The following is a 72089-nucleotide window of genomic DNA, read 5'->3' as shown; positions in this document are numbered from 1 at the left end:
TGAAGCTCCCCGAGGGCTCGGTCTCTTCGTGGAGCCGCCTCTGCGAGCTGTTCATTGCCAACTTCAAGGGCATGCACGACCGCCCCCCTCCATCAACGACCTGCGTCGCCTGAAGCAGCGCCCCGGCAAGACCCTCCACAAGTACATCCACAGGTTTAGACAGTTGCGCAACAAGATCCCGCGCGCCTCCGACGAAGCGGTCATCATGGCGTTCACAAACGGTGTCAAAGACCTCAAGATGTGCGAAATGCTCGTGATCAATGACACCATCAGTACAGCCATGGAACTGTTCAACTTGGCCGAAAAGTGCGCCAAGACCGAAGAGGGCCACCTATTCGCCAACGACAACCGAAATGACGTGCCCGAGGACACCAAGGCTGAGGCCAAGGAGGCCAAGCGCAAGGGACCTACCATGCTCGCAGCCGAGCCCGAGCTGAAGCCTGGCTACGAGTGGAACGTAGCTGAGAAGGAGCATTGTCCATACTGCATCTACCATGACGTGCATAGACACGAAACTGAGGATTGCCAGGAGCTCAGGGTCCTCCGGGAAGAGCGATTTGTCCGGCGCCCGAAGCATAATGATCGCTCTGCTGGCCGCTGCAGCGGTCTCGATGGCAGCAGAAGAGATGCCCACAATGGCAACTCGCGCCGCGGTTGGTATGATCAGCCTCGTGATAACGGCTGGCACGGCTAGCCTCATGAGATGTTCCCTCAGGACAGCGTGAAGCTCCCTCCACTTCCTCCACTGCCTCCGCGAAGGAACGAGGGCGACGAACACGACGAGGAGGTCGAGGCCTACCAGGAGCCTCGCACGGTGGCCTGGATCCTCGGTAGGGCCCACGCCCCCTCATCCAACTACCACTTCAAGCAGCTCTGCCACGAGGTGAACGCCATCATCCCGAAGCTGGGGCCTGTGAGGCCCCTCAAGTGGTGCCAATACCCCATCACTTTCGATGCTCAGGACAGTCTGGAGTCTGCGGTTGTCGCAGGCACATTCCCCATGATGTGCACTCCCACTATGAGCAACATGGCAGTCACCATGACTCTCATCGATGGAGGTGCGGGCCTCAACATGCTCTCTATTCAAACCTTTGACACACTCTAGGTGCCTTACCACGAGCTGATGCTGACCAGGCCGTTCTCGGGGGTGACCAGTGGCTCCACCGTCTTGCTGGGCCAGGTTTGCCTCCCAGTCACCTTTGACATCGATAACTATCACACTCAACACATTGACTTCGACATGGCGCACATCGGACTTCCATACAACGCCATCCTAGGCTACCCCTCGCTGGCAAAGTTCATGGCTTAGACACATCAGGGCTACAACGTCCTCAAGATGTCGGGCTGCAGCGGCATCATCACTGTTACGCGCGAGTAGAAAGAAGCGGTAATCTCCCTAGAGCACGCTTACAAAGTTTCTATCGTGGAACGCTCGGACGATGCCGAAGGCGATAGGCCTCGTGGAGCCGCACCTCCGAGGAAAAAGTAGTCACTCCCCACATTTGGTCCTGCCAATGAGAAATGCCCGGCGGCCAAGGCCGGCGCCGCAAGTCCAGCGCGTGCCGCGGATGCTTTCCCTCCTCAAGCATAGGAAAGCGCGCCCGGCGACCCCCTTCGGACGGACTCGGGGCCTTCCGTCTGGAAAGAATCTGACCTGGCCACTTCATCGAGGGAGGAGCTCGGGCCCCACCTGATGAGGCGCCTCGCCAGTTGCCCTCGCGAGCAAGGGGTACAGTGTGAGGCACTGGGGCTCAGGAATTCATCGCCCCAGAAATCGACAAGCTGCGGGAAGCACACGTCATGCGCGGCAGGCGCGACACGGAGCTCTGCCTGAGGAGGCTCGTCTCTCCCAAGGGGAGCATCACGATGTGCATGTACGTCAACATCGCAGGCTTGAATGGGGTCGCCTCCCGGAGTTCCTTGTGGCCTGCAAGAGCAAGGCTAGGCTGAGGAGCTCACATTGGCCGTGTTCACATGCTTTATGGGGTGGAGAATTCCACAGCAACCTTCCGAAGGCTGGGGCCACTCACCCTGGCGCTTCGCGTGGCACCAGGGCCCCACGAGACCGTGGGGCCTCAGGAGGCAGCTGACCACTGAGGAGATCGACAATCATGACGTGCTTCACCCGACAACCTGACTCACTCACGCCGCCGCCGCCTGGTGAAGCTCTATCTCACCCTAGACCGAGGGCGCCCGACCAGCCGCACCATCCTCCGGCATGAGGGCCGACCCCCGTGAAGGTCTCGCCTTTTAGTTTTGTCGTAAACTTCATTATTTCCCTTCAAAACTTATGTTGTTCACCTGAAGGATTCCATTGTTAGTTTGGCACTTTGTCTCTTCGGCACAATGCGATGGGTGATTTTTGCTTGATCGTTCAATGAAGGAGCCTGCCACGATGTCTGTGCTCAGGTTCGTCCCAGTAGCGTACCTTAATCTGAGTGGCTGAGCTCTGAATGAAGAGCTTGTGCCTCTACCTGGGGTTCTTAGTGCCTAGCTACTTCGTGAGGTGACCCAGCGGCGGTCACCCGGCGGGTGCTTCCCCCTCCTTCGTGTTGCAGTTCTCACAAGCGCGTTGGCGTGCTAAGGATGAGGCACAACCTGCTAGAAAGCCAAGGCTAGTAACTCCTTAGCCTGGTGCCTGGGGAATCCGACCCCTCAGTAAATCGTCGCGTGTGACCCTCTCACGTAATAACGAGTGTGGGATGTGCATGCCTGAAGCCTCCTGAAGTGGAAGCCCATGATGGGCCGCGCCATGCCCTCGGGAGGGGGCTCCGCCCATGCCCAAGTTGAAGTCTCCAAGGTCTGCGCTAGGCGGAATTTCTGTCAACCCGCGACTATGCCCATGTCCAAGTGGAAGTCCCATGCATCACGCTCGGGAGGATCGTTGGAACTCCATGCCCGCCAGCTCCCCTTTGTACGTCAAACGAGCGGGGCTACACACGATGCCTGTGCTCGGGTGCGTCCCTGCAGCTCCAAAAAAAGGAAGTGATCAAGCTCTGTTTTGCATGCTCACCCCCGTGCACGTCTCCTCCTCAGGTCCTTGGTGTCTAGTTCCTACGCAACGCCCAAGGGCACCACGGGCAGGCGCTCAGAGCTCCGACCAATTCGCCCATATGAGAGATGCTTGCATGTCAAGGGGGGGCTGAGCTTCGTGACTCAGGGCCTGTACTGGCCCTGTAGCCTCTCACCTCCTGGTAATCTAGTGGTGATCGAGATACGCGCAGGGTTGGGCCCTACCAACGCATAGTTCAAGACCTTCATCATGGAACGAAGTTGATTGCACGTCAAGGGGGGCGTCTGAGCATCTCGACTCACGTCCTGCACTAGCCTTGTAGCGTCTCACCCCCTGGTAATCTAGTGGTGGCTGAGATACGTGTAGGCTTGGGCCCTACCGATGCCGAGCGCAAAGGCTCCACACGGTGAGTAATAGGATCCTCCAGGGGGTCGCTTGCGCATCAAGGGGGGCGACCGAGCATCGCGACTCAGGGCCTGCACTGGCCATGTAGCCTCTCACCTCCTGGTAACCCAGCGACGGCCGAGATACGCGCAGGCTTGGGCCCTGCCGACGTAGACCACAAAGGCCACTAGAGGACAACATAGGGACTTCAAGGGAGTCTCTTGAGTGTCAAGGGGGGCTCCTGAGCATCGCGACTAAGGGCCTACACTCGCCATGTAGCCTCTCATCTCCATGTAATCCAGCGATGTCTAAGATAAGCACATGGTTTGGCCCTACCGACATCGAGCATTAAATCTCCTATGGAGGAACGAGGAGGTCCTCAAGCAAGTCATTTGCGCATCAAAGGGGGGTGCCTGAGCATCTAGACTCAGGGCCTGCACTGGCCATGTAGCCTCTCGCCTCGTGGTAATCCAGCAACGGTTCAGATATGGGTAGGGTTGGGCCGTGTCGACGTAGAGCACAAAGACAAGCAAGAGAAAACCGAACACGGAAATAGGCACAACAACTTGCAAATAGTTATCCCAGAAGTCAAATTGTTCCATACAAGTCTAACGCCTCCTCGAGGCAAATGTAATTTGTTTCAAGGCATGGTAGGGGGCTCCTCATCGGACTCCTCATCATTGACGCAAGAGAAATTCTTGAGAAACGTGCGCATGTGCCCCCCACGGAGGTTGCCAGGTCACCGTGGGACTACTCGGGCATAGGGCCCATCACCCGTGTGAACTCGAAGAAGGGATCATGAAGGAAGAGATGGCTGAAGACGCGAGTCGCGGTCAAGGAGAGGAGGTCCGGGCACTCCTCCTCCAGGGTGTTGTGCACCTTCTTGATCGCGCCTTCGAGCTCCTTGACGAGCTCGGAATACAACTCGACGTAGCCGGCATCCTGAGGAACGAGGGAGGACTCGATATTTTACCTGCAAATGGAACCCAACGCCTGGCGGGGCCTGAGGTCCAGAGAAGAGAGCGTGGCACGATCCGCTACCACTTTTGCACTTGCCTCGGAGACCTGCATCACATGGGCGTCCCGAGCCTCAGCCACCTCATGCGTCTCTAGGTGCCCGCGCTCCAGGACCTGCTTGGCTACCAGTTTCTCCATCTCAGAGTCATGGAGGGCAAGCTCTGCCTCGCTGGCCTCCTGAAGCTCCTTGAGGCTGGTCTTTGCTTCCTCACAGGGCTTGACGAGTGCCTCCTTCATGGCGAGGAGGCTTGCACAGGCGGCCATAGCGTCGACGGCCTCCCGCCGGCCATCTGCGCGAACGGCCTCAACATCACTCAAGGACACCTTGGCGGAAGCAACAAGTTTCCTCCACCCATCGGCCAACCTCATGCCTTCCACGGCGAGACGCGCCTCGGCATCCCCAAAGTCCAGCTTGAGCCGGGAGAGCAAGTTCTACGCTTTGGTCAGCGCCCCGCGCTAGAGCAGCCTGTTTGGGCCTAGTGGGGCGGACGCATCCGGAGCCACCGTCGCCCCGGCGTTGCCCACTGCCGCGGCCAGAGCGGCCTCAACCGCTTCCGCCTAAGGCGCTAAGGGCTCTCACCCCCCGTTCCGGATGCCCACAGTATGCCCAGAAGGGCAACCGCCCTCGCTTCTGGGGCCCTTGCAGAGGTCATAGCCCCGTCAGTCAGCATCGGGGGCTTGGCCGACGGCACTGGTACCTCAACCGCTGCGGCCCCAACAATAGTGTCTCCCCGCTGTGTGGTGGAGGCGCTCGAAGATGTAGCGGTGTCCGCGCGCCCGGGTGCTACGCGTGACTTGTACGGGCTGCCTCCTCGCGTGGAGAAGCCCCGGCCGAGACACAAAGGCGGCCTCGAGACCTGGACGACCCTTTTTCGGCGAAGGTCTTCTTCTTCTTCTTTTCCTCGTCGCCGCTTGGGAGCCCGCACCAGGAAAGAGGCAGTCTAAGTCGACTGGTCACGAAGGAATAGTGCAAGGGCAGGCCATGGTATTTACTCATCGCCGGGAAGCCCACTTCCTCCTTTTCTCGATGGCATGAGGAGCATCACCGGGATTGCCAGGAGGGCGCTTGCCGAGGTCTTCGGCCGGCTTGTCCCAACCTCCCTCCTCACTGGTACCCTGACGGGGGCCCGGGTGGAACATGGCCTCCACGGAGGGAGGCGTGACATCACTGCCAGGGGCTCCCTCCCCTGACCCCTCGACCACCACGGATCTCGCCTCCGCTTTGTATCCGGAGGTCGCGGGCTCAGGAGGGACCTTCTCGTGCCGCTCGTCAGCAACCGTGTCGTCCCCAAGGACGCGCAAGGATGGATGGAGGTCTGGAGGCGGAATTCGGCCAGCGTCTTCGTCTTCACCCTCCATCGCCTCCGAATCCTGGTCACTGTTGCCCCCGCTTGTGGAAGAAACCACAATGGGGGAGCCCTCGAGCAGCCCAACAAGCCCCCATTTGATGATGTCAGGCATCTCCGCGACCCTCTCCACCATGTCTTCGCACGCGTAAGGCGGTGACATGGCTTGAGGGAGATCCTCAGCACAGTGACCCAAAAGGGCTCCCAAGACTCGGTCCAGCTCATCGTGCGTCAGTCCACTGACGTGCAGGCACATTGGGTCGCCACCGATGGTGAAATCCCACAAGGGGCGCGAGTGCGCTAGTAGCGGTGTGATGCGTTGCCCCAGGAACTCCTTGATAATCATTGCCACTGTCAGGTGGGCCTCCGCTAGAGAAGCGATTCACTCCAGGATGGGCCCCGCTCGAGGGTCGGTGAGCCTCTCATGGCTCCACCTGGAGGTTTGTTCAAGCGGGCTTAATGGGAGCGCAAAGGACGAGCTCTCCTGCTGCGCGTCCATGAAGACCCAGTGGCTCCAATAGGCTTCGACCTTCTTCCCAGCCTTCAGGTGGTGCCCGTGCCCCCGACATCCACAAAGGATACGCACACGGAGCGTTGGCCCGGGGTGGTGGACCGTAGACTGAAGAAGGGAGAAAATAGCGCAACCGAGGGCCTCACGCCCACGAAAGCATAACAGTAGAAAGCGAAGACGACAAAGAGAAGAACAAAGTTGGGCTAGAGGTGCAGATCCCGGATCTGGTAATGGTAGAGGATGGCGTAGAAGAAGGCGGAGAGGGGCGGGACCAGCCCGACGTAACGTTGTGGGGGAAAAAGGGTAGGCAGACCTCACCAAGTTGCTTGGCGTTGCTGAGCCCGGCCAGATAGTGGTCTTTCCTCACTCATGCGTATCTCCGGACACGAACGAGAGCACTGGACCTAGATCATCCGTCTTCAAGACACTGGAAGGCAAGAGAGCCAACCCGGTGGGTTCAACGCTCGCACGAGGCGCCATGGCCTTCCCGTTCTTGCCGGCGGGCGCCATTTGCCGCCCGAAGCCACGAAGATAGCAAGGAGGCGACTTGCGGGACCACTGCGATTTGCATGCCTTGGAGCACCCCTTGTCAAGGCCCGTGGAGCTGGAACACGCAAGGACCCTTCCTCGTGAAGTGCCGGTCGCGGGGCCCTCTCCCGAGAAGGTTCCTCATGAGGCTCGCACAGGGGAAGCACCTCCTGACGCCGTTCCTCCTGAGGGGCGGATCTTCATAGGGCGGCTTGCCTGAGTGGCACGGCCTGGCCCCCCATGTTGGTGACGTGAGCCGCTCTGTGCACCGCCAGGACTGGTGCCGGAGAGCACAGAAGGGCGGTTGTCCCCTTTGGTGCTAAGGGAGCTGAGGCCGACTACGGGTTCCCGAGGCGACCCACCAAAGGTTTCCTCGTTAGTGCAAGAGGACCAAGGCTGGGGGCTCGGCAGGACGGAGGTCACCCCCGAGCCCACCTGCACGTCACTAAGGGCAGATTTTACAAGCGAAGACCGCCTTTGCTAGGGCGAGCTGTAGTCTTGTCCCCTTTCAACATGGTCGTTATGACTACCCTTCCTGCCGAGTGTGTTTTCAGGGGAAGAGGACCAAGGCCGGTATAAAAGAGGAGCCCAACCTCCATAGAGGGGGGAGCTTAGTGCGTTGTACTAGGGAAAGAACCCGCCTTTGTACTAGGTATCAAAGCAGGAGTATGGTTTTACACCACACGGGGGCCCAAACCTTGGTAAGCTCCCGAACGTCCTAGCTTGTCGCCTTAGCTCGCAGTGCTACAGAGCTGTCGTGAGGTTGAGAGGTTGAACAGTATATAAGACCAAGTGCACCCCACTTTTCGAACCTTTCATTGGGTCCACGGAGCCCCGATTCCGACAACCTCTTGTTCTTCCTCTCGAGGGCTGATCTAGAGTCTGTTTGGTGCTCGGGAGAGGGGGATTCATCACCATCGTCATAACCAACCCTTCTTTGTCAACATTGCCATGATGCTCACCATCGGGAGTAGGTAATTATTCTGTAGACTTGTTGGATGGTGGTCGGATTGGATGAGATTGATCATGTAATCGAGTTAAGTTTCATAGGGCTTGATCCCTAGTATCCACTATGTTCTGAGATTGATGTTACTATAACTTTGCTAAGCTTAATGCTTGTCACTTGGGTCCGAGTGCCATGATTTCAGATCTGAACCTATTACGTTTCCATGAATATGAGAATGATTTCAATACTATCTTGCAAGTTGTAGTTACCTATTACGTGCCTTGATCCGCATAGCCCAAGGTGACAATAATTGGGATTCTTTTCGGTGATTGTCGTAGTTTGAAGAGTTCATTTATTCACCATTTGGTAATCATTTTTTCTGGTTCTCTATTAAAAGGAGGCCTTAACATCCCTTAGTTTTCAATAGGACCTTGCTTCCATGGGAGGGTAGGGCGAAACATATCATGCAAGTTCTTATCGCAAACACGTAGGACTATATACGGAATACATGCCTACATTACATTGATGAATTGGAGCTAGTTCCGTGTCACCCTAGTGTCTAACTGTTATATGGTCAATGTCATCTAAATCATCACCCATCACTGATCCACGTGCCTTCACTTTACATATGCTGAATCTTGCAAATTCACTACTGTTGCTGCTATTGTCACACCTGCTACACAATTGCTACTATTACTACTATTACCAAAATTTCTGCTATCATTGTTACTTTTATTACTACCATTTGTTGTGCTACCAAATCCTTGCTGCACAGAGATATCCCAAGTGTGGTTGAATTGACAAATCAACTATCAAGGCTAATAAATATTCTTTGGTTCCCTTTGTGTCGAATCAATAAGTTAGGGTGAAATACTACCTGTGAAGACTGTCGTGATCTCCTATACTTGTAAGTTATCAAGACCTTTTATCGCACCGTTGCGGGGGACCATAGATTTATGTATTGTGTTGACTTGAGGACATCAAATTGCCACTATGAAGAATCTGAAAGATAATCGAATTAAGATCACCCCTCTCGTACGAGAGGAGGTAAGGAACTACCATCTAGCTCTGCTTCTAATTCACCTACTGTTTTGAACCAGCTTGTTATGCCACCACGTGTTGATCGCGGTGATATGTCACATGAACTTGATGATTCTACTTCTGATATTAATGATGATTCTATTCCTACACATTTTCAAACTGAAACTTTTCCATTGAGTGAATTACTTGATGCTCATATTGCTAGAGCTAGAAACATGAAAATGTTGAAACTGATGAAGATTTTGAATCACCTGTTACTCCTCGTCCTCCTAATAGATATGAATTACCATATGTACCATAGGTTATGTTATGAATGGTGAGGTAGCTTGAAATTTTCTTGCTTGCAAAGATAGAGATGATTTTAAAAGGTTACTATGCATACTAAAGGAAACAATCTATGATGGAGAAAATGAAATATGATCCAAAATCTTCTACTTCTATATTTGTCACTGATAAGGACTATGAAATTTTTTAACGACCCTAAATTAATTCCTATAATAGAGTGTGATCCTTTTCATTGTTATGAAAATGCATCTATGGTAGAACATCTTATGAAACTGAATGATATTGCCACTTTTTTCACCAATGATGAAAAGATACGCTACTATTATATCATTAGGATTTTTTACTTTCTCGCTGAAAGGCGAGGCCATGGAATGGTTTCTTTATCTTTCTCCCGGTTGTATGCTTAGCCCCCAGGACATGCTTTATTACTTCTGTGGAAAATATTTTCCTGCTTGGGGGAGGCTTCTCCGGCTACTTAGTGCTTTACCTGATTGTCCTCTTCAGAAGAATAAAATTATTGATATCTTTTATAACGGACTAACTTATGCTTCTAGGGATTTCCTAGATAATTGTGTTGGTTGTGTATTCAAGGAAAGAACAATTGCACAAGCACAAGAGTTACTAAATAATATATTGCAAAATGTCGATGATTGGACACTCCATGAACCACCACCGGAACCTATTCAAAAGAAGAGGGGCATTCTATTCCTTAGCCGTTACACTACTAGAAAAAGGGCTATTAGTGGCGCACCTACTTTATGTATTAATGGCGCACTATAGGTGCTCCATTATTATCACGCCACTACTAATAAATAGTAATGGCGCACCCCTAGTGCGCCACTATTAATGTACATAACAATGGCGCACCTGGTGCGCCATTACTATCCAAGATACCAATGGCGCACCACCTGGTGCGCCATTACTATCCCAGATACTAATGGTGCACCAGCAACTTGGTGCGCTAGTACTATGAATATTAGGGAATTTTTTTTTCTTTTCTGATATTTGTACAAGTTAAAATATACATTATAGCACAGAATATAAACAGCACAACATATATATAAACAACAGATTTATCAAATACAATAGAAGATTAGTCTCCGAATACAATTCATCATATTAGTCTCCGAATTCAAAATGCTGAACAAAGTTAGATCATTACAAGTCTCGAGACCGCGAGTAGCGAGTTTGTCTTCACATTACAAGTCGATACCTAAACTACCATCACATAGATGAGGGTTGCGATCACGATGAGCATCATCGCGATGAAACTAATCTTCATCCGGTTCCTCCTCCGCTCCCTCCTCTCTCCCGCTAGATAGCGCGCGTATCTAGCTTCTGCCTCTGCCCTAGTGGTGTACCCTTTGTAACTGCTACCGCTGAAACGGTGAACCTGTCTCCGACACTCCTCCCAGTCGTCGTAGACTCCGGGAACCTCACCCTTGTACACGACATACAACGGCATCTCTATGCACTAGACAAACAAAAGCAATTCACAGATAATATATAAGCAATATATAAGTATGCAACAAAAGGATCAGAAGAGAAAAGCAACACATTAATAGCACGATTCATGGTCTTACTAATAAATAGCATCGACTACACATATAAGTTCACCAACTGTCCAAACTAAAGAGACATACAAGTTCATTAAAGTTTAATTACAACATAGCATCAGTACTTTCGACTCGACTCATGGACCGGAGCGTGGATGAAGCCGCCGTATTTTGTGTTGGTCATGAATGTGCGGTCGTTGTCAGCCTGCATTTCTAGCGTTGTGTCACCATCACTGTTGGACGGTGGACAGTTTAGGTAGAACTGCCCCGATCTAGCAAGGACATCTTGATAGATGATTTCCGCCAACTCCGACTGGATGCGAAACAATTCTTGTCTGATGTCCTCGTCCTAGATTGCCGACAAGCGTGCGGCCCAATCTTTGAGCTCATTTGGTAGCATACGGTGATGCTGGTCCCGTACGATCGCCCGCTTGTGATGGAGGGCGTAGTAGGCATCCTTCTGACTGCCAGGCGGCTGCTTGGCGCAGGGGAACATCGTTACGTGGGTGAACACGTGCTTGCCATACCTAAGAATTGGCCTCCTGAAGGTGCCTCCAGATTTGGCGTAGCCGAGGAGGACATCATCAAGAACTTTATTGATATTTGTGTAGTCTTTCTTCGACTGGGTCCGAGTCAAAATACGTGGCCATGGAATATTTTGGGCTTAAGAGGTTGAGTGTGCAATTTGTGTCACTGCACAAAACACGGAATGTTAGAAAAAAAAGAACGATCGCAATCTAAGAAATCATATGTTACGGGGAGATGAGGGGATGACTTACTCAGAAAAGTAAGGCACGAGGAAGTTATCCTTCTCTGCGATCGCCAGAATGACACCTTCGAGGTATGAACTCGCGACTTGCCGATCCCTAGCACCGTCCAAGAGTTGGCACGCATGTAGAAGGGGTCGACTATCACGATGTCCGGGGTCTTGTCTCTAATGATCCGCATCTCCATACTGAGCGAAAATAGCCGAATGAAGGTGTAGTGCAGCGGATAAAGGTTAAGCATAGCGAACATGTCATCAAACCGCACGACGATCATACGCCCGATATTGCTATCAACAAAGCCCTTGCCCTATGGCACCTTGGCCACGAAAACCGGGTATGCCCCATCGTTCTTGGAGAGACGCCACTTCTCCATATAAAGAACAGCGTCATGCAGACTCCGCATAGCACTGGTTGCAGCATTGAGCATATTAGTCGGTACCATCGGCCTACCCACCACATGCACCCTCCTCTCAATATCCTTACATATTGGTGGCCCGTCCTGAGCACGGATCGTACTCGGTGCCACCTGGCTCGCACCCTTGTTAGTTTTTCTTTTCCGTCCCTTCTGCTTCTTCTGCTATAATGGGATCGACTTCTGCTCAGAGACCACCTTCTTGAGTGTGTTGGGGCTGATAATATTTCGCACCCCGGCTATTTGAGTCTCGGCGAAGGCGGGAGCTGGAGGTGTATCCTGAGAACCGAACAGCCGACGCCTGTTGAAATTGGGTTTCTCCGCGGTACCAGCTAGATCGCCATCCTCTTTTGCAGGGTTGGGTTCTTGAGAAGGAGGCACGAACAAGTCGTCATCATCACCGTACCCATTTTCGTTGATGTACTTAGCGACATTGGAAATAGTATCGTCGTCACCGTCCGGATCCTGTGCCATATGCATGTCCGGATCAGCTGACGGTGGTAGCATTGCGGCGGTCTTGCCATGGCTTGGCGCCGGCACGACTGGCGGTGTTGTCTGTGGGGTGGTGTCCCCCGCCCCCAAATCAATCTGGCTCTTCGGCCAATGCATGGACTAGTTTAAGCAGGCGTTGAGGGTCATCACATCATCTTCGTCGGCCCCAGCGGGTCGATACGGAGGTAACAAGTCATCGCAGCCCCGCAGCACCTGAACCAGTTGAACCCTATACACGTTGGGTGCCATCGGATTACTGTCGAACAGGTGGTTGCCCGGTTCAATGATTTTGGCCTTGGCGACATCGATCAACTCGCCGTCCATGATGTGTAGGAGAGTGCATGGAACGTTGGCGGCGCCCTGCAAAAACATGTAGGGAGTCAGGGAAGCCCAGTCAAAAAGGCAAGGAGATGAAGTCATTAGCCGAGGCTTATAGTTACCGTGATGGCGTCGAGCTCGGCTAATGTCATGGCACCGCCAACGGCGGGCTTGCAAGTGACGGAGGGGCCGCTTGATGCCGAGTTGCCGTCCAACGTATTCTTCCCACCCACGGGTGCATTAACCTCCAATACCGGCACTGACGCCAGAGGCACCTACAATGCCGCCTCCGCCAGAGACACCGATGCCGTCATGTTGTGCGAGTTGCTGCCCATGAAGCTGGGAATCGAGGGTGGCCCCTATTGGCCGCTCGCAATCCACCCCTGCAGTCCCTCAAGCAAGGAAGGCATAATGGCGGTGATCGTCACTCCAAGTTGGTCTCGCACTTGCTCTTGGACAATCTCCAGAATCCGCGCCACTTGTGCCTTGAGTTATTTAACCTCGCGCTCCTGGCTTTTCGAGATGGTATTTATGTCCTTTCGCCCAGCCTTATAGTATTCCAACCATTTCGTGGACAAGCCTTCGCCGGCCACACGACCAGCTGATGACGGCTTACTGAGCTTATCCTTGTGTTTCGTTACGTTCAACGTCCTATTTAAAGTGTTGTCCCAAGGGGCAAACGGGGAGCTCGGAGACCCCGCACTACTGCTTTCAGTTTCCTACGAAAGGAACGTGAACCATTTAGAAATATGGCTTCATTAATTAGAATGCAACCATATGGAGCTAATTACGCGGGGGTGTATTCCTTACCAGAACACGCTCAAGCTCCTTCACCTTCGGATCCGTGGTAAGATCCTTTGTTACCGGGTCCACCTTGTACCGGGCCGTGACATAGTTCCTGGTTTGCTTTTCAGGGTATTTATCAAAGAGGAGCGGTAGGCCTTGCTCGGCATGCTCCGCGTCCTCCTTGTTCCATTTAGGTTCCGCCACTCTATAACCGCTGGGGCCGAGTTTGTAGACCCCTAAGTTCAAGTCCCGCATATCTTTCCCCCACTGACTTGATTCCGCGGATGCGTTGCTCTCGCACTTGATCTTGAACTCCTGGTAGTCAGCTTCGCTGATCGAAGGATTTGTCTCCTTGATCTTCTCATAACTATCACCTCTTAGAATCCTTCTCTTCACCGAGGCTCTCCAAGTAGCCAGGGCCGTGCTCATCTTCGTGAGGGCGGCACTGTTCACTTTATTCCCTGCGAGGCGTGTGTTTGCGATGTCACCGGGGAACTTATATCGTTCGTGCAGCTTCGTGAAGAGGAGGTTGCGCAAATTCGCTCGTCCTTGATGCCTTAGGTTCTCGGTGTTGATCGAGACGGTGCTCCGGAGAATGCACCCGAGTTGTCCCGCGTACCCACCGACTAATTCTTTGGGCACCGTTGGATGCCCACTGGAGGACATTTCAGTAAATTCCTCCCTAACGGTGTCGAGCATGTTCGGGCGCCGGTCCTTCCGTTGCTTCTTCGGTTGGCTGCCATCTGTGCGTTCGCTGCCATCATCAGTGGTGGCATCCCCGACGGCACCATCAGTGGTGTCATCCCTGACGCCACTAGGGGTTGTGTAGTCGTGATCGGTGTCTTCCGCGGCGTCCTCATAGCGGTGAGGTTCTTCCTCCAGCTCCTGGGACAGCTCCCAGAATGGCTTGCCCGAACCGCCGGCCTCATCGTTGCTGGCCATGTTCGCTCTAAATAGGAAAAAAAGGCTACTAGAGTTATTGCACGGGGTTGAATTATCACCAACTATAATTCCACCGCATGCAATTTTACTTTTCTTTTACTAAAATAGGATCGCAAAACGTGACACACGAGAAGTTCCAACGTATCCATACCAAAAAGTAGTAATAGTCAGTGTTTCATTTTTAGGGCCCTTTTAGTGAATAAAAAGAAAACAAAAATAATGTGCTAGTATAACAAGATAACACTAATCCAGTAGTGTGGTAGTATTGATAATGTCATGTAATCTAACATTTGAATAGATCATTTTGGACCCATTTCACTCACATAAAAAATAAACATAAGAATTAAAAAGAAATAAGCTCTGTTTTCAAGAAAGGATAAGGATTTTGTTTCAATTGAGAATCAGGCACCTTCTAGGTCAAGAAAATTGGGCATGACCTTTGCTAATTTTCTTGACCTAGGAGTGCCCAATTCTCAACCTAGGAGTGCCCAATTCTCAACCGAAACGGAAGCTAATTTTCTTGACCTAGGAGTGCCCAATTCTTGACCTAGGAGTGCCCAATTGCTAAAGGGGTAACAAATATGAGTCATTACAACCTTACTGCACAAGCAGGATGCCAAAAAATAGTAAGATGGAAGATTTAAATACTTGAGAAATAACTTTAACATAACCACTACAATCAAAAGGCAATGAGCATAGAAGTTCTCGGATAAACAAAAAATTGAGACTTTGGAAGCATAAACAGTTAGCTCTATGTGCACTAGACTTTGAGAAAGACAGTCTCAAGATGACAAAGCTGAGAGGCACCCGGAGCACAAATATAAGGTTAGAACTAATGAACATTTTGATTCGGTAAAACTAACTAATCACTCTGCCTCCATGACTGGGCCACTTTGAGAAAGATCAACCCCACGAAGCCAAAGGTGAGAGAGGCGCACACACAAAATCATATGACAAGTGGTAATGATGTTCCTAGCAAAATTCAGAGTGAAATTGCAAATGGTAAAGACTTGTTAACTAACAGTGAAGGACTAGATCGGACATCAGACAACCAAGCCATACATCAGTGATCAACATCAAAAGTTCATTGTCCAAGTAATAAAATTCATTCTCTGTCGTAACTAAGTAAGTAAATGTGTTTCAGATTTCAGATAAGCTCATTGTCCAAGTAATATCATTATTTCACCAAGCAACAAGCTAACCAAATACACCTATGGAGATCCATGATCCAGGGCATGTTGCATGTGCTAGAAAACAGGACTCAAAAGTCAAGACTGTACTTTGTGGGCCACTTGAAGCGTAGAGCTGCACAGAACACCTACGTAGATGATATAGAGCTATAAATTGTGTACCACTCATATGTTGGAATGTGCCGGAGAGACACAAAGTCATGAAAGAACTAAATAGCCAAAAGGATATGACAATTTGAAATCAGTAAGAAATTTCCTTACAGGAATGGCAGTTGTTGGTAATGCTATGAAATTAATTGGTTGAAAGAACAATGTACTTTCAGCACCACCAACAACAGTACGTTGACGATTGCCGGAATTTCCTTCAAAGTGATACTGACTGAATCGAACGGCATTAAAATGAAGACACGATTGCAATTCTGTGTGTGTTGAAATAAATCGGAATAGATGCCAGGAGCGCCTATGCAGATGATAAATAAAGCTATGAGTCTTGGACCACTCACATCTAACATCTAAGTAAGAAAAATATTTTGATAGCGAGCATTACCAAAGTGATCGGACATCACAGATACAAGCTCATAATTGCAGCCTTGGTCACCCTAAATCAGTGCCTAAGGATCAACTAAAACTGGGATGACCGAGACACACAATCCCATCCGAAGTGCAATTCCACTGCTGAACATCTTCTATTCATTAGGACATATGACATTGATCTAGTTTCTTACCTGGTTACGGATGGAGGAGCACGGATCGGTGTCGATTAGCAGATGCAGGTCGAGGAGATCGAGCAGTTGGCCGCGCGCGGGGGTCAGCAGCGGCAGGTCGGCACAACGACCAGGCGCAACGGGGCTCCGGAGATAGCCGAGGGGTGACGGCGGGAGTGCGACGATGCGGGCGGCGCAACGGATGGCCGGGGAGCGCGCGCGGGTCGGCAGGGAGTCGGGGAGACTGGTGGTGGAGTAGAGGCTTGGAGGGCGGCGGCGGTGGCTGACGAGGGGGCCGCTGCGGTGGCCGGGGCCTGGGGCAGTGACGAGGGGGCCGCGGCGATGGCTGACGAGGAGGGAGGTGGCGGTGGCTGACGAGGGGAGATGTGAGGGAGGGAGGGGTGCGGTTGGAGTGGAGATGCGGGGGAGAGGCGAGTGAGGGGAGGGAAGAAGGGGATAGTACGGGGGAGGGTTAGCAATGGCACACCATTTAGGGGTGCGCCATAAGTGGCATATTAGTGGTGCACCTTTCAGTGGTGCACCATAACTGGGGAGGGATTGCAATAGCGCACCTTCTAGTGGTGCGCCATAAGTAAGGTGATAGCAATGGCGCACCTTCTAGTGGTGCGCTATAAGTAAGGTGATAGCAATGGCGCACCTTCCCCTGGTGTGCCATTACTAACTTTTTTTTTTATTTTTAGTTGCATGCATGTAATAGTTTCGCCGCCTATCTAGTATACTTTGTATTTACTTCATCTATTTTCTTACTAAGAACTATGAAAAGAGACAATCACTCATTTCCACTTGTTTAGCCAAACGAGCTAATGTGTTTTACAAGTAGCCCGAGGAAAGCATGTTTTACACCTAAACCATCCATAAAGCTCACGGAGAGAGACACTTACAAGAAATCATGTTATGAGGTGATATCACATTGTGCAAAGATTTAGAATTACATGACATGGTTGAAATCAACTGACGTGAAATAACAGTCATCAAAGATTGAGATTGCCACTGACACACACACGCGACCGACACGTCGTGATTTGATGTTAATTAGCTATCTTTTCACAATGATCTTCTTGCCCTTCTTTCTGGCGGTTGAATAATTTAGCTCCGGAACCCCTTGAATTCTTCTCTTGAACGGACGTCCTTTAGGTAGGGTGGTCCTCCTTCTTCTTGTGATGTGTGCTACTTCATCATCGTCATCATCTTCCATCTTCGGGTCGCCGTACTTGTCGAAGTCTTGCTCATTGGCGACTCCATCCATTTCGATGATGTTCCTTTTGCCTCTCCTCACGACAACACGACCGGGCTTTGACGGGTCGGTAATGAAGAAGCATTGGTCCACTTGGCAAACCAGTACACGTGGCTTATTTTTCATGGTGAGTTTGCGCCCGCGGTCTTTGATTTGGCTTCGTGTATAACCATGGTGGTGAAATACCGGTCTTCGTTTAGGACGCTCTTGGCCCATCTGACACGGAACATCAGAACCTTCTCTCCAGTGTAGCTCAGCTCCCAGATCTCCTCGATCCTTCCGTAGTATCTGTCCTTGTCGTTACCGGTGTAGGATTCCATCGTTACCCTGGAGTTCTGATAGTCGCTCTTCATGTCCTTTTCCACAGTGTAGAATGTGTACCCGTTGATATCGTAAGCTTCATAGGTCATCAGGTTGTGCTCGGCGCCCTGTGACAAGGCGAATATGAGTTTTTCTTCCGTGGAAGAATACTCGTGTAAAGGGTACGATAGAAGCTTGTCCTCGAACCAACACATGAAATATGAGTTGTGCTCTTTGATTATATCTCCGTCCGTCCTATGTTGGCCTCGGTCATTGTACGTCTTCTCAATAAAGGTTTTGTGCTCTACCACCCAAGGATCGACCACGTCTATGTGTTGTAGCGCGACTAGATTTTCTCTTTCAAAGTCGGCGAGTCGACCCTTGAAGTCGAGATGCATTTCACGGCGACCCTCGCGGTGACCCCATCTAGCGAGCCTGCCGAGGTGCCTATTGACGGGCAGATCAACGGGGTTCTTGATTCCTAGATAATTCGTGCAGAAGGAGATGCACTCTTCGGTTAGAAAGCCTTGGGCTATGCTTCCATCTGGACGTGCCCTATTGCGAACGTATCCTTTGATGACACCATTCATCCTTTCGAAAGGCATCATGCTGTGCAGGAACGTCGGCCTGAGTTGGATGATATCCTCCATGATATGGACCAGCAGATGCACCATAACGTCAAAGAATGCGGGCTGGAAGTACATCTCAAACTCGCATAGTATCACCACGATCTCTTCTCCGTAGCCTTCTGAGTTGCCTCACGCCAACCGACTTCCGAGAGATGACGTCTAAAAAGTTGGATAGGCCAAATAGTGTTTCACGGACGTGCACGTCCATGATCCCTCGGATTGCAACTCGAAGTATCCGCGTCATCAGCACGTGACAGTCGTGAGACTTGATCCCGCTGAACTTCTGCTTCGCTGAGTCTAGGTATCTGCTTATCTTCCCGCGTAACCGTAAGGACGTTTTAATCCTACGAGGCAGGTGAAAAACTGATCGATCTCCTTCTAACTTAGAGTGAAGCACGCGGGAGGGCATCATATTCGATCTTCTTGGCCTTTTTACCTTTGCGACGACTTTCCGTGTCCGTCACCTCATCATCATCACTAGGGCGTTTTGCGTGAAGCTCCTCCCGGATGCCCATTGATTTCAAGTCTGCCCTTGCTTTCGGCCCATCTTTGGTCCTCTCTAGCATGTTGAGTAGGGTACCAAGCAGACTCTCGCACACGTTCTTCATGATATGCATGACATCAAGGCTGTGAGGCACACGGAGGATCTTCCAGTACGGCAAGTCCCAGAAAACAGACCTCGTTTTCCATAACTTTAGAAGCGGCTCTGGCGCCTTTCGCTTCTTTCCCGGCGGTGGGCACTCTTTCCAATTTTTCAATAGCTCGTCTATTTCCTTGTCGCTCCTCGTACGTGGGGATCTTCGGGGTTCGGTTTCACCGTCGAACAGATCCTTGCGTTTTCTCCATGCGTCATCGTCGCGAAGACACCTCCGATGTCTCATGAACACGGTTTTTGAAGACCCGGGATCTCTATCTAGCTGGCGATACGTTGTGTCATCCATGCACCTGACGCATGCACAAAATCCGTGGACCACCTGCCCCGCGATGTATCCGTAACCGAGATAGTCGTGCACCATCTGAGCAGTGCGGCTCTCATAGGGAAATATTGTTTCGCTGCGGTGTCCCACGTATTGGCTGGCATTTTCCACAGCGTGTCTAGCTCCTCTTTTAGCAGCCCCATATACAGATTGATGTCGTTCCCTGGTTGTTTTAGCCCTTCAATTAGCATACTCATGTGAATGTACTTCCTCTTCATGCACATCGAGAGGGAAGGTTGTACATCCACACAAACACAGGCCAGGTGCTATGTGCGCTTCTCTGGCTGCCAAACGGGCAGACTCCATTGGTGCTTGCGCCCAGCATGATGTTCCTTGGATCGCCCCAAATTTTGGGTGTTTGAAGTTCAACGCTTCCCACTGGCTCGCATCCTTAGGCTGACTCAGCATGTTGTCTTTTTTATTTATCTCTGGATCGTTTCCGTCATCTTCTCGCTTCTTCTCCTCCCTATCCGCGTGCCAACACAGGAGCTCTGCTTGCTTAGGGTCCGCGAAATACCGCTGCAGACAAGGAGTGATCGCAAAGTACCACACCACTTTTCGAGGAGCTTTCTTCCTCTTCTTGTATCGAGTGATGCCGCACACCGGACATATGGTAGACTCCGCGTGCTCATCCCGATAAATGATGCAATCGTTCATGAACACATGGTATTTCACGTGCGGTAAATCCAGAGGACACACGTTTTTGTTCACCTCCTCGAAACTATTCAGGCACTTGTTCCCCATGGGAAGACATTCGTGCCAGAATGACATGTTCTCGTCGAAGCATGTGTCGGTCATTTTGTGTTTTACCTTCATCTCCAGATCCATGAGCTTACTTTCAGGCGTGTATCCTCGCGCCTGCATCCTTCATACAATGGAGTAACCACGTCTATCTCCAGTTGATCCAGCTTGGCTTTCTCTCGGGCGGCAGCTCTTGCGTTACCCGTCTGCTTGAGAAGCAGCTCTTGAATATGAGGGTCCTGCACCCAGCCCATCGATGGTCCATTGCCGTCTGCTCCGGCATCTTCATCTTCATGATCATGCCCTTCGTCTTGATCTTCCTAATCATCATGTCTGGCATGTTCTACATGATGTAGGTGTCCTGCATCTACTTCGTGATCATGTCCTGGAGATTCTTCGTCTTCTTGCCCGCCCTCGCCACTATTGTCTTGCAACCCTTACTTTTTCTTGCCCGACCCCCATGGACGACTTCATAATCATCTTCATCACCTTGCCACCGATAGCCATCCATGAAACCACGCACGAGCAGGTGGTCCCGCACTTGTCTGGAATCCGGGTCCATAAGGCTCTTCAGCTTGCATCTTCGACACGGACATCTTATCTCGGTCTCGTTCTTTTGAAGCATCTCGGCCTTCGCGGAGCTCAAAAACCTATTCACGATGCCTTCGGTCATCATGCGGACCAAGGTCGCCTGCGGGGTAGAGCAAAATGATATGTTAGAACCAAAATGTTTTTTGGCATGACTTTGCCTAAAATTAAGACAAAAAAGAATGCATAGTGCCAAATTCTCGCCGAAACGGAAATGAATCAACATTCCGAGGAAATATTGGCAACTATCGTATTTCAAATACCGGTACCTGCAAACACAAACATATGCAACACCTACGTAGATCTAGGCCATAAAAAGTGTGTACACGTGTTGGAGGGAGAAAAAAGTAGATGTAGAACATAAAGAAAGCTTTCCCCTTACTTACCTATCAAAAAAAGGAAATTTAACCACTTTATTTGGGTGAATATATGGTGCAAATGAGGTGAGGAGGAGGAGGCAGCCGAGACTAGTGAGTGTGAAGTGGTGGAGAGAATGAAGTGGGGGGAAAGTGAGTGTGAAGTGGGCTGTCAAAAATATCTACTCCCCCCAGGTTACCAATGGCGCACCCAGAAAGAATGCCACATTAGTAACCAGGGTTACTAATGGCGCACCTGGTAGAATGCGCCATTAGTAGTTTTAAAAAAAACTGAAAAAAACGTTAGTAGTGGCGCACCGTGGATGTGGTGCGCCATTACTAGTTAAAACTAGTAATGGCGCACTTTCCATGGTGCGTCATAGATAAGTGTAGGAAAGGGTGTGGGGCCAGGACAAAGATAGTAATGGCGCATGAGACACAAGGTGCACCATTAGTAATATGGACATTAATGGCGCACTAGTATGTGGTGCGCCACTGCTATATAGCAGTGGCGCACCACATGCATGGTGTGCCATTAATGTCCATATTAGCTATAGGCCTTTTTCTAGTAGTGTTAAGATATGCAAGAAGCTAAAAGATCTATGAAAGAGAAATGTATTATAATTCAGGATGTAAAGAAATTACCACAAACTGAAGAAATACAGGACTTGACACCCCGACACAGGTTGTAGAGGTAAATTCTCTTTGTTCTGTTACTGAAAACGATATACCTTATGCTAAGATTCATGATCAATGCATGGATGAATTTGATAATTACATTTTTAAACAAGAACACTTCAATAACTATGTTAAGGATCAACTGAATAATAATGCTATGATAATAGATCACTTAAGAGATTTGATGTTTAGAATTGCTAATGATGTGAAACATCTAGGTAAACAGGCCTCTATGGTTCACACCCAACTAGATCAAGTACCTAAGTCCAAAATGATTTGCTTGGTGAGATAAATAATATTAATGATCATGTTGTTAGAGTAATGACTAGAGGAGATAGAATAACTCAGGAACCCCTTTATCCTGAAGGTCACCCTAAAAGAATAAAACAGGATTCCGAGAGTCTCAATGATGATACTCCTAGTCCCATTAAGAAGAAAAATAAAAATAAAAATGATAGGACTTTGCATGCCCCTAGTGAACCTGCTATTGAGAAACCTGCCGAGAATCATAATGATGTTTCTATTTCTGATGTCGAGACCCAATCTGGCAGTCAACATTAACTTAATGATAATCATAATGATAATAATGATGTTCATATAGAGGATCCAATAGGTAGTGATAAGGAACCTAATAATGATGTTGACATAGAACCTACTAAGGGTCTTGATAACCCACCTCCTAAAAACAAACGTTATGATAAGAGATACTTTGTTGCTAGAAACATGGAAGGGAAAGTGAGCCATGGGTTCAAAAACCCATGCCATTCCCTCAATAGTGTTCTAAAAGTAGGGAGAAAAAGATTTGAATGCTTTGCTGAAATGATTAGACCTTTCTTTTTGTGCACTCGCTTGACTAATATAGTGAAAATGTCTCTGTATGCAAAATATATGAAGGATATTATTACCAATAAAATAAAGATACCCAAAACTGAAATTTCTACTATGCTTGCTAATTACTCTTTTGATGGTGGAATACCTAAGAAGTTGGGAGATCCGGGTATACCCACGATACCTTGCTCTATCAAAGGAAATTATGTTAAAACTACTTTATGTCATTTAGGAGCTGGTGTTAGTGTTTTTCCTTTCTCCTTGTATGAAAGAGTTGAATTGGATAAGCTTACACCCATTGAGATACCTTTGCAATTGGTTGACAAACCTAGTGCTTTACCTATTGGAATTTGCGAGGGCATCCCCGTTGTGGTTGCAGATGTTACTATTTTAACATACTTTGTAATTCTTGATATGCCCGAGGACGACAACATGTCAATTATCCTCGGTAGAACATTTCTAAATCCTGCACGCGCTATTATTGGTTACAATAAAATCAAGATCACTTTTCAAGTTAATGGAAAGGAACATACGGAGCATTTTCTGAAGAAGCAAACTTTGGTTAACAATATTAATGTCAATGAGCCTATTCCCATGGTCATCATTGGAGATTTTATGATTCCTCTACCTACTACCAAGAAAAAGAAAGTCTCGGAATGCTATAAAATTTTAACATGATTTTTTCTAGAATAACTAAAAATATTTGGCATAAAAATAATATCAGGGATATGCACCTGTGGGTTACAAGCCAGCAGGGCGTCCCCTGACTGCACCGTGATGACTTGTGGGACCCACTGGACCCCTTGACATAACCCATTGGCTCACATCATCTTCCACCTCTAGAAAAAAGTTCCTAGCTCGCTCTCTCCCGTGTTCTTCCTACAGAAACTGAATTTTTTGATCTCCTTGCTCAGAAACTCGTTTCCCAAACTGTTTTGAGGAAATTGTTCTTTGGTATGTGACTCCTCCATGCCTTCAATTATTTTTACCTTAGTGTTTTATAGGCATAAATTTCTCCATTTGGTGCTACATAAAATGAGCATGCATGTTAAATTATTTAAGTCCAAATTGGCATGAATGCTTGATATCGCCTCTAAGTATCCATATGAGAGGTTGCTATCAATCTCATCAAGTTTTATTGACATATTTTTATGGTCCAAAATTTTCAAAAATTGTGTGTTGGAAAATGAATTTCTTGAGGAGGTGTTCCTCAAGGAAGGGTTCTTCGATCCGGAGCCCGAACGGAGTCATGGGGAGGATTCAGGATAGCGACATCAAGATCTTTTGCAACATGGAGGTTAGGCCTTGTGAATGGCCACATACACATTTCATGTGTGAATCTGGTTTTTATGAAGAATTCATGCAATTCGTTGCAAATGTCGGGCTGACCAACTTCCTCTAAGATAAGTGTGATCAATATAACCTCCTTACTAATTCCTTCAATCAAAATTTCTATTTTATAAACACGTTGATCCTCCTACAGTACATTTTGACTTATATGCAACAAACTATAAATTGCCTTTGGATAGATTTTGTGAAATATGCTTGCTTCCCTCTGATGGGGGAATGCGTTATCCTAAGCCTGAGGAGTTTGAGGACTTCCTCCTCACCTTAACTGTGGGGGAAACTAGGGGCGCATCACATGCCAGGGCCACTAGTTTGCATTTTCCTTCAGTGAATTATTTCTCTTTGTTTATACGAAAATGTATAACTGCTATGGAGAAGGGTGGTGGTCACAGCGCCCCAAATCTGGCTATCACCACACACTTTATGGTGATAACACCTGTAACCTAGGATCTATTGTCGTGTGTCGCTTGCATATTAATCGAAGCAATGGCAAGATTCATGGTGGTATCTATGCCACACGCGTGACTAAGTATTTTGAACTGTCTATACACACTACTGATTATTTGTTGCCCCAGGTTTATCTCGACCACCAATCTATGATAGAACATCAATTCACTCATGAAACTGATATACCGGAGGTCATTCACTATAACTTAGTATAAAAGTAGATTACCCGCGATATTATTGTGTTGCCTGCACCCTCCATTTTTAACTTTCATGCCAGGAATGGGTACACTATCATGTGTGAGGACATAATTGCATACCATAACGAGTTGGCTGCTGCGGAGGCCGAGGACCAGGATTGGGATGCTTAGGTGTTGCCGCAATAGCACTTTCCTTGACCTGATGATTACTACTAGTGGTGATTACCAATATAAGCAAAAGCCTAAGCTTGGGGGAGTACGTATTTCTCAGAGACATTACATTCATGTTCACACACTTCATATAAATTGTCGGTGTTCATCCTATTTCATTGTATATCCATCTTAGCTTTATTTTTCAGCTTTCTCCTTGTGTTTTTGAAAAATTTAGAAATTTTAAAAATATTTCTTGCTTGTTTTTGGTTTTTCTTTCCCGTTTAGTTATTTGTAGTGTTAAAAGAAAACCCAAAAATATTTCCTTTTGCTTGTCGGGAGCTTTCCCGTGTAAATAGTTTTTCTAGTTATTGTTTTCCCTTAGTTTATTTGGCTTTCTTAAGAAAATCAAAAAATCCAAGAATATTTGAGTGTATTTCTCTGAATTTCTTTTCCTTTTGTTGAGTCATGAAAAGGGAAGACCACGATTCAAATGATGAGTGGCTCTCATACGCTTTTGTTGCTGATCTAACGAAGAGCCATTATTACCATGTCTTTCCCTTTGTTTAAAACTGCACTAGAAATTCCAGCTTAGTCCATGGCATCATTGCACTTTTATTATTATCACATCATTGAGTCATGCAAGTGAAAGGCAATAATGACGATCTTTGATGAAGTGATCGTGGCAAAGGACACGGGTGTGTACTCTTCTTGTTTTTTGTTTTTCTAAATATGTTGGCTCGTTCGATCTTGATTCAGTATATCATGAGTGAACATGTTTGTGATGAAAATTACAGATCATAGCTTTTCATGACATGCTTAAATAGCTAGAAGTTCATAATTATTTACCTTATGTGTCAACATGCATTAAAATTGTTATGATGTGATATGGTAGTATGGTATTTTCCTGTGAGTGATTCGAGTAGTTTGAGTTGGCCCATGTGCAAACTTGTAGTTGATCAAAAAGAATGCAGCCTTCATGATATTTAAATTGATAGTATTTATATCCTACTCATGCTTTGTCCAAAGTTTATTATTTTCAATGCATGTTCATGACCGTTGTTTCTCTCTAGTTGGTCTCTTCCCAATCTCTTGCTAGCCTCCACGTGTAATAAGTTGGAATGCTGCTTGTGCATCCAATATCCTTAAAACTAAGTTATTCGACATGTGTCCACCGTACCAACCTGTAACAGACCGAGACCGGCGCTCCAGAAAAATCCCCTTTTGTTCCATTGTCGCTGTGTTATTTATTTTGTTGTCGCATTCATCATCGCATCATGTGCATTACATCGGCACTCCGTTGCCGCCAATTTTCAAAACTTGCATTTGTTATTAGTAACTGGTTCCCCCCGTTATTGTCGTTGACCGTTTTGAGACCAACCACACACACACGCGTCTGCGGCATCATTAAAATATTGTTTTTAAAGGTTTGTATGAAATATTCTTGGATTCAGTTGAAACATGGCGTGCTGCTTTATTTTAATGTAGGTAGGCTGCGTGCCAAATTTTGTCGTAATTGGACTTCATTTGTTACCCGAGCGATCGACCGTAGTGGCACCGTCATCGGTTTATCGTGAGACGTTTTTCGGTGTTTTAAAATCTTGTGCCGGGACACAATCTCCCTCTCATCTTAACTATTTAATCATGCACCCTAATTTCTCAAACCTAGTAGGTAAAATGTTCATGTTGCTTGCAACACCTCGTCATGCATATTAGATATAATGTCTTGTTGTTTTTCATGTAGGTGGCATAAATAGTTTGTTAGAGCGGGTTTATGTCATATCTCGCAAAAATGTTTTGTCTTTTGTTTCATTTTAAAACCCCACATATTATATATGTTTTCGGGGTAGAAAATCCAAAGAATTCAACTATGTATTTAGTTTTGTCTTTTGAGTAAGTTAGCATGCGTGATATTTTGCCATGATGCCCTTTTGTTTTTTTATGTATTTAAATCCATGCATGATATGATTTACTTGCCAACATGATATATGCTCTTGGATAGGTATGCTAGCCCCTGGTAATTTTGGTTTCCATAGAAATCCATGTTTAGGTGTTCTTTTCTTGTTGCCAAAATGACAGAAAATAGTGATGAATTGAGATGCTGAAATATTTCTGAACTCTGAAATATGTAATATTTTGTTGTTGTCTTGCCATGTATTTTGCTAGTTAAATATATCCCCTTTGGGGTTGGTGCAATGGAATTAGTTGTAGTTATTAAGATTCTCTAGAATGCTGTTAAGTTTCATGCCATTCTATAACCTGTAGCATATAGTTTTACCACTGTCAATATGCCATCTGGTTAAAAACTGCACTGCCAACCTGATATTTTCACAAAGTCTGAAACTGTGTGTAACTTGCTATTTTGTGAGCTCGGTTACTAATGATCCATGCCGCCATGCTACTTGCCATCGGTAGATGCTTATTGTGCATCTTGACCAATACTGCATCATGCCTTGTTTGAGCATTCTAGAATCATGTAGGTGTAAGTTTTGGTGTGTAGAAAATGCCATGTTGTTGTTTTTGGCAGCTTGTAGTTATTTCTTGTCTTGCTCGTAATTGTTGAACCGTTGCTCCGTTTTGAGCGTGCCATATATGGATTATCTTTCTTAGAATCTCATGTAGTTTCATAATATCTTGTTGCCTTCATGGTTTGGAATGCTTGTGGCTGTCATTTGCATACATATTGCATTCATGAATATAATCTTGCGATGATCATATCTTTTGAACCGTAACTCCGTTGGAGATGATCCATATATGTAAACTGACTAGAATTACGTGTAGTTTCACGTGAACCACCTTGTTTTTTTTTGAAAAACAGAAAATATGTTTAGGTCAGATCTGAACAACTTTCAATTTTAATGTGTGGGGTCATCTCGGAAATTATATATGTCCTTTTCGACCTCATTTAAAATGCCTAGATAGGTAGTTTATTTGTGCTTCACTTCTTGCCATGTTTAAGCAACATTTAATATTTCCGTGTACCTAAATGCGAGTGAACTAAATAATTCGTATGTGGAGTTTCGTCAATATGCAACTTGTTGCATATCGAGCTTCACTTCATGTGTAGTGTTTGACTGTTATGAAATGTCATGCCATGCATTGTATAATTGAAATCGACACGCATCATATTATGTTGTGCATCATATCATGCATGTGCCATGGTGAATATTGTGTATTGATTCTTGTTTCCGGTTTGCTTCTTCTCGATAGAGTTCCACAAGCGTGTCGGAATGTGAGGATCCATTCGACTACGTCGGTTCTTCTGCTGGATTCATTCTTCTTCCAAGCGAGATCTCAGGCAAGATGAACATTTCCCTAGATACCATTACTATCAATGGCATGCTAGTTGTCTTGTCTATTTCGCTATGTCACGCTGCCTACCACATGTTTAATAAGCCTCCCAACATTGCCATTAAAATCTCTAACCTTTTCCACAACCTAGCAAACCACTGTTTGGCTATGTTACCGCTGCTTAACTGTTTGATAGCATTGCTAGTTGCAGGTACAGTTGCTTTCATGTGCCAACATGGGTTCCTTCTTATATCACCATATTATTGCTAATTAATTGAATGCACATATATACTTGGTAAAAGGTGGAAGGATCGGCCCTTCTAGCCGGGTGTTTTGTTCCACCTTTGCCGTCTTAGTTTCGTCTACCGGTGTTATGTTCCATAATTGAGCACTGCTAACATGCTTCGGGTTGTTATGGGGACCCCCTTGACTTCCGTTTTGGGATAAAACTGGTGTGGCAAGCCCCAACATTGGTACTATATTTGCCCACCATAATAATACTAAAAAACAAAGGGCGTCATGAACCCAGTAGTAATTCAACATAATACATGGGGCAATGCTTATGGTGTTGGTCCCAAATAGAGCAGCTTATTAACGCTACCTAGGACAACTCGGTGTGTGGCGTGGTAACCATAGCTCATCCGGTGTGCCTTGAGCACGAGATACACGGCTCCTATCGGGATTGTTGGCACGTCGGGCGGCCTTGCTGGACTTCTTTTACCTTTCTCGAGCGCCTTGTGCATGGGATTCCGAGGATACTTTGGGCTATATGGAGGTTGAGGTTTTCCAATAGGAACCCTAGGAGATCACGGGTTTTCCCTCATCGAGGTCATTTCGGCGCAGCTTGCGTAGTTTTTGATGGACTAGTTGGAGCACCCGTGTAGGGTTAAATCTTTCGGAAAGACATGCTCGCGATTATGTGGCAAACTTGGAAACTTTGTTTAACATTAGGTTCTACATAACTTGAATTAAACCTAATTAAAAACTTTCCAACTGAGTACGTAACTGCTATTGTCTCTTTTGTGAGCTCCTTCTCCGACCGAGGACACGACGGGGTTATGTGTGATGGAAGTAGGGTTCAGGATCATTTGTTTGATCAATATTAGTTCACGTCCACTATTCGTAGATCATACCCCCTCTTATTACTTGTACTCTTAAGTTAGCCACCTCCAATAAATGCTTAGTTGCTTGCTGCAGCCTCACCACTTAACCATACCTCACTCATAAGCTTTGCGAGTCTTGATACCTTTGGAAATGAGATTGTTGATTCCCCGTAGCTCACATATTACTAAAACAACAGTTGCAGGTATAGGTAAAGGGTTACTTTGACGTGAGAGCGATGATTGTACTATTTGGAGTTTCTTCTTCTTCTTCTTCATCGATCTAGGATGGGTTCCATGCTGGCAGCCTGGGATAGCAAGGATGGACATCATTCTTTTATCATTTGGTTTCGTCCATAGTCGGACTCTGCTCTTCTACATGATGAATGTATATTCTTGTATTGATGTGATATTGATGTAGCTTGTGGCGAGTGTAAGCAAACTCCTCATACTCATCTTTTCAGTACATGTACTTGTAATGATATCTGTCGGATTTCGGGCTCCACAAAACCCTAAGGATTCGAACACGGGGGCGTGAACGACGATCTGTCCCAGCTCCGCCTCACCTAGCCCGCTACTCGATGGAAACGACGAAGGACTCACTCGATGGTGAGGGGAACAAAGAACACAAAATTTTACCCAGGTTCGGGCCGCTGCGAGGCGTAAAACCATACTCCTGCTTTTGGTGGATTGCCTCTCGCGGAGGTTGGTGGATGAACTAATACAGTGCTCTCGAGCCTCTGGAGGCCAAGTGGCTTGGTGCGTTGCCCTTGGGTTGGAATGAACTCTCTCTCCTTGATACGTCCCAAACGTATCTATAATTTCTTCTTGTTCCAAGATCTTTTGGGTGACATTGTTATATGTTTTGCTACACTTTTATATCATTTTACACATATTTGGACTAACCTACTAACTCAGTGCACCCAATGCCAGTTTCTGTCTTGCTAATGTCGATTTTGCAGGGGCTTTTACCCAATTTTCCGAAGCCCGAAAAATTCCAGAAAGAATATATAAAAATTCAGCAAAAGAGAAGCTTCCGGATCACCGAAGATGGGCCAGAGGGGGGCTAGGGGCCTCCCAGGCAACCTGCTAGCGAGGCCAGGCCCTAGGCCGCGCCAGGATTCTTCCTGGGTGGGTCCCACTTCCTCTGGTGCTCCCCTTTGGCCTATATTTAGAGTCCTAAGAGGAAACCCTTATAGAAATTCTAGAATCGTGAATTTCTCCATCGTTCCGCCGTTGCAGCGCTTTCGATATCAGGAGCGTCAAAAGACCTCTTCCCGGTGCCCTTTCGGATGGAGGATTGACCTCCGGGAGCTTCTCCACCGCCATGGACGCTTCCCGGACGTACCGTGAGTAGTCCTCCTTGGACCATGAGTCCATGACTAGTAGCTATGTGATGTCTTCTCTCCAATCTTGTGCTTCAATGGTTAGTCCTTGCGAGCTGCCCTACATGATCAAGGCATCTATGTAATTCTCTTACTATTGCTATGCCGGTTTGTTGGGATCCGATGGATTATGAGATTATGTTCACATTGTTATGAGTTATATATTTGATTATCCTTTTATATTATGTTCCTTAGTGATTCATGCATGTTCTCCGTTGCTATTTATTGCTTTGGCAGGGTAGTAGATTGTAACTCCAAGAGGGAGCGTTATGCATGATTGTGGGTTCACGCCCCTCGATGTCTAGCTTGAGTGACAGAAACATGAGCTAGGGGATGTGCTTGTTTCCACGAGGGAGAAAACAATGGTGCTTGTGACCATGGTTGCAAGGATAGTTTACCCTACGCATAGTTCGGTAATGCAGTTGTCCGTTGCTTTGAGTTTACACTTTGGGTGGGGCTCGCAACTTAATACGAGAGGGATGTTCAAGATAGATATCTCAAGGTGGATGATTAGTAAGTAGATGTAAATGAATAAACGGTATACTTGTCTTGGCGTACTGCCAATTACTATCGAACCTCTAACTATCAAGTAACATAATTAGCATTGCGGTACGATCATAATTCTGTCAATTGCCCAACTGTGATTTGTTTACCCAAGCATAGTTGTTTATCGTATTTTGGGAGAGAGACATCACTAGTGAACATCATGTGACTCCGGTGCATATCACCATCATTGTTTACACCTCCATCATTTACCGCTTTCATTTCCTTTTCCGTTGCAATCACTATTACTTTCCCGCTTGTGTTTCAATATTTGCAAACTACAAGTTAGGAGAGATTGACAACCTCTATGTACTCATTGGGAGCAAAGTTATTTGTTGTGTGTGTAGGTTCACATCTTCTGCTAGCGCTAGGGTGGAAGACACCTACTTGTTGAGCCTAGGAGTCCTCCTGGTTCGATAAACCTTACAGTCTCCGTGTAAGGGAAATATGTTGCTGACTACATCTCCACCTTCCACTTGGGGTAACAACGAGGGGCGAGAAGTATATCCATCAACTCATCATCAAGCAAATTTCTGGCGCCGTTGCTGGGGACTCCAGTCTTCAAGATAGGGCAGTTTAACGCTATCCTTTACCTTTTATTTTTAGTCTTGTTAGTTTGCTTCTTAGTTTATTCTTTAGAGTCTTATACCAAAAAACCACAAAAAAATTAGTTGATTTGTTCTTGCTTGTTGCTGCTGCTATGGGTTCCTTCTTATATCACCAAGTTGTGTGACTTCACTAGTCACAACAACAATGACTTTATCTGCACTCCTATTGCTGCTCCCGCCATTGGAGCCACGTCCTTTGAGATTAAACCTGCTTTACTGAACCTAGTTATGAAAGATCAATTCTACAGTGATGGAGATGATGTTGCCTTCCACTTGAACAATTTTGTTGAGCTCTCTGATATGCAAAAATGTAAAGAAGTAGATGGTGATATTGTTAAACTTAACCTTTTTTCTTTCTCCTTGAGAGGAGGAGCTAAAGTGTGGCTTCAATCTTTGCCTAGGAATAGCATAGATTCTTGGGATAAGTGCAAAGATGCATTTATTGGGAAGTATTACCCACCTGCTAAGATTATCCAGTTGAGGAGTAACATTATGAATTTTAGGCAATTGGATAATGAACATGTTGCTCAAGCTTGGGAACGTATGAAATCTCTTGTTAAGAATTGCCCTACACATAATTTGACTACTTGGATGGTTATCCAAACTTTCTATGCAGGATTGAACTTTACCTCACGGAATCTGTTAGACTCGGTCGTGGGAGGAACCTTTATGTCAACTACAGATGGTGCTGCCACAAACCTATTGGATGAGACCATGACAAATTATTCTCAATGGCACACCGAGAGAGCTCCAAAAGGTAGGAAGGTAAACTCTGTTGAGGAGATCTCCTCCCTAAATGATAAGGTTGACAGGATCATGACTCTACTTACTAAGCAAGCTCCTATTGATCCTCATGATGTTCCTTTAAATTCTTTGGTTGCTCAAGAAAGAGAGCAAGTGGATGTTAATTTTATTTCTAGGAACAACTTCAATAAATATGCTTATAGGAAGTGAGCCTAGCTCACTTGGCTAGTGGAGGGGATGTACAACCCAGCCACCCAAGTTCAAGTCCCCACGGGCGCGAATTTGGGTTCTTATTATTTCAAAAAAAAACTCGATGTGGGGGGTTTCCCTTACAGTTTTCCTTCAACACAAAATTTCTTATAGGAGTAATTTTGGTAGCAATCCTATATCATTCCCATCCAACAACTATGGGAACAATAACAATTATCCTAGCACCAAAAACTCCACTTTTGAATTAGAGAGCATGCTTAAAGATTTTATCACCTCTCAAAAAGCCTTCAACAAGAGTGTAGAAGAGAAACTAGAAACATTAGATAGTCTCTCTTTGAAGGTGGACAACATAAGTCATGATGTAGAGATGCTTAAAATTAGAACTTCACCACTTGAGAAAGGAACACCACACCCATGAATGCTATCCAACTCCAAATTAATGAGAACATAAGAATGCTAGCCAAACTTAAAGTTAGATGGGCTAGAGAAAAGGAAGAGTAAGAGATAATTAAGAGCCTTCTTACACACACTACCATTGCTACTATACAAGTTGTTGAGGATCTCAAAACTTTTAGCACCCATCGCACTCCTAGTCCCAATGGACCTATTAATGGTGATGCTAATACCTCAACTATAGGACAAGAAGGTCCTTTGAATCTAGAGACTACGAAAAGAATGAGCTTAGATGACATTACTACCACTTCAATTAATCGTAGTAACCTTGATTTTGACAATTGTAGTCTCTCTGAAGTTATCACCTTTTTGCAAAGAATGGCAAAAGACCCCCACACTAGTATGCTTAATATTGCCTTCACCGAGCATATTACCAATGCGCTTATCAAAGCTAGGGAGGAGAAGCACAAGCTAGATACTTCTATTCCTAGGAAACTAGAAGATGGTTGGGATCCTATGGTAATAATAAAATTGAATAATATCTCTTGCTTTGCTTTGTGTGATGTTGGAGCTAGTGTTTCCGTTATGCCCAAACGAATGTATGATATGCTTGATTGGAAACCTTATGATCCATGTTCTTTTGGTGTTCGTCTTGTTGATTCTTCCATAAAGAAACCTTTAGGGAGAATTGATGATGTTCTTATTATTGTCAGTGATAATTATGTGCCCGTTGATTTTCTTATTATGGACATTGAATGTGATCCTTCATGTCCAATTATTTTGGGATGTCCTTTCTCCACACCGTTGGTGCTATCATTGAAATGAAAGAGGGAATTATTAAATTCAAATTTCCTATTAAAAAGGGAATGGAACACTTTCCTAGAAATAAGATTAAGTTACCTTATGAGTCCGTTACCCGGGAAAGTTATTCTTTTGGAGTTAATAACACTTGATCTTCTTGCATTATGCCTAGCTCAAAGGCATAAAAGAAAGCACTTGTTGGAAGCCAACCCAATTTTTTTTACTTTCTATTTTAGTGGTCTTTCTGCTTTTTACTGCTGTAGCAACATCATTGTATCTTTATTTTTAAGCTTTGTGCCAAGTTATAGCCTCCGATTGCAAGAAAGTTCAAAAATTGCGACATGCCGTCCCGAAACAGATTTTGTCTGCTTGAGGAACATTTGGCAAAAAATCACCAAATTATATTTTTGATCTGAATTTTTTTACATCATGCTCTATATAATTGCCTTTCTGGCATCTGTTCTGAGTTTTTTTATTTGAGTTGCAAAAGTGCCCCGAATAAATTATTTACTACCTGTTGTTCTGTTTTTCACAGATTTTGCCATGTTTTGCGTTTTCATTGTTTTGCAAATCCTAAGCTTAAGTTTTATTTGCAAAAACATTTTGGAATTCAAAAGAAGCAGTAGCTTTCGATGAAAATATTTATTTCCAGCAGGTAATGAATTGTTTTATTAAGGTAACTAACCACTCTAATCAGCTTATGATGAGTTTCGTATGAAGGGAGTTTTCAAGTATGTGATGGGAGATGATGAAAGAAGATACAGGAGTGTTAAGCGCTCAAGCTTGGGGATGCCCCCATGCACCCCAAGAAATATTCAAAGGATACTCAAGCGTCTAAGCTTGGGGATGCCCCCGTGCATCCCCTTCTCAATCAACAATCATCAGTTCGTCCATCTCCATGCTATATTTTTATCACTTCATATGATATGTGCTATGCTTGGAGCGTCTCATTCTTTACTTTTTAGTTTGTTTTATTTTTTCTTGTAGTTAATAACAAGTCGGAACCTAGCTAACCTTGTTTGGGAGAGAGACATGCTCCATTCCACTCTAGAACAGAAACATAGATTTTCATGTTTATCTTTTATGTGGGTTCTCTATCTTTTCGTAGCTAGTGTCATGCTTAGCTCTTAGTTTTCATGATTATCTTTTTTGGAGCTATTATTTAAGTTGCTTAAGGAACTCTCTTTAGTTATCATGCTTATCTTGTTTAGAGAGTTGGCTCGTTGCACTGAGTTGTGTGTCTTGCATGAGTAGCTAATTGAGGTTGCTATTTAACTATAGTAGTAACTTGCAATAGCTTTGAGGTATTGATTTGAGTAATGTTTGGACTATTGGTGCCAAGAGCTTGAGCCTATTAGTGATAGGTGTCATTTGGGAAATCTATGTATTTTTCAAAACCTAAAAATTAGTTGAGAACTCTAGCTACTAAATTGATCGCTAACCTGTGGAGGGGTTGGAATATATAGAGTACCCTCACATTACCATGAGTCAAGGATGCTCAAGGATAACCAAACCCCCAAACACTCCTCCTCGGGGTACTTGTCTCTTTGTGAATTTCCAAACTAGATAGAGAGTTACCGATAATAAGTGTATGAGTTCTTCGGACTAATGTGAGTATTCGATTGTTGGCACTTCCACCATCCATATTTTGCTAGCCTCTTCGGTACCGTGCATTGCCCTTTCTCACATTGAGAGTTGGTGCAAACTCCGCCGATGCATCCAAACCCATGACATGATACTCTCTGTCATACATAAGCCTCATTATATCTTTCCTCAAACCAGCCACCATACCTACCTATTAAGGCATTTCCATAGCCTTTCCTAGATACATTACCATGCAACATCCACCATCTCATGACTTGATCTTCATGTGATACAAGCTTTTGCTTGATCATAGAGCCGCATGATAGTTGGGCCTTTCCCTTATTACTGCCACATGATGCGCTAGTATCATTGCATATCCTGCTACACTGGCAGAGGCATACATTTGCATACATCATGACAATTTTCACTTGTCTTTATGTTGAGTACTTATAATAAAATTTGATGATTTTTCTTTTTATTCATGTAAAACATAGAGTGTTGTCCTTAAAGTGAGGAAAAGATCCCAAAGAGGACGAAGCAAAAGAACCCAATGAGGACAAATGAGAGATAAAAAGAAAGAGCCAAAGAGGCCACAAAAAAGGAAATAAAAAGAGAGAAGGGGGCAACACTACTAGTCCTTTTGAAAGATCCGCACTCGTACTCCATTGCTATATTGGTACTACATAGAGGTTATCATTCAAGCATAACTATGTGGGGACCCTTACACTATCGAACTTGGTTTGCATATTTCAATGATGAGCCTACTCAAATGAGCTCTAGGTCTTCATGAGCAAACAAGTTGGATGCACCCCCAGTACTTCCATTGGACAGCTTACCTTAGCTCATATGTGCATCCGTTACATGGCAATCCCTACTCGTCACATCATATCTATCATATGCTTTCTCTCTCCTATGGTTGTCCTCATTGATGTGAGCCTTTCACACCTTTTTGTCTTCCTTCCCCATCATTATTATATTTGCCATCCTAAGTTCCAACATATCTTGCTTACGCTCATCCATTGCATGAGTGCTCAAAGTTGAAAGGGAGAGGATCATTTTGACTTGTGCCTGACTAGTGGTCTGGAGATGAGTCAAAATAAGATTCCGAAGGAGTCCAAGTGTGAGATTTTAGAAGATTGAGTTCTCAATTAAAAAATATTTTACGATCTCAACCCATCTCCAACTTCTTGCATGCAAACACCACTTGGAGGCATTCGAGTCACGGACAGCGAGAGCTCTTGCACCTTTATATTCTTACTTTGCTAAACTCAATACTAGATATAGACTCTTGCTTGTTATTGTCTTAATTTGAATTGCATATATCACTTGCTTTACTTTGAAGTTCTTATATGTGTGATAGCATGTCACCACAGAAATTATTGTGTTATCATTTATCTCCTCGAGGACGAGCAGAAATTAAGCTTGGGGATGTTGATATGTCCCAATGGTATCTATAATTTCTACTTGTTCCATAATCTTCTGGGTGACACTGTTATATGTTTTGCTACACTTTTATATCATTTTACACATATTTGGACTAACCTACTAACTCAGTGCACCCAGTGCCAGTTTTTGTGTGCTGATGTCCATTTTGTAGGGGCTTTTACCCAATTTTCCAAAGCCTGAAAAATTACAGAAAAATATATAAAAAATCGGTGAAACACAAGCTTCCGGATCACCTAAGATGTGCGCGAGGGGGGCCAGGGGCCTTCGAGGCGACCTGCTGGCACGACCAGGCCCTAGGCCGTGCCATGAGGCCGCCTGGGTGGGTCCCACCCTCTCCGATGCCCTGCTTTCGCCTATATTTAGAGTCCAGAGAGGAAACCCTTACAGAACTTCTCGAATCGCGAATTTCTCCATCGTTCCGCCGCCGCGGCACTTCCGAGATCGGGAGCGTCAGGAGACCTCTTCCCGGCACCTTATCGGAGGGAGGATTGATCTCCGAGAGCTTCTCCACTGCCATGGACGCTTCCCGGACATGCCGTGAGTAGTCCTCCTTGGACCATGAGTCCATGCCCAGTAGCTATGTGATGTCTTCTGTCCAATCTTGTGCTTCAATGGTTACTCCTTGTGAGATGCCCTACATGATCAAGGCATCTATGTAATTCTCTTACTATTGCTCTGGTCGGTTTGTTGGGATCCGATGGATTATGAGATTATGTTCAGATTGTTATGAGTTATATATTTGATTATCATTTTATATTGTGTTCCTTAGTGATTCATGCATGTTCTCTGTTGCTATTTATTGCTTTGGCCGAGTAGTAGATTGTAACTCCAAGAGGGAGAGTTATACATGATTGTGGGTTCATGCCCCCCGATGTCTAGCTTGAGTGACAAAAACATGAACTAGGGGATGTTCTTGTTGCCACAAGGAAGAAAACAATGGTGCTTGTGACCACGGTTGCAAGGATTGTTTACCTTACGCATAGTTCGTTAATGCAGTTGTCCGTTGCTTTGAGTTTACACTTTGGTTGGGGCTCGCAACTTAATACCGGAGAGATGTTCTGGATAGATATCTCAAGGTGGATGATTAGTAAGTAGATGCTGATGAATAAACAATCTACTTGTCTTGGCGTACTACCCATTACTATTGAACTTCTAACTATCAAGTAGCATAATTAACATTGCGGTGCAATCATAATTCTGTCAATTGCTCAACTGAGATTTGTTTACCCAAGCATAGTAGTTTATCGTCTTTTGAGAGAGAGACATCACTAGTGAACATCATGTGACTCCGGTCCATATCACCATCATTGTTTACACCTCCATCATTTACCGGTTTCATTTACTTTTACGTTGTAATCACTATTACTTTCCCCCTTGTGTTTTGATCCTTTGCAAACTACAAGGCTAGAGATATTGAAAACCTCTCTGTACTCGTTGGGAGCAAAGTTATTTGTTGTGTGTGCAGGTCCATGTCTTCTGCTAGCACCAGGGTGGAAGACACCTACTTGTTGAGCCTAGGAGTCCTCCTGGTTCGATAAACCTTCCAGTCTCCGTGTAAGGCAAATCTGCTACTGACTAGATCTCCACCTTCCACTTGGGGTAACCAACGAGGGGCGAGAAGTATATCCATCAACTCATCATCACTCCTTCTCAAGTATCCTTCCCTCTCTATTTATAGTGGAGGCCCGGGTACTCTTCCCTTATCATTGGTAGGAAGGGATCCCACGACGGCTAGTTTCGATGGGGGACAAGGGAACATGCTTCCCCTGTCAAAAGTGGTCTTCGCCTGCAATGTAGCTGGCAGCGCTGTAGAGGTGGGCGCTGGGATGACGCTCGTCCTACCGGTGGACTGCCGTGGTCTTGTAGCACCGGAAGGGAAACCTTTGCAAAATGCCTTTGGAGCCCTCGTACGCTCCCACCTCCTTTGCACTAAATGTGAAACTATCCCGTCCTGCCATCTATTGCTCGGCTATCCTTCCCTGGCGTCACCATTGACTCCTGAGGCCCGGCCTTGTCCCGGGTGGTGCCGCGCCAATCGATCTTGTGTTGATGAAGTGGGCCAGCCCTGGGCCGCAGGCAGGCAGGTCTGGGAACCCCCATTCCCAGAACACCGACAATAGCCCCCGGGGCCAATGCGCGCCTCGCTTGGCTTCTCGGCGAAGCCTTGAGGACGGCCCGAAGTGTCGCGGGCCCCATTTGCGTGCGGGTCAGGGGACCCACATGTCACATGGCTGCGCAGCGACGCTCTTGTTCCTTGAGGCGCCCGGGTGGTGCCAGGCCACGATGATGCGATCCCCAAGAGTCACGCAGGCCATCATGTTGCTCATTGAATGGCATAGGTATGTCCTGACCACACCCAATGGCCCTTGCGGATGTGACCGATCGATGGACAGGTGAGGCAACATGGGCGGTCGCGCTTCCGTTGGCCCACCTCGCGGCCCCGTGGGGCCTGCAACGCCCACGCTCCTGCGATGGTTGGTGGCTAGGGCTCCCCTATAAATTCACCCATCCCCATCGGGGGGCACCGCAACCTCAAGCTTCTTCTCCGCTTCATCCGTCTGCGGCAAAAAAACCTCTTCTCTCCATTGCCCTTCATATTCATGGCATCCCCTGGAGACGGTTCTGGCTGGGGGAAGCATGCGGTGCTTCCTGCGCCTTCGTCCGCCCCCTCGGGCAGCAGCGGAGGGCCCTTAAGGCTACACCTGTCCGCCACCTCTGGGATATGGTTGATGTGTAAGTCCTTCATTGCGTCTCCTTTGCTTGTTGCTTCATATGTTGTCCTGGGGTTGATCTTCTTCCTTCTTTAGCGCGCCCTCCTCCAAGAAGCCAAAGCTCGGCGAGCTCCAAGAGGAGGTGGAGGAGCTTCGGTCCTGGCTTGAGAGCGCCCAGGCCGCCCTCCGTGCCGCCCGCCAAGGCGCGACGGAGGCCAAGGCGGAGCTAGCACTGCTGCAGCAGCAGGTCCGGGAGGCGGCAGACGCCATGCAAGCCACTCACGACGAGGCATCGTATGCCCGGCTGATGGCGTCCCAGCGCGCCCTGCAATTCGCGGACACCGCCGGCCGGGCGACTGCTGTGATGCACCGGTTTGCGGGGGAGACCCCAACGCTGCCTAACATGAGGAGCGACGGGGGCTACCTCGTCTTCTTCTAGGAGGTCGTGGAGGCGCTGGATGCTGGCGTCCACCACGTGGAGGAGGACAACGCGTCCATCATGCGCAAGCTTCTAGGCCTTGCCCTGACGCTTGTCTTCTCCAACTTGTGTCGCCTAGTTCCGTAGATCGACCTTCGGCGGGTCGTTGAACTGGCGCCTGTTGAGTCCCACCGTCTTCTCCAGGACGAGGTACGCCCGCATGTGGACGCCCTGGTGGGGCGGTACGTCCAGGTGCCCGCCTCGAGCGAGGAGGGTGGTCCCGATGCCGGGCCAGCTGGCATCATGGGTGACGTCAACAGCCCCTCCCCTTAGTGCCCCAAGCTCTTGTTTGTGTGCTCCTGTAACAATGGATCAAGAACTCTGCCCTGTCGGCCGTTAAGCTTTTGCCATTATTACCTTTGTTGTTCTCCTCTTTCCTTTTTGCTCCTGATCTGATGGCTTGCGTGTTGGTGGATGTTTCGGCCGGGCTGCAAATCTTAGGGCCTATCGCTGCTCCTGCCATGGCTCGGGAGGACGGGGGAAGCGCGGCCCTTTGGAGGTCCTCCCTCCCAAGGCACATCTCGTGTCGCCGCATGCTCGGCGTTGGACTCGCTCCTCATTGTCGTGGAATCCTTAGGCCCTGCATCACTTCATTAGTGTGCATGTTTTCAATTCACTGTTAGTTTGTCGTAAAGCGAGAGGGTCTCGGTCAAGGCCTGCGAGGCACTTAGCTCGTGGGTTTGTGTCGGTCCCTTGCATAGTTCCTCCTGTGCAGTTCCTGTTTTATAAGTGGGACGAGGTGAAAACCCTTTCGGTACTCTATGTCTGCAGGTCCCGGTCCCGCACATTTCCCTGCTGCCGTGAGGCGCAACCCGTTACCAAGGCTGCTTCTCACGGGGCAAAGCCCCGGCGCCCTGAGGGCAGAGTGGCTTTGCGACTAGTAAGGCTCCTCAGGCGCACTGCTCAGGAACCCCCCTTGACACTCAAGCCGCTCTACGTCATCAGGCCCCGGCCCCGCACATCTCCCCTCCGTCGTTAGGCCCGCGCTTCACAGGACGGGGCCCCGCTACTCCTGACGCCGTCCGAGGCTCCCGGACGGCGCCAACAGTGGCGGGTCGCGTTCCGGCCGGTAAGGCTCCTGAGGCGCACCCAGGAACCCCCTTTCTGGCGCCCGAGCAATTCCGCACTTCGTTCCTTTGGTCATCGCCCAGGGGGGCCCTGAGGCTCCCGAGACTCTTTGTGGTGGTATCTAGTTTAGGTTAGGACCATCGAGCGGGGGTCTATTGAAAAACGTTGCCCCTGTGGTGTCAAGTCCTTGCTTTCATGCTCCTTGACTCCTAGGGGCGGCGCGGAGCGGTTATCTTCAAACACGTCCTCCAGATGGGAGGTTTCGAAGCCAATGAAATAAGAAACGCTAGAGAAAGTTTTCCCCCTTTTTTTCAAACATCGGGCATTGAGATTGGAAAACCAACTTTTGAAATAGGCCAGTTCGAACTCAGCAGAAGATAGTTCGAATGCCAGAAAAAGCAAGCAAGCACCGCGTCCGGCATTAAGGCTGGCATAGTCATTGGCGGACTACATGGGTTTCCTTGCGAGGTGCGAGCATGGTCATTGGCGGACCATGCTAATTGCCTTCATCTTCTCCCCAGCGCGAAGCGTAGGGCTGCCACTAGGCGTGGGATGGACCCCTCTGCATCCTCGGGGGGCCCTGGGCGTATACAGCCTCGGCTCGTTATTACGCGAGGTTTTCACGGTGGGGGTGTATATGGGAGGTTGGGAGGACGCATTGGCCTCGCGATTGTCCCAACCCCCGAGGCATTGGGGTCTAAGCTTCGGGAGTCATTGGTGGACTGTGTTGATTTCCTCCATTTGTACCCAGCGCGGAGCATAGGTCTTCCACCAGGCGTGGGGTGGACCCCTTTCGCGTCCTCGGGGGGCCGTGGGCGTATACAACCTTGGCTCGTTATTACGTGAGAGTGTCACGGGATGAAGTAGGTTCCAGAAGGATTGAAGGACGATGCAGAGGTGCGACGGGTTGATGCATCTCTTGTGTGCTCCTTCCCCAGAGGCCAATTAAGGGCCTTTCTATGACTCTACGTCGATAGGTCCTAGTCCCGCACATTTCCCGACCGCCGTTGCGTGGGACCGAGTGAACGGATGTAACTACGGTGTCGGGCCCTGCCTCCCCTGACAACAACTGGATCACCGAGGACGGTGTCCACGACGGTAAGTGGCCTTGTGACCGGTAAGGTCCCTGAGGCGCGATGCTCAGGAGCCCCCCTCTAACGTTCGAGTGGCTCTATGTCGCCAGGATCCAGTCCTGCACAATTCTCGACCATCATTCTGTGGGGCCGAGTGAACGGATGTAGCTACGAGGTCAGGTCGTGCCTCCCATGATAACGACCGGATCACCAAGGAGGCTTTCAAGGGCGGCAGGTGGCGTTGCGACCAGTAAGGCCCTGAAGAGCAATGCTCAGGAGCCCCCTTTTGACGTTCAAGCGGCTCTATGTCGCCATGACCCGGTCCCGCACATTTCCCGAATGAACAATCTCAGCTACGGGGTCAGACCCTGCCACCCCTGATAATGACCGGATCACCGAGGACGATATGAAGAGAGACAGGTGGCCTTGTGACCGGTAAGGCCCCTAAGGCACGATGCTCAGGAGTCCCCCCTTGAGGCTCAAGCGACTCTGATTTTATCCTAATGACTGTGGTCCTAAGGAGCCGTTGGGCTTCCCCAATCCCCCCGTTGGGGTGATGCGTATTGGCCGGTGCCCCCGAGCGAGGAAGGTGGATCGCCAAAATATGCAAGCAAGGCAGTGTGTCAGGTTGCCATGTGGATGCAATGGAAATTCTAAAGGATTGCGCAAATGATAAGGCATGTAGAAGTATGCAGAAGTGGCGCGGTCAGCAGACACCTCTTAGGGCAGTAAATCCAAAAAATTACCTCGAATAGGTCCCTTGCGCCTGAGGAGCGCCTTGTGTAGCCTGGGCCCCGACGCCCACGACTGCATCGTGGTCGTCACGGGTGATCCATCCCACGTGCGTCTCGTTGCGGCATTCGACTCGTCCTCCTGAGGCCCGTGGGTTTGGCCTTACGTAGTTCTTCCTCGGGGAAGGCGGCTGGCACCGCGCCACGCGGCTTGAGGGCGCCTCCCTGCCCGCGCCTCCTAGGCCAAAGCTCAAGGAGGGGCCCCAAAACGTTCCTCATTCTTAAGGAGGATAGGCGCTCGGGGGGACGCTTGCAGCTCTTCCTCGTCAGGAGGGTCAGGTGACGCCGCATACTCCGACACATATGGCTCCATCTAGGCGCTCGATCGTCCCCCGTGGCCGCTGAGTAGTGCGACGGTGGCGGTCCCCCTTGGTGGCGTGGGAGGGTCTCCCCGATGGTATTGCTCGGAGTTCTTCTTGCGAAAGGCCTCTGCGTGAAGTCGCTTGTTCCTGTTGCTGCCATTGGCTGGTCCCGGCACCGCCCGGTGCTAACTCCCTCCTTCGTGTCATATCATGTCTCCGCTGTCGTAGTTCGTCCGCGCCATCGCCTCCGCCCTGTGCTGGCTGCGCCAGAGGGAGCGCTCCTGTCTGGCCGCCCCGGATTGTCGAGGGCCGACCCGGTCTTGGTGATGCGCGCTAGCGTGTATGTCGGTCGTCCCGTCGTTCTCCTCGCATCTCTGGTGGTTGTTGGCCTGGCGCACCTCGGGGCCGGTTACTAGGGTCTAGAGAAGGAGGAGGGAAGCGCGAAGCGCGTCTCTCTCGGCCCTGCCCGGGGCGGGTAGACCCCCGATGCTTGCAGGCCCGGCGACCGGCACACGGTGCGAGCCTCCGGTGCCCGACGCCTATGGCCTTGAGGATAAATCGGGTTGGATGGTCTTCTGGGCGATGGCGATCAGCTCCATGATGTGGTCCGCCTAGGCGTCGAAGCCACCTGGTGTCGGTCGTTGGCGGAGCATCTCCCTTGCCATCCACAACGCTCGTGTGCGCTGAGGTCCCCCAAGTTGATGCAGCGTGCTGCAGGTGCTTGCGCCGCTGCCGAGCCACCATGCGCCTGGGTCGCACAGGTGTCCGCCACAGTGCAAACGATGTTGACGACCTGGTACGAGCCGCGTGGTACCACGATGTCGCCATGCGAGCTTCCAGCCGCCGTGATGTGCCGGCCGGAGACCATCTCGACGATGCTCAGATAAGCAGGTTGGTCGCCGGCCATCGGTGCAGCGTCTTGGGAAGGAGGAAGCTAGGAGAAGACCTTCACACACCCCTACCTAGCGCGCCAAATGTCAGATTACGGGCTCCACAAAACACTAAGGATTCGAACATAGGGGTGTGAACGACGATCTCTCCTAGCTCCGCCTCACCTAGCCCGCTACTCGATGGAAACGACGAAGGACTCACTCGATGGTGAGGGGAACACGGAACACAACAGTTTACCTAGGTTCGGTCCGCTGCGAGGCGTAAAACGTTACTCCTACTTTTGTTGGATTGCCTCTCGCGGAGGTTGGTGGATGAACTAATACAGTGCTCTCGAGCCTCCGGAGGCCAAGTGGCTTGGTGTGTTGCCCTTGGGATGGTATGAACTCTCTCCCCTTCTCAAGTATCCTGCTCTCTCTATTTATAGTGGAGGCCCGGGTCCTCTTCCATTATTGTTTGGCGGGAAGGGATCCCACAATGGCTAGTTTCAATGGGGGACAAGGGAACATGCTTCCCCTGTCAAAAGTGCTCTTTGCCTGCAAAGTAGATCCCAGCGCTGCAGAGGTGGGCGCTGGGATGACACCCGTCCTGCCGACGGGTGGTCGTGGTCTTGTTGCACCGGAAGGGAAACCTTTGGAAGATGCCTTTGAAGCCCTGGTATGCTCCCACCTCCTTTGCACTAAAGGGGAAACTGTCCCGTCCTTCCATCTACTGCTCGCATGTCCTTCCCTGGCATCACCCTTGACTCCCGAGGCCGGGCCTTGCCTCGAAATATCCGCCGCTCCGGAGGGGTCCTGAGGAGGCCCCCTGCGGGTCTTGATGTCGCTCTTCCTTGGGAGACTTGGCCCCTCGCGAGGGCCTTGTCCCGAGTGGTGTTGTGCCAGTCGATCTTGTGTTGATGGAGTGGGCCAGCCCTGGGCCGCGGGTAGGTAGGTCTGGGTACCCTCATTCCCAGAACACCGACAGTATCCATTGTTGTGAAACAACGAGATATGTTTGTATCCCTATCGAGGCACTCGCGCCAAAATAAGGATAGGATCGCATCTTAGCATTACACTACCTATATGCAGCATTACCCTGCCGTTCCCAGTAAATTTGCACGTGACACCTCTAAAATATTCAAATTAACATTTTTTGTGCAGTCGTACCTCTCATGGAACAACAAGGCGATCGATATCTTCCATGCTAAGTAAGTTACTCTCACGACAGGGGTTTAGTCACCGTCATTGCACGATAGAGGTTGGTAACAAGGATGCCCGGTTCTAATTAATCAAAACTAAATTAAAATAACTCCTTGGAAAGTTGATATTTTGGAGGGCACCCATGTATTCGGCTACCCATGGTTGTGTATGGATGGTGGATGACAGCGCACAAGTATAGGAGATCACGACAGTCTTCACGGGTAGTATTTCACCCTAATTTATTGATTCAACACAAGGGGAGACAAATAATATTTATTGGCTGTAACAATTGAGTTGTCAGTTCAAACAGACCTGGAATATCTCTCTCGAACTAGGATTTAGTAGACCATCAAATGATATTACTAACCATAATATTGATATCGGTAACGGTAGTAACAGTAGCAATTGAGTGGTAGGTGTGACAGTAGAAGCAACAGTAGTAACTTAGCAAGATTCAGTATATGTAAAGCGTAGGCACATGGATCGGTAAAGTATAATGATTTAGATGAAACTGATCATATAACAGCTACACACTAGGGTGACACGGAACTATCTATAATTCATCAATATATTGGGCATGTATTCCATATATAGGAATACGTGCTTGCGATAAGAACTTGCATGGCATCTTTTGTCCTACCCTCCCATGGCAAGGGGGTCTTATTGTAAACTAAGGGATATTGAGGCCTCCTTTTAACACATTATGAATACATTAACTCCTCAAACTACAACAATCACCGGAAACAATCCCAATTATTTTCACCTTGGGGTATGTGGATCATGACACGTAATAGGTAACTACAACTTGCAAGATAGGATCCAAATCACTCTCATGTTCATGAAAACATAATAGGTTCAAATCTGAAGTCATGGCACTCGGGCCCTAGTGACAAGCATTAAGCATAGCAATGTCATAGTAACATCAATCTCAAAACATAGTGGATACTAGGGATCAAGCCCTATCAAACTTAACTCAATTACATGATCAATCTCATCCAATCCCACCACCGTATAGTAAGCCTACAAAGGAATTACTCACTCCGGATATTAAGCATCATGGCGGTGTTCATGAAGAAGGGTTGGTGATGACGACAGCGACGAATCCCCCTCTCCGGAGCCCCAAATAGATTCCACATCAGCCCTCCGGAGGAAGAACAGGAGGTGGGGTGGCTCCATCTCGTGAAACATGATGAAAGCTTCTCTTTGGTTTTTTTATTCGAAGATGTGATTTTATAGGACTGAAATCCTGGCCGGAGGAGCCACGTGGGCCGCACAAGCCATCAGGGTGCAGGTAGGGGGCGCGCCCTATTGGCTTGTGCCCCCTGGCAGCGTTTCTCGGGCAGTTCTTTGCTCCATAAATCCTTATAAATGCTATGGATAATTCACACAAAAAGTTGTCCAATTCTGAGAACTTCTATTTCTGCACAAAAATAACAACAAGGTAGTTCTACTGAAAATACCATCAGTCCGGGTTAGTTTCATTCAAATCATGCAAATTAGAGGTCAAAACCAGAGCAAATGTGTTTGGAAAAGTATATATGTTGGAGATGTATCAACTCCCACAATCTTAACTCATTGCTTGTTCACAAGCAATTCAATTGATAAACTGAAAGTGATAAACAAAACTTTTTCAAACTCTTCTGTTCTCGTGGTTATACATATGCTTAGCTAGTGTTCAAATTTTCACCACAAATCATAAATAAAGACATCCATGATAATAATTTAAGTATCATATCCAATCATGGCAATACATAACCAACTAGTAATCAATAATAAGATATCTCACATACCAACAATTTGTTAGAACAATCATGATATAATATGTTGACATGGTATCTCGCTACCCCTTTCTGAGACCTCAAAACAGAAATGCAGAGCACCACTAAGATTCAAGTAGTGACTAAATATTAAAATTCTATATAGAAACGATCTTAGACATACTCATATCCAACATTGGCTAGTCTCAATGCATAGAAATGACAACAGTGCTCTCCAGTCCCGTGTTGTAAGTAAGACGGTGATGACTCAACATAAAAATAAATAGATAGGCCCCTAGCAGAGGGAAACATTGATTTGTACAGGTGCCAGAGCTCAAGTTTTTAAAGCAGGATTGAAAACATAGTTTTAAGTGGTTTTATTTACTATCAACGTTACGACAAAGGTTTTCAGTATCTTTCATGCTATACTCATCATCGGTAGTTGCTAAATAGAATTGTAAAGTTTTTACTCATATCCTCCATCCATACACAACCATGGCTAGCCGAATTCACAGGTTCCCTCCAACATGTCAATTTCCCCAAGGAGTTTTGTTTTAATTTAATTTTTATTAATAAGGTCTGGGCATCCTTGTTACCAACCTCTCACGTGCAATGACAGCAAATAGATGCCCATCCTGACATTAACTTACTTAGCATGGAAGATATTGATTGCCTCTCACTCCATGAGCGGTACGAGTGCACAAAACAGATATTTATTTGAATATTTTAGAGGTCACATGCAAATTTACTTGGAACTGTAGGGTAATACCGCATATATGTAGATATGGTGGACTCATGTGGCATAACTTGGCTTTAAGGATATTGGATGCATAAGAATCATTCCTGTTTAGTATAGGTGGATGCTAGCAAAAGATTGGGAAGTGACCAGCTAGAGAGCAACAATGGTCATGAACATGCATTGAAAATATTCAACTTTGAACGAAGCATGAGAAGGATATAAACATTCTAAATTTAAATATCTTGAAGTATACATTGGTTTTGAATCAACTACATGTTTGCACATGGGCCAAGTCAAACCACTCGTATTACTCAGAGGAAAATATCATACTACCATAACACATCATAACCATTTTAATGCATGTTGACGCACAAGGTAAATCATTATCAACACCTAGCTATTAAAGCATGGCATGAAAAGCTATGATCTCTAATTGTCATCACAAAAATTTTACTCATGATATATTGAATCAAGATCGAACGAGCCAACATATTTACAAAATAGAAAAACAAGAAGAGTTCATACTCATTTCCTTTGCCACAATAACTTCATCAAATATCGTCCTTATTGCCTTTCACTTGCATGACCGAATGATGTGATAATAATGAAAGTGAAGTGGTGTCGTGGACTAATCTGGAATATGCACGGTGGTTTTAAACAAAGGGGGAGACATGGTAATACTGGCTCTTCATTAGATTAGCAACAAAGCATATGAGAGACACTCATCATTTTCATCATGGTCGTCCCTTTTCTTGACTCAACAAAAGGAAAAAAATCAGAGAAACACACTGAAATTTTTTTGGACCTTTTATTTTCCTTATGCAGGAAAAATAAACTAAGGGAAAACAAAAACGAGAAAAACTATTTCACGAGAAAGCCCCCGACAAGCAAAAAAGAAATATCTTTGGTTTTTTTAATGCTACAGATAATTTTACAGAAAGTTCCCATAGGTAACGTTAAATTTTCTACAGATATGCCTAGAACACAGTTTTAGAGTTGTTAAACACGAAAATAAATGTTATCATGTTATTCTACACATTTTTCTAGCGAATTTAAATAGTTAAATAGGTATGAAATAAATCATATTAACATGGCATCTTTGCAAATTTTATTAATCAGCAAGTTAAACATTTTAAAACGTGCATGAAAGTTGGACATTATTAATGTAGACGAAATTCTTGACATTTCACATGTTGAAAATATTTTCATTCGACGCATGGTTAATTATTTATTAGCAGTTTAAAATATGCATTTTTTGTGTAATTGCAAAATTCATGGAAATTGGATAAATTCCTGGTTGAAAAAAACATGGATGGGACGGAAGCAGTGCGCTCGGCAAGCCGAGCAACAAATCTCGCCCAAATCGGATGAGAGTGTTTCAAAACAAAACATTGGAAAAAAACTCGCGAAGTTGGAATCAAACCCCCGATCTCTTAGTTCAACAATGACAGAGCTAACCAACTCGGTTACGAAGTGTTTGTGAAAAGAACCTGCATGCTATGCAACTAGAACAAAGGCCAAAGTATCAAGCTTAGCCATGGACACACGGACGCACGGAAGCACGGTCATCTTGCCGACAACGATGGCAAGGAGAACGGACACTGCTACAGCAACAGAGCCATGGCGGGTGCGCGAGATCAGGTAGGGGTCCTCCTTACCAAGCTGGGCTGGCCCAACTGTCCTCCTACTCTCCTCGATGCAGAAGAGAGCCGAGCACGATGACTCTCTAGGACCTAGCGTCAAGTCGTGCAGCGGCCAAAGGTAACCTACAGGTGAGGGGTGACACTGGGGAAGGTCGAAGCAGCGCGTGGTTGCTGCTCGTCGGAGGGGCATGGCAGTGGCTCCAGTGGTCGGCGCCATGCGGGGCTGTCCTGGACGAGCGAGAGGGGGGTGATGAGACAGAGAGCGGGGAGGAGAGGGTCGACGTGTAAGCTTGCCGGTGTCCCAACGGCGGGCTTCTACGAGTGCCGGGGCGGGGGGAGAATCTTGCTATCTCTAGGATCGAGGGAAGATCCGGTGGCTGCGCGTTGGTTGTCTTGGGTTGGATCCTGAGGGAGATGCATGTGGGTGGCGCTGGCGCAATTGAATAGGGGAGGATTCCTAGAAACTAGGTTTTGGTCTGATTGTGGGCTAGGTGGATCTATATATAGCAAGTGGGTTCTTAGGTAGGGGCTATCAAGACCCTCCGATCACAATTGGGTGGTCGGGAAAAAAAGCTAGGAAGTCCAATTGAAAAACAGATGACGATTTGGGGTATTATAGGGTTGATCCGGAACCATCGGTTATGACCGCGAGGTTCGGATCCGGGGGGAGTTTTCGAACTAGGTTGCACGCAGGTCGATGCATTGTGCAGAGGGTCTAGGCGGAGATGAGCGGGAAAATGGACAACCCATCATGTGGTTTTAAACACCGAAAATATCTGACGTTTGACCGATTATAGTGCCGCTATAGGTTTAACGGTTCGGCTATCGAACGACCTTTGAATGTGACAAAACATGGCACGCGGTCTTCCTACAAATAAATAAGACCGCATGCCAAATTTCGAGCAAATCTGAGAAGGTTTGATACACACTTTTAAAAACAAATACGTTAACAATGCCACGGGCGCGTGCGTGTGTGGATGGCCTCGAAATGGTCAACGACAAAAATGGAGAGAATCGGCAACTGATAATGGGTGCAAGTTTTGAAAACTAATGGCAACGAAGTGTCGATGCAATGCGAATGATGCAATGATGAATGCGACAAACAAATAAAACACACGACGACAATGGACTAAAAGGGAAATCTTCTGGAGCGTCAGTTCCGGGATGTTACAACTCTCCTACACTAACAAGAGATCTCGCCCCCAAATCTAAGAATGAAAGGGGAAGAGAAAGAACAAGAGCAATGGGTAAAACTTAGTCGCTTCTTCGACAAACGAGTGAAACGAATGAATCTTTGAGGTTGCAAAGAGATGAAGAATGATGTGAGAAACAATCAAGAACTCAAACAAAATTTCGGCAGCACTTCGGTAGGAAAGAGAAGAAAAACGTGATAAGAAAGAAAGATCTTGAAAAGTTTTCACAACATTCCAACTAAGATGATAAGCAAGGAAAGAATAAGATCTTGATGAGAAGAGGTGATTGACCCTAATAGAGCAACATCATAAGAACTCCGGAGAAACAGAATAGAAACTAGATCTTTGCAGAGAAGAGAACGCAGAAGAAAATGACAACTTCTACCACAATTGAATTTGTAAAGCATCCTTGCAAGAAGAATTGAACGGAGTTGTTGGAAAATCAAAAATCAAAAGACCAAGCTTGTTGTGGGCTTATGGAAACCATTTCAAAATAATGAGGTGATAACCAGCCACTAACAGAAATAGAGATTGCCTGGGAGCAACAAGATATGTAAAACTTCTTTCACCAAGAGAATACATTGAGAACTTGGATCAACGTTAGTCACCATAATAGTAACAATCCTTAGAAAAACTTTTAGGTGAAATCTAACGCAAGATAACTCAATGGTAGAATGATTTGTTGAAAATATCCGACGACCAAAGAATTGGTGGGTTTAATTATCACGTTCTTGAAACAAATTTTCTTTGAGACTTCATGAGTCAAGAATGCTATAACACGACCTCAAAGGAAAAAGGAGGGAAAACTGTATTTTGAAATGCAAGGGAATGAACACTTTAGATCCTCCGACAAGAATCTTGAAGGACACCTTGAGAATGAATTGAAACCTTGAAGAACCACCATGAAAACCACTTGAGAACACCAGAATGAAAGGATGAAAGAAAAGAATTGAAGTGTGAAAAGAATAAGATTATGACCTTGTAAAGATTTAGATGAAGCTCCGTGAAGAGATACTTGAGAGAAATTGTATCTCTGGAATGGAAATGATGAAGCACATGGGATAAGGAATTGATATCATTAGCAACTCCAGAAAAGAATGAAATCACCTTAATGAAAGAAGAATATGAATTTTGTTATGCTTATCCTTCATCAAGTTAAATTGATGACAAGCATTGGATATAGAAAACCACTTATTCTTCTTGAAATATTGGAGAGAGAGAGAGCAAAACTTGAAGAAGTCTTAAACGAACCACAGGTAAGAATTTGGAATGAAAGGGGGATAACACAAATGAACTTGGCTACATGAGGACAAAGAGAACATGATTTGATTAGAGAATGCTTGAAAAAGTCACTCGAATAATTGAGATACGAACGAAGAGACTTGACAAGAATTTGAGAACGAAAGCTGAAACTGAGAATGAACAAATTTTCTAAAATGAAGGCCTTCGGAGGATTGAGAAAGAAAACAACTCTGAAATGCACCGGATAGATATGAAATGAATTACTCCTGATTGGAAACAATACAAAAGATAGCACGTAGCTCAGATGAAAAATCTTCAAAATAATTTACAAGGATTTAAGATAAACACTTCTTTGACCTTGCAAGCTGAGAATGATGATGAGAAACAACACCAAGAATTACTGAGGCACTTCGGAATAATGAATGAGGAAAAAGGTTGGGCCAAAGATGAAAATGATTTTGAAGCAATTTTGGAGAATGAATATGACTGATGGAATCCTCACTTGCGTCACATTTGAAAAGAATTAGATATCTCCTGGAAAGATTAAGAGAGCTAGGTAAGATCCTGGGAAACCTGTGGGTTATGGGACCACTCAAAAGAATACACCATTGAAACAATTGCTTAGAAAGAGATATTGCACCAGTACGAATGAAGAACTGATGAGGTGAGATCCTCGAAAAAATTGAAAATACTGAAAACAAGAGACTTCTGAGATATCTTCATTACTCCGGATAGAAAGAGAGGAATGAATAAACAAGAGAGACTTGAATAAGAATTTCCACACGGGAAATCATTTAACGAATGAAAAGGATATGATGAACACCAAAATCTTGAATTGAATCCACCGGAGAAGAATAACAAGAATGATGAATGATGAACTTAACACTGAGCTTCTTCACAATGAATCATGGGATACAAAATGGAAGAGAAGACAACGGAAGCAACAACGAAAAGAAAGGAACTTGGATGATAACTAAATCATTGAAGAAAAAGGGTGGGAGGGCGGGGAAAACAAATACAACAACTTGGATGAGAATTGAATCACTCGAGAAAAGGGCGGCAGGGTGGGTAAAAACAAAGACAACTTGGGAGAAATGAGGTGAAATCCATAAAAGAAATGAGCGAATTGATCTTGCAAATATTTAAAAGGATTGAAATACTTGAAGAGAAGCACACCAGTTGAAAAGAATTGACATGACGACTTTGGTTTGAAAAGAATCGATAAGGCAATTTTAGTGAACAAAAGAATTAGCACTCTCATACAAATGTGAGAATGCCTCTTGGAAAGATATGAGTTCACCACTTGACGTAGAAGCAACTCGAATTGCCATATTCAAACAAAACAAAGGATGAGGCTTACGAAACAAGCTGGAACAAATTCATGATAGAGATTTTGTCTGATATTTTCGTGGTAAGGTTCGCACGGGCTCGATCATACATTGGATTATAATATTGAAATGATGCTCGAATATGCTCCTTAGGCATAGCAAACTACAAGGATTGACAAAGCATATATGATGACATATATTGAGACTGCCCTTTGTAAGAAAGACCATGAACAGATGAATCCACTAAATGTTGAACCCCAACCTCACATCATGCATATTTTGGAGAATTATCCTCGGTAACTACTTGAATGCCCACCTAAGAACTCCCAAAATTTTCTGGTCATGCAATTGGGTTCACGGATACAAGGAGTAAAATCCATCACTCAACTCCTAGCAATAATACTACCCATCGAGTGTATCACATCCGTCAACACACAACCAGAGATCTAGGAAAGTCATCTACCCCAGACCTTCAAAAACACAATGATAGTAAGTATGACAGTACATCTGGACGCTCTCCACCAGAACTATGGATGTCGAACTCCTCTTGTCACTACTAGTATTGAAACAACTTCGAACATCCTCCGTCCTGAGATAGTAAGAAATTTGAATGATAACGATCTGCTCAAGAATCCCCTCGAGCTCAATTCCCCGGAAGGAATCAAGTCAGAAAGGAGGCACCAAGTCAGAACTCCGCCACGTTGACATCATATAATATCGAAAATACCCGCGTGATCCTAAAAAAATTTGAGTGAGAAAAGGAGTAGAAATAAAATTCTTACGTCAAGATTCTTCACTAGAGCATAGAAGATGAGTAAAAAGAATCTTACTCTTCGATATATAACTAGACTCAAAGTAGTTTTTCACTAGATTCAACTCGACCAAGTTCGATCAATCAAGGGGGCTCCTACGTCGGTACTGCTCTGATACCAACTTGTAATGCCCAAGATTCGACCCTATCCTTATTTTGGCACGAGGGCCTCAACAGGGATAGAAGTGCATCTCATTGTTTCGCAAGAATGGATATCGTTACATGTACATGTACATAATAGATGAGTATATGGAATTGGCTTACACTCGCCACAAGCTACATCGAGATCACATCGATACAATAAAATATTCAATTGCCATGAAGAAGAGCAGGGTCTGACTATGGACGAAAAAAACGATAAAAGAATGATGTCCATCCTTACTATCCCAGGCGGACGGCCTGGAACCCATCCTATGATCAATGAAGAAGAAGAAGAAACTCCACATAGAACAATCATCACACTCACGTCAAAGTAATGCTTTACGTATACGTGCATATGTTGTTGTAGTAATCTGTGAGCCACATGGACTTGGCAATCTCATTTCGAAAGGTATCAAGACCAGTAAAGCTTAATGGGTGACGTATGGTTAAGTAATGAGGTTGCAGCAAGCGACAAAGCATTTATTTGAGGTGGCTACTTATGAGTACAAGAAATAAGAGGGGGTATGATCTACGAATAGTGGATGTGAACTAATAATGATCAAATGGATGATCCTAAACACCTACTTACTTCAGACATAACCCCATTGTGTCCTCTTCCGGATACAGAACTCACGAGAAGAGACAGACACGGTTATGCACATAGTTGGCATGTTTTAATAAGTTTACTTCAATTTTTCTAGAACTGGATGTTAAACAAAGTTTCCATGTTTGCCCCATAACCAACGACACGACTTTCAGAAAGATTTAGCCATGTAGGGTTGCTCCAACTAGTCCATCACAAACTACCACACGCTGCGCTGGAATGACCTCCACCATGGAAAACCCGTGATCTCCTCGGGTTCCTGTTGGAAAACCTCAACCTCGAGATAGGCCGAAGTATCCCCGGAATCCCTCGCACGAGACGTTTGATAAAGGTAAAACATATTCATCAAGGCCGCTCGGTGTGTCGAAAATCCCGATAGGAGTCGCGTATCTCGTTCTCAACACACGACAGATTGTCCAAACTTTCGGTAGGCCAATCTTAGAGTTGCCCCTGGTAGCCATCGGCGGTTGACAGGTTGGACCTACAGTCATGAGGAGCAGTGTCCCGGGGGATTGATTAATTATCCATGGGTTAATTACTCCCTATGGAGTTCATTATTTTTTAGGCAAATGTAGTACCAATGTTGGGCCTTCTCAGAATAGTTTTATCCCAGAATAAAAATCTAGGGGATCCCCATAACAACCCCAAGAATGTTAGGAGCGCTCAATTATGGAACATAACACTGGTAGCTGAAACTAAGGCGGCAAAGGTGGAACAAAACACCAGGCTAGAAGGCCAGGCCTTCCACCTTTTACCAAATATGTAGGTGCATTAAATTAAATAGCAATTATATGGTGATATAACAAGCAACCCATGTTTTCACATGAAAGTATCTGCACCTACAACTAGCAAAACTATCGAAAGGCAGAGCAAGCGGTAACATAGCCAAACAGTGGTTTGCTGGGTTGTGGAAAGGATAGATGCTTTCATGGTGATGTTAGGAGGCTGACAAATAAGTGGCAGGCAGCAAGACATAGCAAAACAAACGAGATAACTAGCATAGGAATGATAGTAATGGTATCTAGGGAAATGGTCATCTTGCGTGTGATCCCTCGTGGAAGAAGAGTGAATCCGTGAAGCATGCGAACTAACATAGTCGAACGGATCCTCACACTCCGAAGCGTATCGGAACTCTATCGAGAAGAAATAATCGGGAAAGAACAATCAACACTCGATAACACCACACATATTCATGACAAGATGCACAATCAAATATGATGCATGTCCATTTAATTATGCATGACACGACAAGCACAACAGTTAATTACTACACATTAAATGAAGCTCAATATGCAACGAGTTGCATATTGAAAAAACTACACAGCTAATTACTTAGTTCACTCTCGTTTAGGTACACGACAATATTAACTATTGTGAAACATGGCAAGAGGTGAAGCATAAATAACTACACTATCTAGGCATTTCAAATGAGGTCAGGAACAACATATAACATCTCCGAAATGACCCCATATGTTAATTTCAAAATCTGTTCACATGCGATCTAAACATATTTTATATTTATTAAATAGCAAAATAAAGTAGAGCATGTGATTCTACACGTCATTCTAGTCGGTTTACATATATAGATCATTTAAAACGGAGCTACGTTTTAAAGATATGAGCAACACAAGATGATATGCGACGAATGCAAAATGCATGCAAATGACAGCCACAACATGTTAGAGCATGGATGCCATTAGATATTAAGGAGCTACATAAAATTGTAAGCAATTTTAAATGAGGTCGGAACAACGAAAAACAATTCTGGAAAGTCCCCATAGGTAACTTTGAATTTGCTATAGGTCTGCCTAGAACACAATTTTAGAGTTGTTAAATAGGAAAATAAATGTCATCGCGTTATTCTACACATTTTTCTAGCCAAGTTACATATGTGGAACATTTTAATCGTACATACGGTTAAATAGTTATGAAATATATCATTTTAACAGGACACCTATGCAAATTTAATTAATTGGTAAGTTCAACATTTTAAAACGTGCATGAAAGTTGGCAATTATTAATGTACACGAAATTCTAGACATTTCACATGTCGAAAATATTTTCATCCGACGCATGGTTAATTATTTATTAGCAGTTTAATATATGCATTTTTCTGTAATTGCAAAATTCATGGAAATTGGATAAATTCACTCTTTGAAAGAAGAAAACATGGACGAGCCAGAAATAGTGCACTGGGCAAGACTAGCAACAAATCTGGCACAAACCGGCTAAGAGTGTTTCAAAAAAACATTGGATAAACGTAATGGGTGGACTAGGACTCAAACTCTAGATCTCTTAGTTGTACAGCGACAGAGCTAACCAACTCAGCTACGAAGTGTCTACACAACTAGAACAAAGGCCAAAACGTCAAGCTTAGCCATGGATGAACGGACACACGGTCATCTTGCCGGCGACGGCAACTGCTACAGCAACAGAGCCATGGTGGGCGCGTGGGATCAGCTAGGTGTCCTCCTTACCATGTTGGGCTGGCGCAGCGGTCCAGGGCGAGGGATCAGAGCAGGGCGTTGTCCTCCTCCTCTACTCGATGCACAAGTGAGCCGAGCACGACAACTCCTGAGGACCTGACGACGAGTCTTGCGGCCGCTGGAGGTGACCTGTAGTCGATGACCGAGACTGGGGAAGGTCGGGGCGGCGCGAGGCTACGGATCTGCTGGCTACTGCTCACCGGAGGGGCGCGGCGGTGGCTCCAATGGCCAGCTCCATGCAGGGCTGTCCTGCACGAGCGAGAGGGAGAGATGAGACAGAGAGCAGGGGAGGAGAGGTCCGACGAGGCACCAGGGAGCCAGGGGTCTGCGACTCATATGTGGGAAGCTTGTCGGTGGCCCAACAGCGGGCTCCTGCGATTGCCACTGCGGGTGGAGACTTGCTGGCTCAGGGATCGAGGGAAGATCTGGTGGTTGCGTGTTGGTTGGCTCAGGTTGGATCCTGAGGGAGATGCATTGTGGGTGGCGGTGGCACGATTGAATAGGGGAGGATCCCTAGACACTAGGTTTTGGTCTGATTGTGGGCTAGGTGGATTTATATATAGCAAGTGGGTTTTTAGGTAGTGGCTATCAAGACCCTCCGATCATAATCGGGTGGTCGAGAAAAAAGGCTAGTAAGTCCAATTGAAAAACCTATGAGAGTTTGGAGTCTTACGGGGTTGATCCAGATGCGAGGAAACTTGACACGCGTTCTACCTATGAATAAATAAGAATGCACATCAACTTTCGACCCAATTCAAGAAGGTGTTATACACAATTTTAAAAACAAATATTTTAATGATGCCGCAGGCACGGGCGTGTGTGGATGGTCTCGAAATGGTCAACGATAAAAATGAAGAGAACCAACCATTAATAACAGGGGCGGGTTTTGAAAATTAAGGGCAACGGAGTGCCGATGCAATGCGGATGATGCGGATGATGCGATGATGAATGCTATAAACAAATAAAACACCGGACGACAATGGACTAAAAGGGGAATCTTCTAGAGCATTATTCTAGGCTGCTACAGCTTCCTCCTTTGTGGGAGGACCAATATTGTTCAACATCTTCACCAACAAAATCTCATTTACAACCCTAGTTCATCTCGTGTATTCAATCTTTGTCTCTAAACCTCAGATTGGTACCTGTTGGTTGCTAGTTTTGTTAATTACATCTTGTAGTTAATGCTAGTTGGATTACTTGGTGGAAGACATAATGTTCACATCCTTAGTCATATTTGTTACACCTATGATGTTGAACATGTTGATGAGGTGTGAGTAGTTACTTTGTTTCCTAAGGACATGGGAGAAGTGTGGTTGTAAGTAATCATATAAAGCTGTCGTTCGTTCGATATTTTGATGATATGTATGTTGTTACTTCCTTTAGTGGTGTCATGTGAATGTAGACTACATGACACTTCACCATGTTATGGGCCTAAAGGAATTCATTGTGGACTAACAAGTAGATGATGAGTTGCGAGAGTGATAGAAGCTTAAACCCCAGATTATGTGTTGCTTCATAAGGGGATCATTAGGATCCACATGTTTCATGCTATGGTTAGATTTATCTTAATTATTCTTTCGTAGTTGTGGATGCTTGCGAGAGGGGTTAATCATAAGTGACTTGTTAGTCCAAGTAAGAACAACACCTTAGCACCGGTCCACCCACATATCAAATCATCAAAGTAGCTTACGCGAATCAATTGAATATGATGAACATGACTAGAGAGAAATTCCAATGTGTCCTCGGGAGCACTTGCTTTACATAAGAAAACATTCAGTCCTGTCCTTGCTGCACCTTTGCTACTATTGTTACTTATCACTTGTTATGAATTACCTTGCTACAAAGCTATCTATCATTGTTACTTACAGCACTTGAAGATAATACCTTGCTGAAAACTGCCTATCATTTCCTTCCGCACCTCATTGGCTTCCACACTCTTACTTCTTGAAAGGACTACAATTGATTCCCTATACTTGTGGGTCATCAACAACCATCACAACTATCTAGGAGATCCCTAGAAACATCTGTTAGTCCATTGTAAATGATATCAAGAATTTCATTTTTCTTAAGAGGAGAATCAGGCAAAGCTCTAAGTAACTAGAGAAGCCTCTGCCAAGCTTGAGGGAGATTCTCTTCTTTAATTTGCACAAAGTTAAATATTTCCTCTAAAGCAAGTTGTTTCTTATGAGCAGGAAAATATTTTTCAAATAAGTGAGAAAGCATATCCTGGGGACTACGCATACAACCAGGAGCAAGAGAAAGAAACCATTCATTGGCCTCGCCTTTCAGCGAGAAAGGAAACAAGCTTAAGGATATAATAGTAGCGTATATCTTCATCATTGGTGAACAATGCAGCAATATCCTCCAGTTTCATAAGGTGTTCAACCACAGTCTCATTTTCATAACCATGAAAAGGATCAGACTCTACTATGGTAATTAATTAAGGGTCTATAGCAAATTCATAGTCCTTATCACTAACAAATATAGGAGAGGTAGAAAATTTAAGATCATGTTTCATTTTCTCCATCATAATTTTTTATTTTAGTTGGCATAGTAACCTTTTCAAATCATCTCTATCGTTGCAAGAAGGAAAGTCTCTAGCCACCTCACCATCCATAACATAACCTTCATGTTCATAAGGTAATTCATATCTATTAGGAGGACGAGGTGTAACATGTGATTCAAGATCTCGATCAGTTTCAGCATTTTCAAGTTCACTAGCTCTAGCCATATGAGCATCAAGTAATTCACTCAGTGGCATAGTTTTTTTATTAAACATGTGTAGCAGTAGTATCATAACTAAATTCACAAGTAGCATCATCAAGTTCATGTGATATATCAGGACGGTCAACAGGTGGTGGTGTAACAAGATGATTCAAAACACTAGGTGAATCAAAAGGAGAGCTGGATGATAGTTCCCTACCTCCTCTCATGCGAGAGGGGATGATCTTAGTTTGATTATATTTCAGATTCTTCATAGTGGCAATTTGATATCTTCAAGTCAACGCAATAAATAAAGCTATGATCCCCAGCAATGGCGCCATAAAAAGGTCTTGATAACCCACAAGTATAGGGGTTTGCGACAGTCTTCACGAGTAGTATTTCACCCTAATTTATTGATTCAACCCAAGTGGAGCCAAAGAATATTTATTTTCCGTAATAGTTGAGTTGTAAGTTCAGACACACCTGGGATATGTCTCTCCAACAAGTATGTAGTAACAGAGCAAATGATAGTAGTAACACTAAGAGTGATAGCAGCAATTTTGGCAACGATAGTAACAGTAGCAATTGAGTGGTAGGTGTGACACCGGCAACAATTGTAGTAACTTAGCAAGATTCACTATATGTAAAGCATAGTCACGTGATTCGGTGATATATAAAGATTTCGATGGGTTTAACCGTATAAGAGTTACACACTAGGGAAACACAGAACTAGCTCCAATTCATCAATATTATGTTGGCATGTATTTCGTATATATTCATACGTGCTTGCGATAAGAACTTGCATAACTTCTTTTGTCCTGCCCTCCCATGGCAGTGGGATCCTATTGGAAAATAAGGTATATTAAGGTCCCCTTTCAATAGAGAACCGGAACAAAGCATTAACACAAGGTGAATACATGAACTCCTCAAACTACGACAATCCCCTAAAAGAATCCCAATTATTGTCGCCTTGAGGTATGCGGATGAAGACGCGTACTACGTAACTACCACTTTGTAACAGCCCAAGTGCAAGCCTTGCCACCTTTGTAATTTATACCATGTATGACCTTCCATGATGTTCCCTCATGTGTTGGGTTTAATAAAAGTTGCTTCATATCATTCATTTTCATCATGGCATCATGTCATCACTCCATAATTATTTGTTTGCATCATATGCTTGTTGTGCTATATTGTGTGTGAGTGTGTGATGTGGAAGCTTGTGTGCTTGGTAGCAAGAGCATTGTCTTGTGTGAAACCTCTCTCAGTTCTTTCAAAAGAACTATGCCTCAAACCCTTTTAATAGCAAAGCCAGATATGTGGTGATTTTACTTGCCCTTTTCCATGCAGAAAAATGTTCCATATCTACCTAATAATCTGTAAGGTATTTTAAAAAAGCTCTTGGCCATGTGTTGTTAGTTTTCCTTTTCTGTCTTTTCCTAAAACAACATTAGTGGTAAATAATAGGTGGGTTAATTATTTTCTCTAGAAATGCCCAAACTATTCTTATTAAATGGTACATAATTTTGGATGTTCAAACCAAATTTTATGTTTCTCTAATTCTTCTCCAATTATGCTCGAAATTTTAATTGGTTTGCTGTTTTATTAAAAGAGAAAAACTTGTTTTCGTGGTGAGAGAGAGAACTGTCTACCTGGGCCATCTTCCTCCCGCGGCGATCGAGCTAGCAGTGAAGCACAGCCCAACCAGCCTCTCGCATTCGCGTACGTCTTCAACCGTACGACAGCGCATCCAGAGGAGCCACGTCGGCACCCTCGTCGATTTGACGGCCGCAGATCGCCCTAGAGCCCTATAAAATGCGTCTGGTAGCTAGACCTAACCCTCCTCTCTCCATTCCTTCCTCCTCCGCCTTGTGCCGCCGCTCAGTTAAGTTACCCAAGCAAAGCTGTCGCCGTGCTCGCCATGCTCCGGTCGAGCGCGAGCTCGAGCTTAGGGTAACCTCCTCATTGCGTGTCGAGAGCACCAGTGCTGCGAGAAGGGATTCCTCGTTGCACCTCTTCTTCCTCGATGTCCGGGACTGCTCCAAGTGCAGATCAATGTCCCCCGAGCTTCTTCCTCCTCTACTTCACGAACCCGAAGATCCGTCGCGTCCTTTCGTCCCTCACGTCCCTCGCGTCACCCCAAAGCCCTCTCTGCCACCCCTCCTTATCCAGCCAGCCCTAGGTGAGCCGAGCCTCTCTTTTGACCTTCATCGCCCGCTATTTCGTCCCGATTGCATCATAGTGTTCATGTCAACTTTGCGCTCCCAGTGCTCTGGTAAAGGACACATTTTTTATGTGTGTGTTGTTGTGCGTCTCGTGCCCGTGCTCCCGTCTGCGCGTGTGTTGCTGCTGCACACCTCGCGCACGCATCGCACGCCTTGCCTCGCCTCGCCACGTTCTATTCGCGTGCCTGCTTCGCCTTGCTGCGCCATGGCCTGAGCCGAGCTCCTGCTCGAGCTCAAGACCTCCTCTGCCCGCTGCGCTGCCGGTCCCTAACCCCGAGAATGGACATGTCCGCCGTTTCTGCAGCCCCACTGGCATTCACCTTCTTCTATGGTCGTCGGAGTGGCCGCCGGCGACGTCGTTGACTTCTCTAGCGAAGGTAGAAGAAGCTAGCCCGCGCGGTTAGTTTATGTTAGCCCGTGCCCCTCTTAGACCAGATCCCTCTGTAGCCTAGTTAGTCGCCATCCCTCGCGCTCACAGGTACCAGCCGGGTACAAATCCCTCCGGGCGCCCTTTTTCCAATTAATCCATATCTTATTACAGTGGGCTCAGGGCCAACATGTCACCCCCTCTAGGTCTTGGTGTCTATGCCAGGTGGGCCCTTCTCTTTTAATATTTGTTTTGGTAATTTAATTCTCTCTTCTGAGTTTTGCCATTTTAGGAAGTGTCTAAATTCGGCCATGTCCAGATCTGGAAGTTGCCATTTAGGGATATGCCCCATCTCGCATATACTAAGATATAAGTGACTATTGCAATTTTTGAATGCCAATTATGTGTGTTTTCTCCACAGTAACATATCAGTGTGATATATGACTTTGGGGTAGAAAAATCCAGGGAATCCATTAATGGCATTAATTTTATCATTTGTGCAACTTTGCGATAAAGTAATTTTGAGATAAGATGCCATTTGGTGATTTTCATATGATTTATTCCTTGCACTTATTGAAAAACTTGTCAACATGAATGTGGTAGTGTTTTGAGGGTACTAGGCCCTCGTAATTTTCCTTGCTATGATAAGCTTGTGTATTTGTTTATTTCTTGTTGTCAACAAGCTAAGATAATATTGTTGTTTCATATGCTCATATATTTCTATGTGTTGAACCTGTTATTTTCTTGCCATGTTGTCTTGATGATTTCCATGAATCTGTTGTTCCTTTGTGGTTGGTCCAATGCTTGATTTGTAGTAGTTGTTACCCTTTGTCTTTATGTGTAATTGTTTGGCAAGAAGGATACTTGCATCCTAGTTAGTTTTGATGTCCAGCATGACAACCTGTTAAAAAACTGTATTGTTGCACCTTTTGTTTTTTACTAAGTCTGAGAATCTGCTATTATGTTTAGAGGATGCTACCATGAATTTTGTGCAGTTTAAGCTCATGCTTAGCGGGAGTGATTTGTAGTAATTATTGCCCTCTATCATCCTATTCAAGTTCTTGCTATAAAAGTTTCTGTAGAATAGAGTTTTATTGCTGTCAACATGCCATCATGAGAAAAACTACATGTGCAAACTGAGATTTTCACTAAGTCCTAATTTGTAATATTTCTTGCCACGTTGAGAGCTTGATTGCCATTGTTTCATGAACCTATCCATGTTTCTGTTAGTTAAGGGTTATTTTTCTCTTTGATAGCTTCATATTCATGTCTTGGTTGAGCTTGTTGAGTGTGTGTAGCTATTAGTTTTCCCATGAACAAAGTGGTATGTTGCTATTTGTGCTTTGTGTGAGTTGTGCTCCTTTGTTTTGCATGATCTTTAGCTCTTTTTCACCTAGAATTTCGTGCCCTATCCAGTGGCATACTTGGACTACCAAGAAATTTCCAATAGCCTCTCTGAAATGTTGTTTAGTCATTGTTGCCTTTTGTATCTTGTTTTGTGAATTTCGAGAGATTGGCAGCTCAGTTTGCGACGTCCTTGATATGCTTTTGCACCGATTTCTCATGATGCATGCATTTTTCCATGTTAATGCATGCCGAAATAAATAAACTTGAGGTTTTCTCCAGAATGGTAACAACTTAATAAATGCATGAGAAAGATGACTAGTTAGCATTGACATGATCCTTTCATAACCATACTCATGCATCATGTTGTTTGAAGCATTGTACCTTGTTGTGTGTTCATTGGTGTGTATTTTATATTGGGTAGCATAGGGTTCTAAGAATGAGTGTGAGGATCCCGTGGAGTACGTTCCTGAAGAGCAAAAGTTCTACGCGTCAGAAGTAGTACCAGGCAAGATGACCGTGACCTTGATATTGTTTCTAATTTTGTCGTGCTTAGATGACTCATTTTGGTGGCTATTTATCGCTGCATACCACCTGAATGTCAAGCCTCCAAATGTTGCAATGAAAAGCCTCTAACCCTCCACATCCTAGCGAAACATTGATTGGCTAAGTTAGCGCTTGCTCAACCATCTTATAGCATTGCTAGTTTGCATGTGCAGGCTGATCCATGTGTTCACTTGGACATTTTAAATATCGTATTATCACTGCTATTTAAATTAATGCACCTGTATACTTGGTAAAAGGCGGAAGGCTTGGCCTTTTGATCGGTGTTTTGTTCCGCTTTTTCCGTCCTATTTTCGGCTACCTGTGTTATGTTCCATATTGAGTGCTCCAAACACGCTTGGGGTTGTTATGGGGACCCCCTTGATAACTTGTTTTGGTTTAAAACTTGTCTGGCAAGACCAAACTTTGGTACTCCATTTGTTAACAACTTAATAATTAAGAAGCATATGGAATAGCTACCCCGAGGATAATTAAGCACCCCCGGGGCCAGAAGCATATGGAATAGCTACCCCGAGGATAATTAAGCACCCCCGGGGCCAGTACTCCTCATGATTGTTGGTCCAAACCAGAGCCACTTACGCGGGCAACCTGGGGCAACTCGAGGGATTTCTATCCGTCCCCTGTATGTACTGCTCATCCGTCATGTCCTCAGAACAAGATACACACCTCTTATCAGGTTCGTCGACACGTGGGCGGTCTTGGTGGACTTGTTTTTACCTTCTCGAAATATCTTGTGCATGGGGATTTTGACGATACTTTGGGCTATCTCAAGGTTGAAATTTTCCACTAAGGAATCAGAGGAGATCATGGGTTTTCTGTGGTCGAGGCTTCATATGCATCTTGTGATAGTTTGTGATGGACTAGTTGGAGCACCCCTACGGGGTTAATATATTTCGGAAAGTCGTTCCCTTGGTTATGTGGCTACTTGGTAACTTTGTTTAACACCCGGTTTTAGAAATCTTGAAGTAAACTTAATTAAAATATGCATATTGTGTGCGTAACCATGAATCTATCTTTCTTGAGCTTCTTCTAGGACGGAGGACATGGTGGGGTTATGACTAACGTAAGTAGGTATTCAGGATCACTTAGTGATCATTATGTAGCTCACGACCGTCATGCATAGACCACTCGCTTTACATTATGTTCTCGTAAGGTAGCCACCATATATGGTTAGTGCTGCTGCAACCTAAACACTTACCCTTACCACACACAATAACTTGATTAGTTCCGGTATTATGGTTGCAAGATTGCTGAGTCCCTGTGGCTCTGTGACGCCCTCGATTTAAACGTACGCTAATTATACACGCAAATGCATACGATGAAACTCAAGGACTCACGGGAAGATATCACAACACAACTCTAGACACAAAAAACAATACAATCTTCATATTACAAGCCAGGGGGCTCGAAGGCTAGAATACGGAAGCTCGATAAACACATGAGTCAGCGGAAGCAACAATATCTGAGTACAGACATAAACAGGGGATGCCTTAGAGAAGGCTAGCACAAAAGATACAACGATCGAAGGAGGTGAGGCCTCCTGCCTGAGAACCTCCTTGAAATGATCGATATGGTTGGCTAAGGGGGGGGGTGAATAGACAATGACCACTTTTTAAATAATCTTAGCAAGTTAAGGTAAACAACATACGGGTTCACAAATAATACGACAATGAGATGAACCCTAAAGAAGCTAACAACGAGAGTTATTAAGACAAGTAAGATATAGTCACAAGCATAAACAAATACAAAGTAAAGGATAGAGATAACCACACGTGGAATCGATGGAGACGAGGATGTGTTACCGAAGTTCCTTCCCTTTGATAGGAAGTACGTCTCCGTTTGAGCGGTGTGGAGGCACAATGGTCCCCAAAAAGCCACTAAGGCCACCGTATTCTCCTCACGCCCTCGCACGATGCAAGGTACCGTGATTCCACTATAGGTGCCCTTGAAGGCGGCGATCGAACCTTTACAAACAAGGTTGGGGCAACTCCACACAAAGCTTGGAGGCTCCCAACTAGACCACGAAGCTTCACCACAATGGAATATGGCTTCGAGGTGACCTCAACCGTCTAGGATGCTCAAACACCCAAGAGTAACAAGATCCGCAAGGGATTGGTGGGGGAATCAACTTTTCTCTTGGTGGAAGTGTGGATCTAGGCCTTCTCAACCAATCCCTAAAAATCAACAAGTTTGATTGGCTAGGGAGAGAGATTGGGCACTTTTGAGCTTGGGGCGCAACAATGGAGCTTAGAGAGGTAAAAGATACAGTTCCTCAGCTGGAAGAACCCTTTATATAGTGGGGGGGGGGGAAATCAGACCGTTTTCCCACTCTGTGCCCGCTCCAGCGGTACTACCGCTGATCAGGGGCGGTACTACCGCTGGATGCAGCGGTACTACCGCTGGCACTCCAGCGGTACTACCGCTGATCCCAGCGGTACTACCGTTGGGCCCCTGGTAGTGCAAAAGCACTACTACCGCCAAGAAAGTCTTCGCAAAACGGTCCGTCCACGAACAATCGCTAGGCAAGCGGTACTAAGCTCCTGGACCGGTACTACCGCTGACCAGGGGCGGTACTACCGCCAGCTAGCGGTACTACCGCTGGCTGCAGCGGTACTACCGCTCGCAGTCCAGCGGTACTACCGCTAGGGCCAGCGGTACTACCGCTGGGGACCATTTTGCAAAGAGACAAGAAACAAAGTGGCGGGGGCCGCACCAAAGACGAAGGCAGGGGAGAATATGTGAATTATGCGCGTGCAAAGATAGATTCCACCCAAACCTTTTCACTACGGATCCCCTCTTAATAGTACGGCTTTCCTATGACTCAAATAAAGAGAATCGTAGAGAGCGCCGTGCTTCCGTTCCATGAATGAGGAGACGAGTCGTCTTGTGCCGTTGACGTGTGTTATCTGAAACCTTAACACACACGGTTAGTCCTTTACGGTACTGTCATCAATCACCAAAATTACTTAGGCATAATCTATGCCCCAACAATCTCCCCCTTTTTGGTGGATTGATGACAATACCGGATTTGCACAGAGAATAATATGAGAACAAAAAGATAGAGATATATCACAATACGGGGCATATGACTCATAGCATATGATGGAAAGAAATCTCTCATGAGTTCATGTCTCACAAATGATAGCAAACTAGAAGAAAACCAAGTTCGAAGCAAACCACACAAAAGAAAGCAAAGCAAAGCAAAGTTCGACTATGAAAGCAAATCAAGCAAATCCAGCTCCTAGACTCTCTCCTCCTTTGGCACAAGACACCAAAAAGGGGCACACCTAATGGCACAGGTAGCTACTCCTCATCCTCAGCATCGCCACACTCGTCGGTACCCTCCTGATCGTCCTGCTCCTCCTCTTCCGCCTCATCGCCAGACCACTGGTATCCTTGAGCCTGCATCCAAGTAGCCTCTGGAGTGATGTCATCCTCTGAACCACTGGAGATGTCCACATCAAGAGTCCTGAGAACACGCTTGTGCTTCTGGCGGCTCTCCTTCTGAGCCACGTGCGTCTGGTACTGACCCTTAGCCTACATACAGAATAGAGTCTTCATCTTGTCCTGCATTTTGATGGCCCAAGATGACATGGCAGAAGAGCGGGACTGAGAGGCGGTTCCTCTGTCAGCGGCAGTCTCAGTGTCAGTATCCATGTGCTGAGAGGAAGTGGATGGGTTGGCCCATTTGTCCTTGACTCGAAGCTTGATCGGGTCGTGCACAATGTAGTCTGACTGAGCGTAGAGCACCTCCTCCGGAAAGGCCTCTTGCCACTTATGGCGAATATATGCGAACAGATAGGGCCCGTAGATGGGAACCTTACGCATGATGATGCAGTTCCAGAGCTCCATGAACATCACATCAGAAATATCCAGAGGGGCAGACTCCTGAGACATAGCCTCCTCACAAAGCAGCAGCATCTCAGCCAAGCAGCCATGAACCTCGTCGAAGTTACCAATGCGAGGGAAGAGGGTGTTGCGAAGGATCCGGTGCATGATGTCCAGATGCTTGGGGAGCACACCCTTCCTCACATAGAGCTTCTGCAATCTGTCCTTTGCGGGGGCCCTATCGGTGGGGGCTGTAGCATGAGGACGCAGCCCAAGTGGAGTGTCAGCTCCCTGGAAGTCAATGTTGAGGAATTGCATGAACTCACGCCAGGTACCGGTCATCTTCTGAGTCCCAGTCATCCATAACATAGAGCGCTCTGCATCAGGAGAGAAGTGGACCGTGACATAGAACTGAGCAACAACAGTGGGATCAAAATCTGTCTTGTAAGTGATGATGTCCTTGATGCCCAGTTTTTCAATCACAGAGAGGGCATCACCAAAATAGTCCAGGTTCCGCTGAAGATGAGCTAGGTCAATCCACTGAACGGAGACATAGTTTTTCTTGAAATGCGCGACAACATCATGGTAGATCCTGCACTGATCCCTTGCCCAGACATGCTCAACATCCTTGATCACAGCCCTCTCGTTGAGATAGTGGTTCTGAGTGCGAAACTGCAGAAAGTCCTTGGGGGACATTGTTCGGACATTGAACCTCTTCTCCTTGTGCCCGACCTTCTTGAAGGACTGCCTTTTGGGTTGCAGACCTGAGGTGGCAGACCCCTCGGGAGCCTCTTGGTTGCGTACTGCTTGGACTGCGTGTCACGTGGGGGGTTCGAACGGCGAGAGCCACCTGTGACACAGAACACACAGCGAAAAGAGGCGACAAAAAGAGTCAAGGCAATGAATCTTGAAAACGCAAAAAAAATAAACACTCATTGCTAAGCACATAAAAAGAATACACAGTGAATGCTCCTGGCGGTAGTACCGCTTGGGCCTAGCGGTAGTACCGCTACCCCAGGCGGTAGTACCGCCGGGGGTCATAGCGGTAGTACCGCTACCCCTGGCGGTAGTACCGCGGGAGTCCTAGCGGTAGTACCGCTACCCCTAGCGGTAGTACCGCTGGGGTTTGACTTTCAGATCTGACAGATAAAAATCGTTAAGAGGGCATGGGCTGTATATGAACACTAAAAACTCCACCCCAGCCCTACTTTACATGAGGATCACTAGTAACACCGAAATAAGTACATGCCTAGGCAAGAGAGAGCAAGTTTTAGATCTAATCCAAACATAGTTCAAGTGCTAGATCTAAAACAAGAAAATCCTAGGGCATGGCTACATAAACAACAACAATCCATAGGACCTACACTCCCCTCAAATATCTCCTTCACGCCATCCAAGAACTAGCCACAAGATCAAAGACATGGATCCAATCCCCAATGCTCCTATCCCTAGAACAAGAACATCAACCAAATAGAAGAAGGGAGGATCTTTACTGGGATTCATGGCTCTTGGAGGAGGAAGGAGACGTGGAGCAACCCTTCCAATCCAACGGGGAGAAGGAGCTCCACGAAACGAGATCCAAACACGGAGATTTCGGGCTAGGGGAGGGAGGAGCCGCGAGGAAGAAGAAACAGGCAGAGAAAAACGGGCTCCCCCTCCTTTATATAGCCCAAGGGGTACGGGCCAGAGGTAGTACCGCTGAGGACCTAGCGGTAGTACCGCTACCTGGCGGTAGTACCGCCAGATGCAGCGCTAGTACCGCTGGGGTCCTGGCGGTAGTACCGCTCCCCCTGGCGGTAGTACCGCTCCCCCTTGAGGCAGCCCTAAAAATTTCCTAGCCGGTTGTGTTAGATGGGAATCCTGGCGGTAGTACAGCCATACCTGGCGGTATTACCGCTACCCTGACGGTAGTACCGCTGCAAATGTCGCAACGCGGGCTTCGGAAAAGAGAGGAACTTGGGCTCATGACAAGTAAGTAAAAGATGAGATAGCAACTAGAAAAATGTACTGACTTGTCATTGTATATCCTTTCTTCTATAAAAAAGAAAGGATGAAGGGGCGGTGGCCGAGGCCACCTATGTTTGAGACAATGGTATGACACCGCGAAGAATTATCCTTGGGTTCATGACCAATGCTCGTCTTTGAAGCACAAGTGCCATTAGACAATGACTAAAGTGAAAGACTAGATTGATTTATGCATAATGGGGGGAGGGAAAGTTCATTGAGAGAACAACACTCCCCCTATGTCCATGCCTACATCTAGACCAAGATGGAATGCAAAGTGAGGTGCAATATGCCTATTTTCAATCCACATTACTTGAATCAATGATATTTAGCTCATGCCTTAACTCCCGGAACCTTGCTTCATCTAGAGGCTTAGTGAAAATATCTGCAAGTTGCTCTTCAGTGTGGATGAAGTGAACCTCAATATCACCTAGCTTGATATGTTCACGAATGAAGTGATGACCAATATCAATATGTTTGGTTCTGCTATGTTGCACTGGGTTGAGGGAAATCTTGATAGCGCTTTGGTTGTCACATAGAAGAGGCACTTTGTCACAAGTGACACCATAATCCTTTAAAGTCTGCCTCATCCATAGCAATTGTGCACAACAACTTGCAGCTGCCACATACTCAGCTTCGGAGGATGATAAGGAGACGCAATTCTGCTTGTTTGAAGACCAACTTACCAAAGAGCGACCAAGGAATTGGCATCCTCCAGACGTTGACTTCCTTTCCACACAATCTCCTGCCCAATCTGAGTCAGAATAGCCAACTAGATTGAAGTTTGCTCCTTTGGGATACCAGAGGCCAAAGTTTGGGGTATGAGCCAAATATCGAAAGATTCGCTTAACATCCATGTAATAACTTTGTTTTGGTGCGGATTGAAACCGTGCACATATCCCTACACTCAACATAATATCCGGTCTAGATGCACAAAGGTAAAGGAGGGGTCCAATCATGGAGCGGTATACCTTTTGATCCACTGCTTTACCATTGGGATCACTGTCAAGCTTGCATCTTGTTGGCATGGGGAACTTGACCGGTTTGACATCTTCGAGCTCGAACCGTTTGAGCATGTCTTGAGTGTACTTGGCTTGTTTGATGAATGTCCCTTCTAGACCTTGGCTAATCTTGAACCCGAGGAAGAACTTCAACTCTCCCATCATGGACATCTCAAACTTCTCAGTCATTAGTGCAGCAAATTCTTCATTGAATGAAATGTTAGGAGAGCCAAAGATAATATCATCAACATATAGTTGGCATATGAACAAATCCCCTTTAACCCTCTTAGTAAAAAGAGTGGGATCTATCTTCCCAATTTTAAACCCACGATCTTGTAACAACTCAGTAAGATACTCATACCACGCGCGTGGGGCTTGTTTAAGGCCATAGAGTGCCTTATTAAGTTTGTACACATGATTGGGGAGCTTGGGATGTTCGAATCCTGGGGGTTGTTTGACATAGACCAACTCATTCAAAGGACCATTAAGAAAGGCACTTTTCACATCCATTTGCTGTAATTTGAAGTTATGATGAGAAGCAAATGCAAGTAACATGCGAATAGATTCTAGACGAGCAACAGGGGCAAAGGTTTCACCGTAGTCGATACCCTCGACTTGGGAGTAGCCTTGAGCCACTAATCTTGCCTTGTTTCGAATCACAATTCCATTTGCATCTTGCTTGTTCTTGAATATCCATTTGGTCCCGATGACATTATGTTCCCCCGTTGGCCGAGGCACTAAATCCCAGACTTGGTTGCGCTCGAAGTTGTTAAGTTCTTCGTGC

The sequence above is a fragment of the Hordeum vulgare genome, chromosome 2H, assembly GCF_904849725.1.
Source record: "Hordeum vulgare subsp. vulgare chromosome 2H, MorexV3_pseudomolecules_assembly, whole genome shotgun sequence".
NCBI classification, from domain to species: Eukaryota; Viridiplantae; Streptophyta; class Magnoliopsida; order Poales; family Poaceae; genus Hordeum; species Hordeum vulgare.
Note: the sequence above shows the minus strand (reverse complement) of the source record.